This window comes from Amblyomma americanum, chromosome 3 (genome assembly GCF_052857255.1).
Source record: "Amblyomma americanum isolate KBUSLIRL-KWMA chromosome 3, ASM5285725v1, whole genome shotgun sequence".
NCBI classification, from domain to species: Eukaryota; Metazoa; Arthropoda; class Arachnida; order Ixodida; family Ixodidae; genus Amblyomma; species Amblyomma americanum.
Genome location: NC_135499.1, coordinates 211,166,221 through 211,238,309, shown reverse-complemented (window position 1 = coordinate 211,238,309; position 72,089 = coordinate 211,166,221). Strand labels below are relative to the sequence as shown.

General features: G+C 46.5%; 1 protein-coding gene across 1 annotated transcript; it reads left to right on the top strand.

The window, feature by feature from the left end:
* Positions 1 to 22,190: 22,190 nt before the first annotated feature.
* LOC144124377 (uncharacterized) lies at positions 22,191 to 39,575 on the top strand. The gene is made up of 4 exons (XM_077657005.1): positions 22,191 to 22,404; positions 25,667 to 25,977; positions 38,186 to 38,446; positions 39,302 to 39,575. The coding sequence occupies exons 1-4, from the start codon at positions 22,191 to 22,193 to the stop codon at positions 39,539 to 39,541; spliced, it is 1,026 nt and encodes a 341-aa protein (XP_077513131.1). The 3' UTR covers positions 39,542 to 39,575.
* The last annotated feature ends 32,514 nt before the right edge of the window (positions 39,576 to 72,089 follow it).

Below are 72,089 nucleotides of genomic sequence, written 5' to 3'. Positions count from 1 at the left end.
ACAGGCGACAAAAAAAAAAGACAACGAAACATTACGAAATGTGGCTCCTGGTCTTGTAAAAAATGTTCTCTGCAAAATGCAGGCTACAACAATTTTGTCCCTTTTATTATTGTTAGCGTTAAGCCTTAGCAACACATCAACACTAAACGATTCAGCGCCATGCTTGTTGCAGAAAAGTTTTAAGCGAGAGCCGAGCTTCTTGCGAGAGGTGCTATGGGACACAACTGAAATGCGAGCAGCAGAATGAGACGGTTTTGTTTCAGTGGGTTCAAATACTTGCGCGTGGGGAGGGGGGGGGGGGATATCATTTAAGAACTTCGAGAACCGCTTTTATAAAGTGTTAGCAAATCCTGTCATTTTTCTTCAGTCATTATTTTTGTCTTCTTGCGTTTGCGTTTGAAGCGCTTCACTCGCAACAATTTTAGCCATGAAGTAAAAAAAAATATAGTCAGCTTTGTCTTTGATGCACGGTGGCTGTTTGTACGCTTATTTACCCAACTAAGTAACAATTCGTATAATGTTTTTTTTTTTAATTTTGTACAGAGTAAAGTTATACACATTTCTCGAGAACTTCGACATTGAATTAAGATTTGTCCTGGTCTGGGGCTTGAACCTGGGACCACTGCTTTTGAGGGACAGTTGCTTTACCAACTAAGCTGTCAAGGATGGCTAGCTGGTACGTGGAAGAATGAAACCGACTTGGTCAATAACTCGAATCAGAAACGGCGTTAGTGTAATGATATTTTTTTTTTGTTTTGCTACACAGAAAGACAATACAGCTTTCTCGAACACTTCACATAATTAAGGCTTCGAACGAAAGTTCGCTTGGTTAGGAACGGGATGAACTTGATCATGGTCACTGACCGATGATGGATCGACATTTCGGAACCGTGTACACGTTCCTCAGCCACTGTGCGCAGGACAAGACATCGTCGCGTCACCACTTATGTACGCAACATACATTACATGTGCACATAAGTTGCGACGATGTCTTGTCTTATTCAATGAACAAGGAACCCATTCGCGATTCCGAAACGTCTATTCATCGTCAGACTTGTTCAGCGACTGAGATTCAATTTAAACTTCCCAGTTGAAGGAAAATTTTTCCTGTAGCCAGGAGCGCTCACGTGGATGCTTGTAATTACTCACACTAGTAACTAACTGTCCCTTCAGCCTTTTAATCGTCAACTGGCAACTGAGGGGCTTTCAAAGGCGACGCATCAAGCAGGGAGCCAAGTGTCGCAGTTTTTACCACTGCCGATTTGCCCACGTCTTTGGAGAGACGCCACGCGGCCGCCACTCCGCGCAAGCGCCGCCCATCCCCCACGGCAGGGGAGAGGGGGCGTTGCGCCCTCTTCCCGCTCGCGAGCGTGCCAAACAGCTCGGGCGCCGGAGCCGCGGTGAACAAGCCCCGCGGGCAACGTATCTCAATCCGAGCGGCTCCCTCCACTTGGGGAGCTGTGCGCAGCGACGAGCACCTAACCTGGGCGCGCATTTGTGTATCTAACCGGTCAATCGCCTAATAAAAATGGCCGTATAGCGCGTCTCTTCTGCGCCGACAGCCGCGAAGGCTGAAGGGGGAAAAGGGGGGGGGGGGGGACAGAATTGCGGCGCCTAGAGCGCCACTACACTGTCCGCTGCGCGGCACACACGCACACAAGAGTGGTGGTGTGGTATAGCCAAAAGGGCTGCAGATATTGAAATTGGCCTTCTCAAACCGGCTTTAGTCCCCCCCTCTACCCGCGCACTTCCTTTCATCCCTTGCACTTCTCCTCTCCCCATTCTTCCCCCTTCCTTTTTCCGCCGGCCGCGCACACTCGCCAAGTTTCCCTCGAGCATTGTGATCCCCACTATGCACTCTCGGGGCGTAAACCCCCCTTCCCTTTCTTCTTCACTTCCCCCGCCGAAGCGAGAGCGCTCGGCGAAGCGGCGGCGGCAGCGAATGCACTGTGTAAACATAATTTCGGAGGGTTTTTGGATGGCGGTCCTTCCGCCACTATTGCCCAACTCAGCCGCTACCGTCGCCGTGGGGGAAGAGGCAGGCGCCGCAGAGACGACGGCCGAGCGAAGACAACCACGCGCGACCAAGTGGCTGAACCGGAGGCCTGGCAAGAGGCGCAGGAGTGTGGCAGGCTACCTGCGGACGCTCCGAGTGCGCCGCGCGCTGCGTCGGTGGCAGAGGCTCTTTGGTCGGTGGCCGCGTTTTATTAAGCTCGATTGGCGCGAGCGCGGGCGGCCGTCACTGCTGCGAGTGGCGTAGCATGTGAGGCGTGTTTGCCGCGCCTGTTTGCGGCGCGATTTACGCGCGGGGATTAGGCGTGATTAGGTCCGTGTATACCGGTCTGCTGCCGCTGTCGCGGGTATCGCCTGGGCGGTGGCGGGAGCCACGGTGGTGCCCGCGAGCGCCCTCGTTCGGGAGTGATGCGCAGATGGGAGGGCGATTACGCGAGCATGTGATGGAAGCAATTGAATGGTGTCATTCTCCTGTTTTCTATTCTCACTTTTTATTTTGTTCAGAGGGAAAACGAAAATAGAGATGCATTACGCAGCTTTCACTTCTAGTTGATTTTACGAGGGCGATTTGCAGTTAAAGCGAAAGGGCTGACTTCGAACAGTAGCTCCCTCCTAGCCCAATTTTTCTGTGCCTAATAGCGCCTAGTACAAGCTCGCTCTACTCCTGGATTTACTCATTTTTTGATTAGCGATTCTTTAGTGATTAGGTGCAGTGTTTGCTCAAGAGCATGATTTCGAGCGGGAAACTTGTTTTGAGCGCCAGAAAAGCTATATACGTTCGAAAGATAAAACTGCGGCGCTTGAAATGCTGGGTGTACAGTGCAATGCAACAAGTATATCGCCGTCATAGCGGTCGAATTCTCCCTAATTTTGCTCATTTTGTGACCCCTCCGACAGGCACAAGCTAAAAGAAAAAAATAAAAGAAAATATGAGGGGTTGCCTGTCCCAGCACGGCTATCACAGGCCTGAACCAATAAAAATAAATTAACAGGTACTAAAAAAAAAGAAGGGCGACAATGTAGTTTAAAATCAAATGCGAATTACAAAAGAAAAAGATGCACGGTATGCCTTCAGTGGAAAGACAACGCGTCGGCCGAGGGACGCGCGCAAGACAGTGGCTCACGTGAAAAATGAAAGCCAGGTGGCGTGTACCATGGAAAAAGAAAGAAAACGAAAAACATATACCCGGCTAAAATAAAGCACCGTGAACCTGCAAACAAAATGAAGACAGTTTATGTTGTCAACATGGAATACCACGGAAAAACCACGCGAAAAACAAAATAACACAACAGGGCAGAAAAAGGAAGGAAAAGGGGGGAAAAGCTGAAAACGATAGGCAGTGAAGCATGCACTGCGCTACCCAGAAAAATGAGCGTGACGCCCTTCCGCATGGGTCTGTGGGTCTCCCGCAAAGTGCCAATAACCTCACATGTAGAGTGGTGAAGGCGGCAAAAAATCTATATCCCATCCGGACGATTGACAGTGCTGCGATGGTCGGGCAATGCGCTACTCACGATTGCAACCATTTGTTGAATCAAAGTACATGCTTGTGATTTACTGCGAAGGAGTCACAAATCGTTTGTCCCAGAATACGTGGACCCAGTATGCAATGGATTTTACTAGCAATACGTGGTGTTAAAGGGCAGTTGCCAACGTGATGAGAAACAGGATCGCAAGCAAGTCCATAAGGACACTTTTTGTCAGGCCGGCGCTGTTACGAAATGACCGTTGGGTTTCGGTGGAGGGAAGGAAGATGGAGTGACATCACGAACCCAGCGGTAAAGTTCAGTGCCATAGCGAGATGATTGCCTTTGTGCAGACCGTGGCGTACACGGACACGAGGCTCAAAGTCGGTCCGGACACAACGGCGGGAAAACTGGGAAGAGGGGGAATGGCCGAGGCCGCCGCAATGTCCGCAAGTTCGTTGCCGACAACACCCCGGTGACCTGGGACATGAAGTAGCTGAAGCGTATACATATACGGCGCTGTGATTTGGAGTAAAACATGTTTGGTTTTAGCAACGCTGAGGCTAGGTGTCTGTATGCGGGAAATAGAAACGAGCAAGAAGAAACAGTATGGAAAAGCGAGAAAGGACGGACGAAGGTGCAACACGTACTGGAGTGCTCATTTGAGGGCCAAATGCTCAACCCAGTAAGCGCTCGTTAAGGACTGGGAGAAGATTTTGCAACATTTATAATACAGCCTGATGGCCCCATGACCTCGCAAAGCTGATCCCACTGAGAAAGTGGTGTATGCGCCATCTGTAAAAGGGTGCAAGACACGTTGACTGGCTAGACCAGCGGCCACTGCAGGAGTAAGGCGCTGATGTGAAAAACGGGAAACAGCAGAGGGAGGATGAACCCACATGTGAGATGACAGCTGGATATCGGCAAGGTGAGAAGAACCTCCTCTAAAGAAGGAAAAAATGTAATATCCCTGTGCACTTGATTGTATGACATATCGCTGGTGGCTGTCAGGTTTAAGGGGATTAACCGCGTCTTAACCTGATTAACCGCGACGTCATTGGGAGCAGAGCCTCCTTTGAGCAAGGCGCTTGTTGCTCGTGGAGTGTCGTGTATGCCCAGCATCTCAGCGTTCTCTTTTCACCTCTACACCCAGGCTGCTACAGTTTACTTCACAGGCTGAATTCTGACTCAACCTGGCAAGCGCCTTCTGATGGCATGAGGCTCCACATGTGCACGCGTAAAATAATATATGCTCTGAATGACTTCCCCTCCACCACCGTACGTGCATGCCTTCCTTTGCCGTCTGCCACACCTCTTCCGTCTTCATACCACGCCGCCTGTGTTATGAATGGTAGGAGGCCTCACTCATCGCAAGCCTTCCTTTTGTCTCACTTCTCCTCACTCAGGCATTTGTATTTAGTATCAGGAAGGTCGTGCACAGAGCCGGCTGGCGTGCGCCCAGTGTTTCTCGCAGATCACAAATAAACGCATTTTTATGCGTGAACTGCATCGCTCACAATACACTTTGCGCAGTTATAGAATTAAGTGACAAAGCAAACGGAACAGCAACGTAAATTTCGCAGAAATATGAAGCAAAGTGCGCGTGCATAGAGTCAGAACCTGTGACGAGTTAAGATGGCGTACACAATGTATCACTGTTTGCCCTGGCTTCACGCCTTGACGTCACAAATGTTCGGGAAAAGGCGGAATATTTTCCTCGCTATGGAAACTGTCTGCGACAAGTTTGTTCCTGGTGGAGTAGAACTCCTTACTAGCGTTATATGCCCTGCAGCCTGCACCTTTGATAATATACTTATACGTGTGGAAAGAGGTGAACTATTTGCCGCCGTATGCCTCAAGCAATGAAGAAATGATTTGGTATATTTGGTTTAACGTCCCAGTCCACGTCGCGGTGGTCGACCCGACCTTTTCCCGTGACAAAAATGTTTTCTTCGGTTTCTCGAACAGGCAGTACCAATCGGCGTCCTGTGAACACGCTTCATTTTTGTCTCGCGCAGTACGCTGACAGACGTGTGGCTAGGCGAATTTCACCAGTATACGTGAAATTGTGTAAATTGTCCTTTATTCCTTCTTATTTTCTACTTTACCCTCTTAAATCACGACGCGATTGAGTTGCCCACTGACGCACGCTGCACCTTTGTGCTATGTTTATGACTTGTCTTCTCATGAACTGCTCGTCAAAACTTTTTCAATAAGTTTGTGCGAAATAAAAAAAAAGAAAAACACGCGTTGCGTGCACACATAAGGCATTAATTAACATTTATAGCGCACCAGCTAACCGTTGTACCCTTTAAACACCAGTTGTAACCGGCTTTTTGTAACTTTGTAACCATTAATGATCAAATGTTCTTTTGCGAAATATATTCTAATATTGTGCAATGAGAAACTATCATAATAGATATTATCTTTACTGCTTAGCACTATAATTTGTGTATTTATATAGAGTGTGTTGACCAACTGCTACTCCAGGGTTCTGGTTAGAATGTCCATTGTCGGCTCTCGTCGCAGGGATCCAACCGCCCCTCAGGCTTGGTTATTTAATTCCATCAACTCTGTTTTTTTTAAATACTTTGGAGAACTGTGGCGGCATCGGATTTCAAACCAATTAAAGGCCCCTTACACGTGAGCCAGATGCTCTACCTCTGTGCCGTCGCTGCAAAGAATGCGTAACGGAATGCGGTCTAACAGAGGGCAAGCGTAGCAGAGGGCAGCCGGCAGTCAAGTGGGCGGATGAAGTTAGGAAGTTTGCAGGGATAAAATGGCAGCAGCTGCCATGAAATAAGGACCTTCTTTCCATCGCGTTTGGCCGCGATAATATAATAAACATTTACAGAAAAGCCCAAAAGCTACTTATACACAGCGTTAGACACCACTTTTTTGTGCCATCATAGAAGCCTCGTTGGAGCAGAAACCCGGCGTCTGTGTAACACTCTATCGGGTTGGCGCCCTCTATGTGACATCTTGTCGCGGCGGCGTGAAAAGATCCGCTTCGCTGGCCGCTGCATTAGGTCGCCGCTCCATCATCGACTTTTTTTTCTTAATTGCATGAAAGTACAACACTGGCAGGCTTCTAGTCAAGCTTACTTAACCAGGCCGCATCCCGCTAACCAATCATGCATAGTCACGCGAACATTCTGCTATCACTCTGCCCGCACATCGAAATTCCGGGAGACACGCACATGCATCGAGCAAAGGCAGCCAGACAGGAGGTCGATCTTGCGCAGCTTGTACTCCCCGCACCAGAGTCCACTGCTCAATGAGCAGATACTTCAGTGGATTAGAGAGTTCTGCGGAGCTATCTATTATGCGGCTCTTTAACAGACTAAACAGTCCCATAAGCACAAGAAGACCACATGAAACCTGAGAGTCTTCCATTGTAGGCAAACATCTTACAGTATAGCGCTTGACCTCAACGTTCTTTTCAATAGTCTTCTACGCCATCACCGCTTTTATTTTGTTGCCTGTGCTACGATACAAATAAAAAGCACACAAACCAAAACAATACAGAAAACAGTGTACACAGTATAAAAGGGCAGAAAAAAGGAAGAAAAAAGAAAAGACAACTCGAGCTGAAGTGGTGAGCAGAAGCTAAAGACCCTTTAAATGTGTGAGTTGTTCGATGCGATCTAGCCACTCTAGTAAGAAATTCAAGTTCCTCAGTGTCTCATCAAACCGGCATGCCGACTCCCGCAAATACTCTCGGGCCGGCCGGGCATCAGTGTCGGCGTGGCGCGCAGTCATGCGAGCAGCATTATCGCACCGGAGGGTACTCCGTCTTCGTTTTCGACCGGTAGAAACTTCATTCCGTAATAGTCCAGCGGTAACTTTTTTAAACTACTTTGGAGGATATCCCAGAAGAACACTCATTTCCAGCTATTCAAGAAAACGCGCGCTATCGTTTCTGCCTTTCTGCAAATGAAACAGTGCACTACCCATTCAACGAATAACCATTTTTCCTCCATCCATGTTCCTACCTCCAAAGTCCCTATATGGAGCTTTAAAAACAAAACAGGTGTTTTCTCCTGCAGCCACATACGTCTCGTTTTAACATGCCTTTTACAGCCTTTGTCCGTAAAGTTTCGGGACTGATTTATTTTCTTCTCTGGAAATTATTCTCCAAAACAAATGTTGGTGCATATGTGTATTGTAGCGTATGTGTATGCGTATTGTGTATGTGCATGTCTATTGTGCGTATGTGTATGTGCAGCGCCATTCTTTCGGGCTAAGCTGAGTTATTTATGTTAATTGCTGTGGCAGCCGCTAGATGGCACTACATGCAGAAAAATATGTTGTCACTATTCGTCTGCGCATTCTACTGTGAGTGAATGTGAAGAGATGGACGTCCACCTCAAACAGCGTGTAAACATAAAATTCTGTGTGAAGCTTGGCAAGACAGCCACAAAGACGTAAGAGCTCCTTCGTGACGCTTACGGCAACGAGACATTACCGCGGGCGCGAGGTTTCGAGGGGCACTAGAGGTTCGTTTCGGAGAGAACGTCGGCGGAAGACGACACAAGGCAGGGGCGCCCTTCAACCTCACGGAATAAAAACAGCTTGGCTCGGATCAGGGATACCGTACAGCAAGACCGCACTATTACAGTCCACATGCTATCAGATGCTCTCGGCATTAGTAAGACAACATGCCACCAAATTTTACGTGAGAACTTGGGGAAACGAAAGCTGAATGCCAGACTTGTGCCGAACTCCCTCACACAGGACCGGAAAGACACGCAGGCATCAATGAGCGCTGATTTGCTCTCCGATGCAGAGCAGGATGCTGCATTCGTCGACAGCATCATTGCTGAAGACGAAATATGGAGTATTCAATACGATCCTCAAACAAAGAGGCAGAGCGCCGAATGGCGTTCCGCAAGCTCTCCGGTGTCGAGAAAGGTGCGGCGACAGAAGATCAAAACAAAGACGATGCTGATAAGTTTTTTTTTTATGCCAGAGGTGTCATAAACTACGGGTTCGTCCCTGGTGAATCAGGAGTTTTATATCCGCGTGCTCCAACACATGCGTGACGCACTGCGACGCCGTCGCCCTGACTTATGGGCATCTGGACAATTGAGCCTTCTCCATGATAACACAAGGCAGCACACTGCTCTCAGCGTGACAAAATTTCTCGCCAAGCGCAGCATTAGTGTACTTCCCCATCCGCCATGCTCGCCTGACCTCTCCCCATGCGATTTTTTCCTGTTTCCTCGTGTGAAGAGAGCCATAAAATGTCGCTGGATGGGGAGCGTGGAGGCCATTCAAGACGCGGTGACAAAGGAGCTGACAGCCCTGCCAAAATAAGCGTTTTCCAACTGTTTCCAAGACCTCAAGAAGCGTTGGAAGCTGTGAATAGACTGCAAGGGAGACTATTTCAATGAGGTGCTGCACAAATGGTTTCAATGTTAAACGCATTTTTTAATGGACTCAGTCTCGGAACTTTACGGACAAAGTTGTATATTGCTTTGTCTATAGCCGCCGCAGCGGCTCAGTGGTTACGGTTCTCGGCCCGAAAGACACGGGTTCGACCACGGCCGCGGCGGTCGAATTTTGATGGAGGCGAAATTCTAGAGGCCCGTATACCGTGCCGTGTCAGTGCACGTTAAAGAACTCCAGGTGGTCGAAGTTTTCGGAGCCCTTCACTAAAGCGTCCCTCGTAGCCAGAGTTGCTTTGGGACGTTACCCCCCCATAAACCATACTCCTTTGTCTATTCAAAGCGCAGTACAAGGAAACTGGGAAAACTATGTCGACAATGTTCTTATATAGCCTCTTTGTTTATCGCGGTTAGGTACTATATAGGAAGCCTATGACATGTAAAAAGGCACAGGCAGCAACGACTTATCCTAAATACCGCGTACTGCTCCCATGGAGCATGCGGTCGGTTCTACAACATTGTCATGGCAGCAGCTCTACCATCCTGCTTGTTTAACTGCCAGTTTCGCTCATCAACTTCCATTTAGCGCCATTTGAAATGCGTGGAGCGGAGCCGAACAGTGGGAGATTGGAACCACCGTAGCAGGGTGGCGTCAAACAACAAGGACCGCTCGAGCCGCTAAGTGCATGGTCGCATTTAGATTGATCGACCCTATAATTTACTTCTTGCGCAAACCCGCTATATAACCACTTTTGCTGCTAAAGAAATTTCAGCGGGCGTTTTCGTGAGTTTGGGCAGATTTACAGACCATTCGGTGTTGGGCGTTGCTCATGTGCAACGTGTCTCGCTCGAGTCTGAGCTTTTACGAAAGTGCGACGTACACCGCAGATCGGTAGAACCAACGACATATTGTTTGCCGTCGCGTTGTTCAAAACTCTGAGTATTTGAAAAAATTCGTCTAACTGTATAATAAATAAACTCTTAAATTTCCTTTTTAGGTCTAAGCACGTTGTTTTTAAGAGCGTTAGCTCTATATTCATCACGTTTCTCGATTTCTTGGGTCTGCTACCAGCCTCCTTCGGCGTGAAATTTTCTAAGCCTGAGGAATTCAAGATTGCGGCCCAGATAGTAAATCGATATAACAACCAAATCGGTGACTGACTGGTGACGTCACTTATAAATCCAAGATGTCAAATTCGTATTTCCATTGGTGTACCTCACTTTAATCTCATTCATATCCATTCTAGTAAACCAAACAGCTAACGCTCGTTACTTCAACGTCTTCCAGACGGTCGAGGCATCTTTTAATGTCACAGAGGGAGCTTTATATACAGCTGATTCAGTTTTTTGCTTTAACACATCCTCTAGGTGTTCTTATTTCCCGGCGTTAAAAAAAAAAAAACCTGCGCGGAGTATGAAAAAAAAATAATGTGGATTAGCTCAGCTAATCCAGGATATACAAAGCGAAAGATGTCGGCGTTCACCGTGCTCAGCGGCGTTGGCGTTGACAATGTTCTAGACGGCGATGGCTTTGAGGCAAGGAAGGGCGCATAACCGGCTCTTTGGATATGCGGACGCCTCATTCGTGCTTTGGTACATGTGGCGGTGGTGAGAGAAAGATGTGTCCTGAATGCATTAGCGCTGACAGCGTTGTGGCTGACATGCGGCACTGCAGCAATAGCTAGGCCGCAGCATTCCTTTGGTGATCAATCTCTCGCGATCAACCATTAACTGCATGCCACCTCCCAGGGTTACAGGGAGGGTGCGTTGCCTATCCAGTGTGCGGAACGCAATCAAAGCAGGCTTTTGCAGTTGGACACCAACGCCACGTACATGAAAGCGAGATTGAGGTCTCCACTTACCCACGCAGCCGGTTGTGCGCCTTTCCTTTCGTGAAAATGAACTGCCTTTGCAAAGTTGTAAACGCCAATGAACGCCGTCGGCTCACTTGTTTTGTTTGGTTTTGAGGAAAGGAAATGACAGTAACCGTCTCACGTATCTTGGTGGACACCCGAACCGCCCCGTAAAGGAAGGGATTATTATTATTATTATTATAAAGGAGGGAGGGAAAGAAGAGAAAACTGAAAATTGAAAGTTGCATTTTCAGGAATACCCGCCGCGGTGGCTCAGTGGTTAGGGCGCTCGACTACTTATCCGGAGTTTCCGGGTTCGAACCCGACCGCGGCGGCTGCGTTTTTATGGAGGGAAAACGCTAAGGCGCCCGTGTGCTGTGCGATGTCAGTGCACGTTAAAGATCCCCAGGTGGTCGAAATTATTCCGGAGCCCTCCACTACGGCACCTCTTCCTTCCTTCCTTCTTTCACTCCCTCCTTTATCCCTTCCCTTACGGCGCGGTTCAGGTGTCCAACGATATATGAGACAGATACTGCGCCATTTCCTTTCCACAAAAACGTATTATTCTTCTTCTTCTTCTTCTTCTTCTTCTTATTATTATTATTATTATTAATATTATTATTATTATTATTATTATTATTATTATTATTATTATTATTATTATTATTATTATTATTATTATTATTATTATTCAGGAAAGGCGCGGCCCTGCGCAGTGGCGGAACACCTGTGGCTCGGTGCTACTAGTGGCGCATATGCAGTAGTGACTAGGGAGCGAGAGAGAGAGAAATATCCGCGGCGAGGCGCGCGTTGTGACGTCATGTGCCTCCTCGGAGCACCGCCACGGCGAAATCTCAAGTTTGCGGCCAGTAAAGCTGTCGCTTTAAAAAAAGCGCGTGACTGCACCATGGACATTGACTGCACTCTTGTGGCGCCGTATTAGGGCGCTATCAACCATGCTTTGAACGAAAAATGCGTACGCGCTGACTGTATTGAAGTGCGGCCGCCATTTGCTTCGACAGACTGCACAATGCGCAAGAAAAAATTACAGAGGCTGCTTTGAACTAATTAACTCTATTGCTTTCCGTGCTCCTTTTCTTTTGTCCGTGTGATGACTGAATAAGACCTTAGTCTCTATCGGCTTTCGCTAGCCTGCCTATCGCTTATAAGAAGCGATGGCGCGCGCTTTCCGGGTTCTGTATAAAGGTACTGGGGCCTCTAATTAATTAATTAATTGGTTTATTTATTAAAATACCCACAGTGTCACAAATTGCATTACGGGGGGGGGGGTGAGGGAAGGGGTCGCATTCTCACGGCGTTACTTTAGTCACTGTCTCGTGGCGCCATTATCATTTGGTTGTGAAGTATTTTGAGCCATAGATATATGCCTGTTGGCAACGCGTAAGTATACAGGAAAATTACTGGGTAATTATTAGTCATCACTCGTTGTCTTGCACGTACTTGTCGCGTTTCGTATTTTTTCTTTATGCCTATTTTTGTTTCGCGGCAGGCCCGTTTAATGACTAAATGGTGATTGCAGTGGCAGCCAGGGAAGTGAGCTAATTAAGTGTGCCTCCATAAGAATTCAATATCCGCTTGCAGCGGAGGAAGCTTCCGTAGCTTTTGCGAACTTGCGGTGGTCAAGGGAAACAATCCAGCAATTACACCAGACTCGCAGACGGTTTGTAGGAATTATATTAAAGGTAGGATTGGCAATGTGGGCAAAAATATTAGAGGGTAGAATTCCAATGCTGGACAGGATTGCTGTAACATAGGTCCCAGCGCATCAATAAATCAAAGGGAACGAAGGCGCGAACTCTGCTGCTTTAGAGCTGTGCTCCTTCGGGGCACCCCACACAATTCACCACTGCTCTACGAGCCATCTATTCACAAACACGGAAATTCTCCAGCACTACAGACTTTCAAGGAGGATATATCCGCCCCCCCCCCCCCCCCCCGATAGGAAGCAAATAATTAAGTATACAAATTGCTCAGGCGTCTACAGACAGATCCAATGTACAACCCAAAGAAGATCTACAAGGTTTTATAATAATAATAATAATTGGTTTTGGGGGAAAGGAAATGGCGCAGTATCTGTCTCATACTTCGTTGGACACCTGAACCGCGCCGTAAGGGAAGGGATAAAGGAATTATACAAATCGGAATTCCAAGGGAAGGGAAGCGCAGCAGGGGGCGGCAGCAAGTTAGGTGGGCGGATAAGATTAAGAAGTTTGCTGGGCTAGGGTGGCTGCAGCTGGTACATGACAGGGTTAACGGAGAGATACGAGAGAGGGCTTTGTTCTGTAGTGGGCATAGTCAGGCTGCTGCTGACGATGATGATGCCACTGCGGAGAGGAGGGAGACAGACCTGTACCACATAATGTGAGCCTATCAAGAAAGATTTAACAGTCCGACGGCTGAGCAGTGGGAGGGCGCAGTGTCTGGCTCTGACCTGCGGCGCCAACACAAATCGGTGGAGCTGCAGCAGCGTCCAACGGACTACCGGAAGAGGGGCTCCGACCACCGAAGATTGCTTCAATAAAAATATTTTTCTCCCTCTCTTTTTGTCTCAAGAGAGACTATAGCGCGCGACGGTTTATGCTTCTTTTTTGCAGTGTATTTAAAGCGCGAATATTTTTTGTCGCTTCTTTCCTCAGCCGCTGAAATATATATCCTGACTTCAGTATTGAAGTTAAAGCTATATTATGCTCACCATGAGTTACAACGCGCAACACGTATTTGGAACTCGCTCTACGAAGCAGTGGGAATGCGGTGGTGCTGAAAAGCTGTTCACCAAGAAAGCAGTCGAAAAAACATGTTTCTCTGCACTGTTCCCGCGTGTTTTAGGGCTGCGCATCACGGCGCTTTCATCCGAAGTATCGATCTCTATCGGAGTACTGGCATGTCATACTTAGCGCGATTGATCGCGGTTCCGACTGCAAGCACACCTTCCAACAGATGTCAGCATATCATCACGTGTCTAGGATGACAGCACGGACGCAGACGTGGGTGGCAGGTTAAAGAAAAAGGCGCTATTCTCACTGGGCTCACCAAAAAATGGACGAACCCTTGCTTGCTCGCAACCAGTAACAACACGGCTCGGAGATAGCAGCGAGTGTGCTCGCAGGTCTTCGAAGATCAGGAACAATGGTCGCTCTCGGCTGTGCTCAATTTAAGGGGAAGATGAACTTTCGAGATAAGGTACCTAAGTAACTACGACGACATCAAGCGCGAACTAACGGGATAGCAATAAAGGCCCTCGTTACCCAGAAAATCCGGCGTCAGCGTTGTCGCCTTTGTGAGCGAAAAATCACCACGTGATGTCCAGAGAGCAACCTAGGAGGCAGGTGAGCCACCTAGGTGGTGTGACCTTGCGGCGTCATCACAACCTGCCCACCGCCCTTGCAAAAATTTATTTGGACAGTCTATAGACTGTCCATAGACTTCTGTCTATAAAGTCTATAGACTCTCTATAGACAAACCCTAAATAACAGTCTATAGGCAATACAAATCCTATAGACAGGCTATACCCAATCTATAGATTTATGGCCATACACTTTTAGGAGACATTTGTCAATAGAAAATCTATAGACTATGAATAGACAAAAAGATATATATATATAGGAAGGCAATAGAGTCAGTCAGAAGTCTATAGACTGTCTATAGACCATTCTTATAAGGGCGGATTGTGAGCAAACTGCCCACCGTGGTAGGTGGTAGTTAAATTAATGATTGGTAGCTCGGGAAGAGCAACCTTGGCCGCACAAGACCCACCACTGAGAGCACCTGCCATCGCAGGTGCTCTCAGATGCGTGCCCTGAGAGCACGCATCGCTTAACCGCTGCACCACTGCGTCAGGAGGGGTATGAGGGCTCCCAGGGATCCACGAATGTAAAGTAGAGAATGACCTTCTGCATATGTGGCAGTTAGCCCATTACGCCATCGCGTCAACCTTTAAGGCGGAGCTTAAATGTCTGCTTCAACTTTCTTTTTCGTGCTTGGCGTTAGAAGTCCCATCGTAAAGAAAAAGTGTCCGGCGACCGGCAGCGTAGTGTTGTGTACACTTTCCGCCTGCCACCCCATCCACTTTTAGGGGAGATGTCGAAAGGTGGCTACCAGCTTCCTGGAGGGGGTGGTTGCCTGGCGATGGTTGTCTTGGCAACGAACTGAGCGTGGTTGCCAAGGGGAACAACCCTGCGGGTGGCTACCGTGGATTTGGATCGGAAAACATTTAATTCGTCAGAAAAGGCAGAATGCAGACGATCCGTGCTAGGTGGCTATCAGTCCACGGCTGACAGCGACCTGGGTAGCCCATTCAATGACCCGGGTTTGAACTCCCAAGTCTGAGCTGACCAACACGGCCTCCCACTGCTCGAGAGTAGGAACCTGTATTAGAGATTTCGGGGGCGGCTCCTCTTTACAATTCCACAGTAGGTGATCATAAGTGGCTAAATCACCACATAATGTACATGCAGGGTCGTATTCACCAGGGTAGAATTTTGACAACAGGTAAGGCGTCATGAAGGATCGCGTCTGGAGTCGCCTCCAAGTGGTCTCCTGCTCCTTATTAAAGGCTTTGTCTGGAGGAGGGAATATCCTCCTTTCAAGTTTCAAATGATTAGTAATATCGTGAAAAGATGATAGGCCGTCCTTCGAAAAACTCTCAGCAACGACAGCGTCCCCTGCTCGGCTGACGAATCCTCGAGCTGTTATGTGTGCCTCTTCGTTACCAGGGTTCCCCGAGAGAGCCGGGACCCATATCAATTCAATAATTCTGTCTAAGTCTTTGGTTTGACCCAATATGCTCATTGCTGCCTGAGAAATTCTGCCCCTCGCATAATTGCGTATGGCAAATTTAGAGTCGCTGAGTATGGTAGTAGCTTCTGTGTTAATGATAGCAAGGGCGATTGTCGCCTCTTCTGCCGTTTCCGAGGATTTCGTTATGGTAGTGCCGGAGACTATCAGTCTACCTTGCGTATCCACCGCCGTTAGTGCGAACGCTCGTTTCTGGGGATATTCTGCGGCATCTACATACACTGCATGTTCATCTTGGTTGTATATGTTGTGTAGAGCTTTTGCCCTAGCCCTTCTTCTCTCCTCGTGGTGAGCAGGATGCATATTCTTAGCTAGTGGCTTAACTCTTATTACCTTAGCGATGCGTTTAGGTATCTGTGTTTTGGTATCTTGGGGTGGCAACTGTATGCCTAGTCCTAAACGATCAAGTATGGTTCTTCCTGCTTTGGTGCGGGAAAGCCGGCCTCTCTGCATCGTTAAGTGTGCCTCTGTAAGCTCGTCTAAGGTGTTGTGTACTCCCAAGCCCAGAAACCTTTCGGTGGAGGTACAGCTCGGTAGCCCTAATGCTACCTTGTATGCTGTTCTGAACATATAGACTCTACTTTGGCTTTTTCACTACTGTCTAATTTTAAGTATGGGAGTGCGTAGACAAGCCTGCTTATTACAAATGCTTGTACTATTTTGCAAAGTTCTGTCTCCTTCACTCCCTTCTTTTTGCTTGCAATTCGTCTAATTAGTCTTACCGTCATATTGACGGTTGTCTGGAGTTTTTCTAATGTTTCCTTGTTCTTCCGGTTCGACTGAAGGAAGCGCCCTAGGATTCTTATAGTTTGAACTTCCTTTACAGGGAGCCCTTCCACCCAGATTTTCAGTGGAGGCGGAGGTTTGTAATTATTGCTCGAGGGCCCCTTGGTTTGTATCTGATTAGAAATAATTCGGACTTGGAGGGCGAGCAGGTTAGCCCTGCTTTACCCGCCAGGTCTTGTATTATGTCTACAGCTTGTTGCAGGGTATCCTCTATCTGACCATCGCTGCCAGTTGTGGTCCATAAAGTGATATCATCTGCGTAGAATGTGTGTTGCAGCCCCGGGATGGCTGCTAATTTAGAAGGAATTTTAATTAGTGAGAGATTAAAAAGGAAGGGTGACAGGACTGAGCCCTGTGGCGTTCCTTTACCTCCAAGTGAGATATAGTCTGATTTAATCTCTCCCACTGCTATCTCTGCCGTTCTGTTACTGAGAAATGACTTGATGTACTGGAAAGTTCTTTCCCCTGGGTTGATGTCCGAGAGATTCCTTAAGATAGCATCGTGCGTGACATTATCAAACGCCTTGTTCAAATCCAAGTTTGATCTGATTAATGCGCTAAGCCGCAACCTCAGCTCTTCAAGCAAGGAGACCTAATGTTAACGCATTGCCATCACATAATGATACTTAAGCACTCCAGTAATTTTTCTTACTTTATTTGTTTTCTATTCTCCTCCCTGTATCTTTTGGCCTTTGGTTTATGATATAAGCTGATGCGAGTAGTACTGTCTAACCTGCGGGCCCGATGCTGTCGGGCACTGCCCCACAAGCTATCTGTTTGCTCACGGAAGTTCATATACTATGTACTTCGGCATGCCATCAATAAGCAGCATATTATTGTTACTTTAAACAAAGTAATAATGCTACTTTCCAGCGGCTTCGAGCAGAGAGCCAGAACAAGCAAGCATTGCAAAGCTTCGTGATATTATTAGAAACACATAGTTTATGAATTCACAAATTATACGCCTCGGTATGACTGGATTACGATTATGGCATACCGATGCGAAATAGACATGCTCTTGACCAGCATACAAGCGTCGAAAGGGGTTGCTCACGGTGACGAAAAGGTGTGCGCATAATGCTCAGTACATGTGCCTTTGCAGTTTTCAAAAGCTTGGTGATTTCTTGATCACGCGTTTCATGTGCCCCATACGCTCATTTATTTCTGGCCGCTGTCTCTTCAATGAAAATTTCGTAGTCGGCGCTTGTCCGATGCTCCTCCCTTGTCCTGCTTTCTCTTCGCGTTGGAGCAATTGCTAAACCACCTTTCACCTATATTTTCAAGGGTCCTGTTGTGTTGAATTAAAAGGCCCGCTAGCACTTGCTCCTAACTTTCTCTTTTTTTTTCTTTCTCAGCCACGTCTGGGTAAAAGTCGACTCTGTTTAAAAAGAGATAACGACCTCAGCAGCTGCTCCGCAGGAGAGGGTAAAAGATAACTTTCCTAGACATGGTAAAGTTGAGCGTAAAAACATACACAAGACAGGATGCTGGACGAGCGCAACTCGCTCGTCCTGCACCCTGTTGTGTGTGTTTTGTTGCCCTCTTTTGTTTGCGTTTTGTTGCTCTAGTTCTGTACCTTGTCTTGTGTGTGTTTTTAGGGGAACTTTGCCATATCTGTAGAATTGCACTAACTAGAGGACAACATGTCCCAATCAAGGATACCTTCCTTTGCGAAATTTTGCGATTTGTCCTTTGCTTTTACGTGGAAGCCATTGTTTTTTAAGAGTGGACTTTAACGTTTGATTACATTCGCATTTGTTGGGGTACATGCACAGTAATGTCACATCGCGCAGAAGCTATTGACAATGGACACGTCTATCTTACCGTAGTTGGTCACATTGTGGGCGCGCTACACGTTCCCTTTTCCTTATTATTTTTTTAATCTCGCTTCTTTAAGCTATTTTCAAGATGACCATTAATCGACGTAAAATCGCTTAATACCTTACTTTCTTCATCCGTTACATTAGTTATAATTTAATTATTTTCTTGAATATTCCATCTACTTTCTAGATGGTGAACCGTCAGTGTGTCACCGCCCCTATTAACAGTCACCGAGTCGACTACATCCTGAATCGGTGACTGTGGCTGCAATCATTCCGTCATTCTCAAAGCATGCTTCCATTTTGAACTCTGGCGCTAACGAGACGCCAGAGATGAATTCCTTTCCGAGGTTGTTTTTAACACCTCGTTATCTCGAAGTTTTCCTTTGGAAACAAACATCGGTAAACGGGTACCCCTTTCATCCCGCATCGCCATTGTTTTTCAGCTTTTTTTTTTCTTTAGAGCAGGGGAAAAGGAAAATAACGGGGAATGTTCGCCATTAAAGCTAAACAAAAGCATACAAGAGGAGGAAATGCTATCGCACTCGCAGCTGCGAAAGGGCACAGTGAGAGAGCTGCAGCTTTGGCTGCCAGCAGGAATAACGTCCTGGGAGTGGAACAACAGAAAAGTTGCTTTTCGCAGCAAGAAAGAAAAAAGGACAAAGAAATCCGTAACTAAACGAAACAGATGAAAGCTGCCTGTGTCTCTCTTGGCGTGCGTGCGTCTGTCTCGAGGAATTTCCCCTTGCCTTTCGGCGCTGCCCGATCTCGTTAACCAAATCCCCTCTCTCCTCTCGTGTCGCGTTCCGTTTGCCGCGGCCGGCGAAAAAACCACCCACCCCAATTCGTGGCCACGCCTCCCCGAGCTCGGGGTTCGACCAATCGACGCCGAGATTGAGAGCCCTTCTCCTCCTCTTCTTTCTTGCTCCTCGGCCGGCCGTACTCTCCCTCAGCTCTAGGACTCCGGCAGCCATCTTTCACGGCGAGTCTCACCTGCGCTGCTGCGCTCGATGGAGCGACTGCGCACGGAGCGAGGAAGCTGCCGTGCGGTACGGAGCTATCGGAGCGGAGTCACCTCCGATTTCACCTGGAGTCTGGTCATTGAACACGTTTTTTTTTTAATGGACTAGACAAACAATTTTAGGTGATGTACAATATTTTCCGAGGCCATTTAATGGTATGAGTGATTATAGTAAAGCACGTTGTTGGGCTCGTTGGTGCATTGCATTAAGAAAAATAGCATCAGCCAAAAGAAGACGCATACAGGAAACTGGGAAGACAGCAAAGAGTTGGTAGCCCAGCCTCTGGTGTTATTTTCCTTAAGGTAGGAGTGAAATCTGCTTTGACAAGCGCTTGGTAATAGATGCGCCATTCTTTCGCTCATAGATTATTCGAGATAAACATGACGGCACCGACAGGCAGAAACAAATGGCATGAATGTGCTCTGCCTACTGCGCATGAATAAAAAAAAATACAGCGAGACCTGTTACTAGGACCCCACCCGCGTGGTCGTGTAACTGAAACCCGATGTAGTTGTTGGTTTATGAGGGCTTAACGTCCCAAAGCGACTCAGGCTATCAGGGATGCCGTAGTGAAGGGCTCCGGAAATTTCGACCACCTGAGGTTCTTTAACGTGCACTGACATTGCACAGTATCTAGAACTTCGCCTCCATCGAAATTCGACCGCCGCGGCCGGGATCGAACCCGCGTCTTTCGGGTCAGCAGCCGAGCGCCGTAACCACTGAGCCATAACCACTGAGAAGTATGCGTTTTGAAAGGTCTCCTGAAATGCTCATCCGAGTCCTACATACTGAGGACGGCGGTTATTGAATATAAAAGGGTCATTAAGAGACATTTAGTGCGCACAAGTGCTGATGCGTGTTTCACAAATGGCATTTGAAATTATTTAGAGCGCATTCGTTATTGATATAGCTTAGGCTGTTACCAACACATCCATTGTACTTTTTTTTAATTACTTTTCGCACTGTCTTCCTCCTTGTTCGTAAGGCGCCGAGTACACAAACATGTGCCGGCGTGAAGAAAATCTTTGGTGGATGCTTATTTTACTTGAAATTATTCCTAGGTGCATGGTTTTTACAGTTGTGCCGAACGAGAGATTACTGCTTTATAGGAAACTACAGCGGTTATATAGTTGCTAATAAACGAAAAAGGCCCAAGCGGTGACTCAGTGGTTGTGGTGCTCATCTGTTGACCCGAGCGACGCGGGTTCTATCCCGGCTGCGGCAGCCACGTTTAGATGGAGGCGAAATGCTGCAGGCCCGATACTGTGCTGTCACAGTGCACGTTAAATAACCTCGGGTGGTTGAAATTATCCGGAGCCCTCCACTATAGCATCCTTCAGAGAATCAGTCGCTCTGGGAAGTTAAACACCAAGAAACCATAAAAGCGACCAAACAAAAACAGCAAGCAAGAAAGCAAGTAAACAATAAACAAACTTATAGTTTTGTTTATGGATCCGAGAACGAAGTTTGAGGTCACGATTTCATGCCGCCGTGTGATGTATATGTACGAAGACAAAAAAAAAGCGAAACCGACGAAAGCTATTAGACAGACAGTAATATACATTATCAGGCTCATGAAATAATTATAAGTACAACAAATGTAACGAGGGGCACCAAAGGCACATAACAATAAAAACAGCTTTTTAGGAGATATCTTCACCATTTATGGGGATTAAACACGTGTTAGAGTGCATTCCCTTCAGGATATGCAGCGTTTGCGATTATGCGAGGTATACTTTACTTGCGGCGGATACTAACGCTGGTAAAATGAGCTTCCGGTCAATGAAACTGAAACTACGCTCTCATCTGAATTGATGTTTTCCAACACTACCTAGCATGAAGAGAGTAGAACTATAAGGCGTGCTCACACACTTATGCAGGGAAGTAAAATACAGAAGAGCTACTGTCAGGAAGGAGAGATATAATGCAAACGAGGGGACAAAAAAAAACAAACTCGGGAAGACATTCGCGGACCCACAGAAGTAGTGAAAGGCAGAGTGTTTGGTAAGCATCTAAAGGGACGACCCAATAAATGTTTATTCACCCACTCCTAGCGTGGTAGACACGACACAGAGTGTGTAGTTCTTCGTTCTGCACATATTCTTGTTTCCTGCGCCTGTTGCGGAACGAGTATCAGCACGACACTTACCTAGCATGCGCATGTTTCCTCTGAATGAGCTAGCAAAGAACTGCTTCCCGTATCGCCCTGTTTCCACACAGCCCATTTATTTTCTTTCCTTTATCGCTATTTTCGTAACCAAATACATATACGTAATGAAGCTTAGATCGCTGACGGCGAGATAAATGTAGAGGGAAAACAAATATTTCATACAAGCAGAAACTACATTCGTGCCATATTCGTGAATTGCTTTGTATGATGCATGAATCATCATCGCATCTTTCTTAATGTCCGACCGACGGGGGGGGGGGGGGGGGTTCCTATAAGGAATTCTCTCCTCTTCTTGGTATTTGTTACGAACACTCGACTGACTTCCTCGCCGCAGCCAAGGCTATGAACGTCCATCGCTATGAAATATGACAATGTGGAGGAAAGTAAGCCTCAGGTGCAGCGCCAATTCGCCGTCCGCACCCGCAAGCACGTGCGCACGTTGGAGCTTCGGAGCGAGCACGCGAGCGAGGCGCCGAAGGGAGTTTCATAGCGCGAAGAGCGAAAGGAAGAGAACGGGGGGAGGGGGGGGGGGGGGGGAGGGCGGCGCGGACGAATGCAGGAGTGCGCGAGCGGGAAAAAGGCTGGCAAGCTCAACGAGCGCGCGCGCGCGTCTAGTTCCGAAACGACTTGTGTGGCGGCGCTAGTTGCCTCCTCGCTGTTTTTCGGCTGCCGACAGGCGTCTCCCCCCCTTCCCACCGACGGAGCGCCCCCTCCTCGCGCTCCCTTATTTTTCTTGAGCCCGCGCGGGGTTCCCCCCTCCCTAAAGATGGGGGAGCGGCGGGACTAGGCGGCAAACGCGCCGTGACCGTCGGAGCTGTGCGGCGTGCGGGACGGGACGTCGCCACCTGTGCGAGATGCAGCAGTCCCAGCAGGTGCCGGTGGAAGGCCCGCCGTCTTCGCTGCCCGCGGCGGCGCGCACCAAGCCTTCCCGTTTCTCGCTGTACAGCATCGAGAGGCTGCTGGCCGGTGCGGCGGCTGCGAGTCCGGCCACGCCGCAGCCGCCCTGCTCAGCCTCCTCCTCATCCGTGCTCGACTTCAGTCTCGCTCAGCATCCATCGGCCAGGATAGGTGCGTGCCACGCACCAATTTGCTTCGTATCGTAGTGTGATTTGCGCCGTTTCTTTGCGTGCATTCGCAGACGTTCGAGCGGTTGGCCTTCCTTGTTGAGACGTAGAGTACGTGTTTTTCTTCGGTTTCATTCAGCTGTAGGTTTGTTGTAATGTTTTTTATCGATAAGAAGGCTTGGGTGCAGATAACAGATACACTGCCAAGTATTTTCAGGATGTCATACTTTCACGATGCTTTGTCTATGCGCAACTTTAACGTGCGAAAAATAATAAATTGTCTTTAGGAGAGGCCATCACTTCATTCCTTCATTCGTATTTAAATACAAGGTCTCAGTGTCTCAAAATAGTATGCTGAAACTTATAACGATGCCTGTGGCTGCAATACGGACCTTCACATGACACATGCAGTTCTTATGCTGTCTAGCATTAAATAGTGGAGTTATAAAGTTACAGCACACGAAGGCTCTGAGCACACAGCTGTGGCCTGCACTTAGCTGCATAGCCAAAATGCTGTCTTTAGTAGGGAAAAAAAATGTGTAGAGAACTGACAACACACTGCAGCGGTTTCAAACGCCTCGCTGCTTTTCTCGCACAAAATGATCATATATCAACGAGATCACTTCGCACTCAGTGCCTTCAATGCTGTTTTAACTTATATTCGCGCTTTCTTTACTCCACTGTTGGAAGAAGACGTGACGAGGACCAGCAGCGCACTATCGGCAGATGTTTATTTGCACGGAAAGGTGCACTAGTACCACCGCTACCTAACTTACGCACAAAGAGTTCATTGCTGCATGCATTTTCCTGCTTGAGCCGATAAAGCAGTCAAGCTTTCAACGTATTACTTCTGACACGCTCGGAGCACGTGCCACCTCGATTCTTATTCGTCTTTGTCCCCGTGAGTAATTTTGACATACTAACCCTCAATTTTGACTTTGACACAACACGCGCTCAGAGAAAAGTTTGTTCAACATGATTTTCACGTGCGCTACCCCCCATGCGTTAGATAAAATCCCAGTTTTTTTTTGTTGTTTTTTTCACCCCAGAGTTAGCGGCTTGAAATTGCGCTAGACAACTGAACTTTTCGAAGATAACCTCAAGCAGCATTCGCTATAGCGCCCATAAGAGCAGCTATGATTTCAGTTAACAGTGTTTTGGTCACGTTGTAGACCGGTAATAGAGAGTATGCCACGAGAAACCGAAACTTCCATGTTAGTAAACTGCCAGTAAAATGCAGTCACACATGTTAGAGGCTGCTTATTGAGCATGAAGGCGTGCATTGTTCCTACTTACACCTTGCTGCAAGAGCATGCCTGTAATACATTCGGTATAAGGCGATACAGGAACATGAGCCGGAAACACCTTGCTTTTTCCTTGTGAAACGTACTGGATTCATGCGCGAAGCTCAACGGGCCTGAGAGAAACCACGCTGAATTATTTCTTCCCTGGCTACTTCATGCAGCATCGATTTTCTGACTAATCAATTTTATTTGCATGGAACAGGTTATGTGAATGTAACTGCACTGTTGATTTTTGCGTATCCCATTCTTTATTTACTACTATTATTATTGCTGCTAATACTATTCCTAAAATTCAGCTTGTTAAGTGCTATATACATTTCATTCTTGAAGTATCTAATGATTGATTCGAGCGCTCATAGTGTGCGCTTCGTACTTTCATTACTCATAAAGTGCGGCGATTTTGCTGGGAGAATATCTCAAACCCGCTTTCCTGTTTTATGCCAACTAAACTCTACAAATAGGCGTTAAATGGGTTACTATGATTGAATTAGACTAAACACATTCTGTTTGTGCATATGCAAAGAAACTCATCTTGCCGAGCGAAAGCTCTCATTCAAAATTAATAGATTAATGCAGACCTCAAGACAGTATGTGTCAACGAGCACCCGAGTGATCAATCTGCAGCAGTCATGGGTGTGTGTGTGTGTGAGACAAAAGAAATAACTGTAAACATTTACTATGAAATAATATCCTGTACGTAGTCAGAACAGGTTCAAGAGCCACTGGTTAATCAGTTTAGCACATATTAATCCAAGTAGTTCAAGAATAAAAGCAGAGCTAAAGATTAATAACATAATCGACAAGGAAATGCATGGATTAACGCAATGAAGGTGTTGCGTTTATTTATCCTTCACATAATTTTTGTCAGCAATCCCATTGAATATCTGTGATATTTTCTTTGCGATAAGTCGTGGCGAATATATTGCTTATAGAACCGATAATGTTATAAAAGGAATTCAAATATTAGAAATCTAGCTAGAAGAGCTTTGTCTTGCTCATGCAGGTGTTCATATCGCAGTGACGTATTGTGGAACTTAAGTTGAACTGTAGCATGGGCCACACAGAATGACGCTACGCATTGTTCTAAATCCGGTGGTACTAAGAACACCAACGGCAAACAAAAGAAATAGAAATCAGAAAGAGCAGTGAATAAGTGACAGTCCTTGTTCAGGGCTCGAGGTGGTTACGTGTTGGCGTGCTTTCAAAAATAGCCCACAGCTGAAGAAGCATGTGTTTAACTCTTTACATAACGTTTGCAGACGTTTTCTTGATAGCTCCGTGCCGTAAATAAAATAATTGCATTAAAAAGCTACCGCTGCCACCTTCCTTGAACACTGCTCACCATTCCTACCTTCACAATGAAAAAACAGCATAGACATAATACGCGTCACTTCTTATCTTCACTAATGAGGCCTTTTGGCTATGAGATTCAGTGCCTTCCTTGTGTTTGTTGTTTGTCTGATGAGTAAAAACATTAGCAGCTGCCACGAAACAAAGCACTTGTGAATTTAGCCAGACAAAAAAAAAAAAGACACTTGTTTGCACAGTACTGGTACTAGAGAGCCCGTACGCTTTACTGTCATTCAGGGGTCCCAAACACGCGATCCGCAGGGCCTTGCTGTGCGGTCCAGTGTTTCTAAGTATTTAAGCCTTCTTACCGGACGAACCTGACTCGTTGACACAACGGGATACGTTATAGCTTATTCGCTGGTATTAGGTGCTCGGTTTTTTATTTAAAGAGATAAAACTTATTTGGGGGGCTCAATTTTTGTTTTTGTTTTTTAAGAAAACAAACCAACAAACATCGTTAAAGCAGGACCAATGTGGATGTATAGAATGCGTGTCTTTGTTTGCGCAACTGTTTTTTTTTTTACTTCTCATTTAGACCAGCCGGACCCTACTATATGCGTCGTGAGCTATCGAACACGGAAACAGAAGCAGCTTGCTTTCTTTGGGGCGCAGAGACTGCCGGCTCGCACCCGGGATCCGTGAACGGCCGCTCCAAAGGTGGTGGCAGCTCCTTCTGCTTGGCGGCCTCCCCTTCGCTTGACGCCGGCGCGGGTGACAAGGGACCGACTCTGTCCATGCACCAAACGGGAGCGGATGAGGCAGGGCTGGGCAACAAGCCCCGCAAGATACGGCGCAGCCGCACCACGTTCACCACCTTCCAACTGCACCAGCTGGAGCGCGCCTTCGAGAAGACCCAGTACCCGGACGTGTTCACGAGGGAGGAGCTGGCGCTCAGGCTGGACCTCAGCGAGGCCAGGGTGCAGGTACGGGACTGCATGAACCCTGTCTGCTGTTCATGCTGCGCGCATGCGGGGTGAAGGTGCCAGTTCGGTCGGAAGGTCGTGGTTTCGCGCAGGGGGAATGGGTTGGCTGTGGAAGACGAAAGGCGTGCGCCTTCGCGGCCTCTTGTTGGGTTTAGGCGCTTGTAAACATGAGAGAGGGAGAAAAAACGGGGAAAAGAGGAGAGAAAGACGGACAGAGAGACGGACATACATACGTACGTACACCTCGTGTCAAAGTATACGGCCCAAGGGGTTTGCTTGTGAGGCTTGCTGTGTGCCTCGCTATGCATTTTCAGTGACTGTAATGTCTCGGAAAAGGAATGGCTTCACATACTCAATCTTTCTAAACTGTGGCCTGCTAGAACTGCCAGGGAGCTCCGCTGAACAGCTTAGAAGCAAACTCCTTGGGCTGCATACTTTTGACGGCGGCTGTACGGGCGGACGGACCATTCGTATAGCTTGAATGACTTATTCAACTCACTAAAACAATCAGTGACCTTTCCATATATATATATATATATATATATATATATATATATATATATATATATATATATATATATATATATATATATATATATATATATATATATATATATATATATATTTATACTCACAAAATCACAAAAATCGGCATTATTTTAATGCTTGCAATCCGTCAAGATCAACTGCTGGCGGCACTGCCGTTGATGCTTTCTCGAGCTGATCTGAAGAAAAGAGTAAAATGGCGCAACTTGAGCGCTACAAGCGAAAATATCGAATTCGACAATTATTAAAAAAAAAAAATTCAAGTGCAACAGCGGCAAATTGGCCGTTTTCGAGGCGAGTTACGTCGACGAGAGAACGTTAAATGCAACACATAATTATAACGACAACCTTTGCAGCTTTTTAAAGAGAGTTTTAACACCGTATGGGGGGGGGGGGGGGGGCGAGGTCATTACTTCCGTCTTTGAAGTGCATCAATATCGTTCCACAAGACATGCAATATGCCATTCTTTTGACATATATGCTACGTGTGTGAGAGTTTGAGAGATTATAATGAGTTGCAGGCTAAATTAATAAATAACAGAAAAAAATTACGGGTACGGAGTTTTTTTTTCTTCTCAGATTTGACGTTCAGGATTTTCGGCGTTACGTTTTTCTTGAATAAGAATAGGTACCATTCAGGGCTATTTTCAAATGTCTTCTTTATAATCAGCGCACTGAGCAAGAATTATAAACATGGCTTGTCCACAGCGGAATATTTACTATATCTTTATGTTGTAGTGCGGCACTAAGGAAGTCATATTGCATTGAATGACAAAATGGAGGTTTTGGATATAGCGCTACGTGTTTTACGAAACATAATCTATTGTAAAATGAAAATAATTACGTTACGAAACACAGGGTCTACTGCAAAAAACATATGCTTGAGTGCGTCGTCAGTATTTTCAACTTAGAACAGTAAGGTGAAAAATAGGAGGTTTGAAAGTAGGTTGTCTTTAAATGTTCAATTCCTTTAAAGATGCTCGAAACAGCCGTACGGAACTCATCCTCAGGACATTTGCAGCATTATCTGCACATGATCAATGGCCTTCCTTTTCCCGAAAATTCTCTACACAGGTGTCGTTTTCCTTGTCAGTGCCTTCAGCGCTATCCCACGCCATTTAGTCAAGGAAACCTGCATGCGTGGCTAAATCCTTTCAGGAGCAATTTATCATTTCGATTCAAGACTAATATTTTTCTGCTTAAATAGTATATCCGGAAACCCAATTCATCTAAGGACACCTTTCTTACAAAAATGGTCTGTAGACAGTCTATAGACTTCTTATAGACTCTATTGCCTCCCTTTAGATATTTCTTTTTGTCTATTCAAAGTCTATAGACTGTTCATAGACAAAAGTCTACTAAAAGTGTATGGCCATAAATCTACAGATTGTCTATAGATTGTCTATAGCATTTGTATTGCCTATAGGCTGTTCTCTAGGGGTTGTCTATAGTCTATAGGGGATAGTCTATAGACTTTATAGACAGAAGTCTGTGGACTGTCTAAAGAAATTTTTGTAACGGCCCATGTATATGGCCAATTCATTAGTTTTCCAACGAAACACGTCAACAGTCAACATTTTACACGCGTGTACAAAATTCCTTACGAACTGCCAAAACAGTTGGTAATAGTAATATTAAAATACCATGAAAATGCTTATTGACACTCGGTTGATCGTGGAACTATTTCCTTTTTTTTTCGAAGTTGCACGTGATGCTAGAAATTCAAAAAATAAAAAAATGGCATCGTTACTGGTAGCAAAGTTTGTCTGCAAAGGAATGCAGAGGGCGTGCTACTACGCTCGCTGTTTTAAAGAGCATTACTTTCTACGTTCGGAAGTTGGCATAAAAAAGCACACTAAGTTGCAGTAAGAAGGATGCTGAATTCACCCCAATCAAAGAAATCAATACTAGGAGGAGCGCAGTGTGAGAAAGAGCTGCCAAATCACAGCGTAAACAACTGTGTACAAATCGCCAAGTGGATAATAGTACCGAAAATAAACAAACAGCTGCGATTTGCGGTGACAAAAGTGGAAAGCGCGACGAGCACAAATTTGTGAAAATTGGCAAAAAAGCATCGGCTCCTTGGAAAGATAGCTTGTTTGCACACAGCAGTTATAGCAGAGAGGTGGGCGGGTTGGTTATTCTATACTGTGAAACATCGTACCATCATAAAAAGATGAATCTCATGAAGAGAGCAGACAGGAAGGAAGGTGACTGGAAATCACTCGGTTCTTTAGTACAGGGAGGAAATTCGTGTTCTTAAATTACAATGAAGAATTATTTGTTAGTTCAATGCTTCATAAATACAGGTAGAAGCAATATGAAAGGGAACACGCAGGCCGGTGGCGATGCGAGCCGATCGCGCGCTTGTGACTGTTATAAACAGCGGAGGCACTCCCTGTCGGGCTTTCGTGCCACCTTCTTTAGGATGTGGTGTGGCAGCTGTGCACGCCAAAGTGCTTTTTTGGTGCGTATTCCGCTTTTGAAATCGGATTCGCTGTTCTTAAAATTCGTACTCTACTAAACATCGCACGCGCGCACCGTCGGGCTTGCGACGGGGCGTGCCTCCAGTTTTCAGAACAGCCACTCGATCGGACCGCATCGACGCGGGATCGCGTGTTCCTTTTCATACTGCTTCTACCTGTAAAAAGGAATTAATCAGTCAGGTCGGCATACGGCTCTTCAAGGAGCCTTTTCCCTCAACTTTGAAGGGGATGTGCACATTGGATATGTTTCGTGCAGTTTACGACATGCCAGTGTGCTTGCTTTTGAAAGACGCTTGATGAACGGCGGAATGTGTGCAATTTTATTAACCGATTTTTTCACCATGAACAATGGTGACATGTCGGCGTGCCTCTTGTTTCGACACCCGCAAACATCAATGCGCGTTCTTAGGTAGCGTGCGCGAAAATAACACAAAGGTCCCCGAGTTGACTCTTATTCTTTCTGAGCAACAATCGAATGAAGAATCCTTGAATTGTTGCCCAGTGCAGGAACTAAGTGGGAAAACGGAGGGCGTACGCAGCATTCACGCTTGGGTCACAGCATTTCACCTTTTAGGTCCTGCTGCCACTTCCAACAAAGTTAGCGCCGCGTCTCCGCACGTAGCGAAGAGATAAACCAAGTATGAAGAGTGCCGACAAGGTGGTGAAGGAAAGAGCGTAGACGGGGGGGGGGCAGTGAGTTGGAGGGCGGGGTTCACGTCACATCGCTGCGCACAGAGCAGAAGCCGTCGCTTTATTGCTCCGTGACGGCACTGCACGCGGCGGCAAAGTGCGAGCGGGCAAAGTTTTTCGCGCCAGAAGATGGCGCGGGTATAAAGCTGGTGGCGAGGGGGACGCTTTCACGCCCCATCTGATTGGCTAATGAAATCACTGCGCAGAGCTCGGCGCGAGGTGCCGCCGGATGGGCCGTAAACGCGTTTCCCTGCCGTAGCGCGGCAAAGCAAACAGCAGCCCGTGACTGCTTGGGCGCACTCTCGGGTTCAGCCGGCTCCGCTCCGGCAGGGCTCGTCGCTGGGACATTCGCAATAAGGCCCCTTTCCGGCACCCGTCATCATCGACCGACTCAAGCGGCTCCTCGTATTTGCCCTGGCCGGAAATGACGTCACGCCGGAAGCGCGACGCTAATGCTCTGCGCGCAGACAGAAAAGCGCCGCGTACAACTACCACTGGCAACGGCGGGACGTTGCCTCCTTCTCTCTCTTTCCCCCTCTCTCTTTTCCACGGTCGCTAAACTCGCTTTTTGCACCCCTTTCGAGCCGTATCCTCTCCCCCTTAACCCCCTTACACCCCCTCCTATGCCAGCTCTGCTCATCTCTGTCAACCCCTACGCCACTGCAGCTCGCAGAGAGCGAGCCACAACTGTAAGGCGTGTTTACTTTGCCTTTTTTATTTTTTTTTCTTGCCGGCCTCTTACCTCTCTCGTACCTCTCAAAAACTCATTTTGAGCGGACTTACTTAGGGGCCAAACTAAATTAGGGCACCAACAGCTTCTCCTTGGCTTCCTCCGCCCTCACCCCTCGTTGCCCCAATGAGCCGCTGCGTCCACACGCGCTCCTGTCGCGATTCTTGCTTCTCAGGCCGCTTTTAACGCCAGCACGCGAATTATCAATACGTATTCGTGGAGTATAGCGCAGGGCGAGCTCATTACATGGTCCTTCCAGAGACACATTGTGCGGTGCACGCACATAAAGCGAATTTCTTTATTAACGCTCAAGCATATTGCTCACCGCCTCTGCGTGTACATTAGGCGGCTAGCAGTGACCCCGTCCTTTATACACACTTCTCCCGGGATCTCATCTTTGTTTCCCTTCTTTTATCCTTTTTTTCTTTCCGGCACTCTTCCTGTTCTGCCGCAAAACTGTCCCACCAAGCTTCCCCAGCTCTGTACAAACACGTGCCGCTCACTCCCTCGGAAAGAGAGGGGTGTATATCAATCCACGGCGAAAAAAAATCCCAGCGGCCGCGCTTATGAACACTTAATTTGTGTCCTCTTCGTAAAAGAAAAGGGCGGGAGAGGAGGTGAAGCAGCCGCCTCCTTATTAAGCGAGACACCGGGGGCAAATGGCGATTAGTTAACGTCTTTGGAGGACCCCGCGAGAGAGGGCGCTGAAAGCGCTAAGTGGCTATTCGGCGCAATAATGTTGTCTCTCTCTGGGAGGGCACTGCGTTACCTCCCGAGTCGGCTGCTTCGCCTTGTGCGAGCAGACGCCTGGACCGCCCCCTCCCCAACTCCGAGGGCCATGCAGTGTTTCTTTGTTTTCTACAGCCTTTCTTTTCCTTTGTTCGTCTTTCGCTTTTCGGGTGTCTGAGCCGTTCCTTGTTTCTCGTCTGCTCGTCGATGGTCCTTTCTTGCCTTTGCACCCTATATAGTGACCCAGCGTTCGTTGAATCTTTTGTTAAGCCTTACTCGCTTCTATCTCGTTTCTTTTCCGCCAACAAGGGTTACAATGTTGTCTTTGTCTCTGTATCCTCTCTTTCCCTCACCTGGAAGCTGTCTTTAATCGGTGAAGGCGTCGCCGTTCTGTTTGTGTTAATGTTGCCATTCCTTCGCCTCGCGCATTTCTGTCTTTCCTGCCATTCCTTTTTTTCTTTCATTTCTACTTTCTTCCTCTCTATTTCCTCTTTGTACAACGCACCCGAAACTTGTTTCTGGTGATTAACTTGGGCGGAGGAAAAATTCTTGCGGCTCCTTGGTTCAAGCGGTGTTAAAGATTTTGGCGCGAGGGGACAAAAATAAAAGAAAAAGAACGCAGTGAGGACGGGGAAAAGAAAACACAGTAACGGGATTGTTTTATTAATAAGATGAACTCTCCGCGCGTCTCAGACAAGCGAGGCCGTTTTATTAAACATGGTGACCATAAAAGCCTTGCCGGGTGCCTGCCTGCCCTCTCGCAAGGAATATATAGAATTTGCGTCTAATAACGGGTCCCGAGCAATTTTTTTCCCCTCCTCTTCCGCGTGCCGCGCTCGCGCGCGCAGATTAAGTAGGAATCTGGCATAATCGATTCATTTCGCTCGCAAATCGTGTTTCGAAACACTCGACCTGCGAGTACTTCGCTTTCCTTTTCTTTATCATTATTATTATCGTGGCCGCACTTTTGTTGCCCGAAAGGGCTCGGAGGCAGTATGTGCCGCAAGGCTTAAGAAAAGCGCGCAAGAAGCTAGGGAATTTGAACATTGGCTTTTGTCTTGTTCGCTTTTGTTTGGGATGGCTGACGCAGCCACTTGGAACTGGGTCTTCGGTAAGGTGCCGTTATTCTCGCAGAGCAATATCGAACCAACTTCTTGTTTTTGCATCGCCGTTCAAGAGATGGTGTTTTTTTTCTTACATATCTCTTTTCGCCAATAATAGCGGGAAATTCTTATAGCCCGGAAGAGAGGATCTAGGCGATTCCAGGTTCTTTCGCGCATAGAGTCGAATTGTCAAGCTTAGACTACTTGGATCTGTTGAGGGCGTGTTTGCGGATGTTGCGTGTATAGAAGAACATCGAATTGAAATAGGTTTTAAGTACATCGTATATGTTTATAAACCTTCTTTTTACTTTTACGAAGTTCGTATGCACTCAGTATATGGACTTTGATGCTTCTGAGCGGCGGACTAACGCGTTGACGCGCCGAGTATACTCACGTGTCTTGTGTCTATATACCAGCACATAGTCAGCGATTATTTCTAAACTACGAGTGAGAACTGCACGCATTTTTTTATTATTTAGGAATTTTTTAAAAACATTCATGATGCCTTTAATGCCTTTCCGTGTGTAGTACCAGAATAGAAATAAGTTCGCTTCCTTTGAATTTTCCCTTTAAATTTTTTGTCTAACAGGACAGCGCAGCTAACTATATGAGAACTCAAATCGGAAAACATACCACTGGGAAATAAGGGTACCCCGCAGGGGTCAGTTTTATCGCCCTTTTTATTCAACACTGAGCTGATCACGCTCCCTGGAAAACTTGACGGCGTAGAGGGTATTAGACGCAACCTATATGTTGATGACGTCACGATATGGATGAATCACGGATCAGACGGGCAGATCGAGACGGCCCTACAAGAGGCGGCGGACGTCGTAGACGTCCACGCCCGTTGGGCACGACTGGAATGCTCCCCACAAAAGTCGGAACTGCTGGTCATCCATATAATAATGAATGGGCCTGCAAAACTGAGCCGAATAGGATGCAACTGAAAATCCAAGGCAACGAAATTCCGGAAGTATGCATGATACGGGTGCTTGGAATGTTTATACAATCCAACAAATGCAACAAGGTAACGCTGGACAGGTTGACGACCTCGGTCCAGCAAACCATAATTAAGGCTCATTAAGCGCGTGGCGACTCGGCGACAGGGCATGAGAGAGCGCAGCACATCTCGGCTCGTTCAGGTTTTCGTCCTCAGTCGGCTCGTGTACGCCACCCCTTGCTTGGATCTCAAGAGAGCAGAGAGTGAAGCGCTTAACTTAATATGCCCACCGCGAGACTTCTGTCTCCTGGCGTCCACAACACCTTTGAAGAGCTCATTGAGGCACAACTAACATCGCAAGAGCAGCGGCTCAGGTAGACAGACACGGGGCTCTACATTTTGCGAAGCTTAGGCATACAGGGCGAGGACCCTTCAGGCCAGGCGATTATACCTACAGAGATGCGCGAACGCATCCGGGTCAAACCTATCCCCAAGATCATGCAAGCAGGCCGTCACGAAAACCGGAGGAGGGACAGGACGTAAGCAACCAGTATCGAGGGGATGATAGTGCTGTGTATGTTGATGTGGCACATTATCACATTACAGGCAAAGACGCTTTCGCGGTGAGCGCGGTGAGCATCTCCCACAGGGTAGCGGCCACGGTGGTCACGGACCGAGTGGAAGAGGCCGAAGAGGCTGCAATAGCACTAGGGACCGTTCAGGAAGTCACCAGCACAATTCTCAGTGATTCCAAAACGGCCCTTCGCAACTTCGCGAGGGGACGTATCTCTGCCACTGCATCAAAAATTATTCGTACGATGCCAAAAGATATTAAGGAAGTGGATCTGGTGTGGGTCCCGGTTTACGCGGGCGTTGCAGGGAATGAGGCCGCTCACCAGTATGCTCGAGGTTTTGTCAGCCGAGCCGGTGAGGGGACCTCGGACCCCAATGTCCCCAGGGGTGAGACGCTAATTACATATCAGGCCATAACCAACTATTACAGGGAGCTTAGAGCGAGCCTGCCTCCTCCACACGATTCGCTCAGCCGCGAACGGGCTACCATGGGGAGGCGGCTTCAAACGTGGTCGCAGCCAAACCCGTGGACCTATTCCAATACTTTTCCCGATTTGGTAAATCCGTATTGTAAGCTATGCGGTGAGCCCGCCTCCTTAGACCACACAATCTGGATCCGCGTGCGGCAGATCTAGTCACGTCTCCCACGCTTGAAAAATGGGAAGCTGTTCTCGCCAGCCCGGACCCGGACGTTCAGTCCCGGGCCACGGCAAGAGCGCAGGAGGTCTCCGACAGACTTAAACTGCCGGCCACCTGAAGCGGCTGAAGTGACCCAAGAATATCATCATCCTCTTACTGACAATAAAGTTTCTCTCTCTCTCTCTCTCTCTCTATCTTTTTAAATTTATCGAACCTTTACATGCGATTAAAGAAAAACGAGCTTGGAACAAAAAGCTACCATACTCCGCACTTTATTTTTTTGTGTTATTCTGAATACTGTTGCTTTTATTACTGCCATCACCATCACCTCACAGTCCGAAAGCCGAACTAAGGGCGAAATCACTACAGGATTATAACGATCATTCTCTGTTGTTGACGTCCACTGTAAGCCGATCGTCACTGTCACCGCTTTTCTCACCGTGAACTCTATTTTATTTAGTCTCCCATGATGCATTGAGTGCTTTGTAGCAGTTGGTTCCTCTGATCACAACACGGTGCCACGGCTTTCTTTCTTTCCTTTCTTTTTTTTGTAGCAATAGCTACAGCCGTTTCGATCATGCTAGTTCCGAAAGGCCATTCGGCATGGTCAGACAGGGACAAGGGAGATGAGGGGCTGGCTAAGACACGTGTGAACTACGCCAACAACCTTTGAAATCAAAGAAAGCGTATTGAAATGTTGCTGTTTGTGTGTTTTCAGTGGTAACATTTACTTCGCTCTATTCGGTATTAAAGATTATTGGCGTCCGTCTTATATTCCAATAGAGTACCTTCACCTAAAAGCTGGCTGGCACTCTGATTTTAGAACTCGGAGGTATTCAGACGAATTTCTCACCGCTGCTTAAAACGTGGTCATGGTGCAGAAACAAAAGCTGCAGATTAGTCCCGATACATGACTGCCTAGCTTGTAGGCGCCGTCATCTAGCGCTAACCGAAGCTGGCCGTAGGTCACGTGCACAATTTGGTTAGGAGTTTCCTAACTCCTGTAAATAATGAACTCTGGGCAATTTTAGGGTCCTGAAATTGAGAGCTCGGAGATCCGGGCCGATATAATATAGCGATCCTTTTCATTCCATTCTGTTTCATTGTTATCACACCCTCTAAAAGCAGCTGTAATTTGAGAAAGATTAAAAACTAAATCGAAATTTAGCTACTCTGTTATTGATCAAAGAATGTTAAGCCATAGTTTGGGCGACTGGCAAATGGCCATCACGCCTACAACTAGCCGCACTATGTCGTCACTGTTTATCACATACTGTGTTGATTATCCTGCCTCAAGGATCCTCCTGGCCGCCTCGTACATAGGGCTTTACGCCCCCGTATCGAGAACTACGACGTTCAAGTTAATTATGGAACTAGACGCAAGCAGTCTGACGTTGAAGCTTTCCCATTCACCGCTACCATCCGATTCACTCCCTGACTTCATGTGTGCTTACCATTTCTCGTTGACCTCCGAGCCGTGGAAGGATCTTTGGATTTACTTTTTCATAACCTTCCTGTCTACTCCATCACCGCATCTTCCCTCCCGAGCACTTCTCTTGCAAGCTCGAACTTTGCATTCGTGATAGACTTCTTTACAGCCGCGACTACCTCTCCGTTTGGCGCAAATGGCTGCTGGTCATTCGATACCCCCGTGCTAATATCTGCGTTACATTCTGAACTACACTGCGTCGGCGGTACTAATGGCGTGGTATGCACCACTTCATTCGTCAGTCCATCCTCTCGTGTGTCGTCTGCCAACGTCGCAAAAATCCTCCTCGCCACGCTGCCGCACTGTTGCAGCCGTTGCCCGGCCCTGGTCGCCCCTCTGACCTGGTCGGGATCGATTTTCAACAACCAGTCGGTCATCGTGACCAGTGTTGTCGTTGAGCAGTTCACGAAAGTAGCCCCCCCCCCCCCCCCCCCCTCAAAAAAGAAAATGTCAGAAGTAACCAAAAGTAGCCAGTTCTTTTATTTCGGCGCCAAATCCGTCGAAATTATCAAAAATAGAAGAAAGAGCCCAATAACATTGAATGCTACTAGTCTATAATCAGCTACTATGTGTGTTACCATGATACCATGACGCAAATTGTTAATGTTTATTTTCGGCAGATCACCGAGCACTCCAAACACCATATGAAGTTTTCTCCTACAGCTCGAACTTGAGATTCCACATTCATCTTTTTCCCATGCTCGGTTTTGTGTCGCGGCAATCTACGACAAAATGTACTCCAACACAACGTTTGAAATCAGAAGTGACAGGACTTGGAAGGCGCCTTTCGCGACGTCAGGTACCACAAGATTCTTTGTAAGCTGCTGATTCATGCTTGAAGCTTAGCAGGTTGTGTGGTACAAGTTGCTTTGAACCATTTGCCATTGTCGGACTTTGAACTCCTGAGAAACGCGCCAAAAAATGATGCGGAAGTTTTAGTATTTCTGCCGGATTTTGGAGCTTGCTATTTTTTTCAAACTTACAGCATTCAACCGACGAAGATCCGTCTCAGCTTTAGGCAGGCGCGGTTTCAATCGAATTTCTACTTGCCTACGGAACGGAAAATTATGCGAGTACTTATTTATTTTGGAAATGCGCCCTCTATTTTTATCCTGCCGTGGTTAATCTTCACCGGGAGTGTTATATGCCATCTTATCGCGTTCACTATTTTGAGACTGCTTATGTTCTGTTGAGTAGATCCGCACCTTCTTCTCACATATTGAGCCCCAGTCTGTGCGAAGCCTTCGTCGGATAGATATGGTCATGGAGTACACCTTTCAATGTCAACTAATGTAAAATTTTGCTCTGGCGTCTGTAGAATCTCTCCTTTTATTAATGCTAGAATTTCTCCTGATGTTAGTAATGTATTGCATACAAAGGATAAAATTGAGGTTAAACTTCTGTGCACTTTTCTAAGTGACGAAAAAATGTCCTTCATACAGAGATAAACAAAATCGAAAAGTAGCGAGGACTCTGGCCCGCTGGTCCCCAGCGATGAATCGCTGTTCAGGGACACACTCGAGATAAACACGAAGATTGGGGTAACCTCTGAGTTTAGAGGCCATGCGTGACATGTAGTGATATCGCGCTGGTGGCGAATTCTCGGAGATTACCTTGATTGTTTCTAAAATTGGTAATGGAGTTGATGGAGTGTTGCTGCAGAGTGATGGGTTTAGGTGGTGATAGTTTTTGACTCTGTACGGTGTCGGGCCGTTTCATTTATCGGGCACACTGTTACGGCGGTGGCGATGTCTTCAGCGAAGGCTGCATGCCGGCGCCATGTGGTAGTGAGGACAGGTGGAGAGCTCTATTGTGAACAAACTGGGAGATGAAGCGTAGATGCTGCTGAGTGTTCAAAGCTCGAGCGTGTGCTCGGCGGCGATAAGGAGGCTGTTTTCAAACAACGTTTTCAAGCCGAAGCGGCTTGCCTTTATAGGGATTCACAAGTTTAATCAGTCTTTTGTAATTCCACTCGGGCGCGATTAAGTAAAGAACGCGCAGTGGAAGACGCCCAAACGATAAGCAAAACACATTTCATGGTCAGTCTGAAGTCAAAACTGAACAAAGCGTCAAGTGCAGGAAGTTTTCGAATATCATGGAAATTTGAGTGCGTTGCCACTAACCTGTAGTTCTAAAGAGGTCCTCTTTTCCGGCTGTCTTTTGCAACTCGTGCGGCACGAGTCACTGAACCAAAAGCTTCTAGGTAGTTCATGCCGTAGAGCACGTAGTCCGTGGAAGCAAAAGGGCCGGTGTGCAAGCCGATACTGCGTCTTTCCTGTCCAGGTGTGGTTTCAGAACCGGCGGGCCAAGTGGCGCAAGCGAGAGAAGGCCATGGGCAGGGACAGTCCTCCCGTGGTGGCGCCACCTTCCTGTGGTGGTGTCTCGCCCTCCGACCGCGGCCTGGGGCCCTTCCTGCAGGCGGCCTGCGGTATGACTGCGGCCCGGGCCGAGTTGTTCGCGGCGGGGCCGTTCGGCGTCACCGATTTCTTCTGGGGAGCCCCCTCTGCTGCACTCGTCGCACCCGCCTGGCCCAAGCTGTACGGGGTCAGCACTGTGTCTTGTCACTCACCTCCCTGACTGCCTGCCGCCTGCGGCCTTTGAGACGCGATGATTGAAGATGCGGATGGTGATGAATACTGACCTAAGCTTGCAAGCAATTAGACGACAAATTCAGCACAATACGAGCTCATAGCGGCCGCTGTGCGGTTTTAAAAGCATAAGTAATTGTAAAGTTCATAAACCTTTATTTTAGCGTGCTTACAAATCTATAGGTTGAAGTACGTTTTGAAAAAAATAAATAAAAATACGCGCTGATCAGAAATATGATGCGGCAATCCTGCGAAAGCAGTTGGATTTACACTCGATGGTTAAGTTATGTTCTTTCTGTACGCTGAGGCTTCACACACGCGACAGAACTTTTCTGTGTTGCGCTTTCGGCTGTGTTCTGTATGCGAGTTTCAGTTTTGGATTACGCCGGAGTCCATCGTCAGAGATCAGCGAGGAAGTGTACACTGCATGCGCTTAGGCGATGGTTTTTTGTCTCCTCCTGTAAACCCGTCTATCAACTCTCTGTGTGCTTGAAATAGAGGAACGTAATGTAATCGATTAACACTCAATAAGGGCTTACAAAGACATCATCGCCACTTATCCAATCCCGCGTTTTCAGGGGGGTTTCGTTTATCTCGTCGCCCAGCGTCACTTGCGCTTAGTACGTTCTTTTGTTCGAGTCGCATTGAGAGCACGTAAGGGTGTTTCCAGGAGCGCAGATTGATACCATCGTCACAGTTTACGCGCTACTTCAAGTGGGAAATTGTAGTGGGCTCTTGCGTTTGCCGAAACACAGCCTGAAAAAGAACTCACGTACACAACTAACATTAGCCCTCCGTCACACCGACGCAGTACATGCTTCCCGCACTGCTGCCGGCGCCCCCGTGCCCTCCGGCCGCTGTCCTGGACCTTGGCTCCAAGAAGGCGCCGGCCAGACTGCCGGCATCACCGCCATCCGTGATGCCGTCGTCACCGACGTCATCAAGCCTCGACATCCTCAGGGTCAAGGCTCGCGAACACGCCGCCAAGAGGGCCGGCGCAGCGTCGCCCAAATGCGCCTCACCTACGGCAGACAGGGGCGAGCCGTCTTGACTGCGGCGTTTGGTGCGCCGGTTGAGCCAAGTCCACCAACGCGTTTTTGCGTCGTCACCTCCGAGGAAGAAGTGACGTCACTGCGAGTGCAAATGCTCTGCCGTCTCATGGGATCGGACATTTCTTCGAACAAGGGCTGCGCAGTGTGCGAAGAATCTGGGAGAGTAAATTAGTACTGTGAAAGTCTACTTTTGTTCGCCACCGGCCCTCATTGTGTTTCTGGGAGGTGTTTAATATTTAAAACGATTGTTACTGTATTCAGTGTTCAAGTGAACAAAACAGAAACAAGCGATGCTGTATTCCTGAAGAGAGCACCTTCACTAAGTCTTGCTATCTATGGAGCATCATGCCGCTAGGAAGAAGTAGTGCGTCGCGATGAGAATTACAAAATATGCGCATCTTCTGTACATTGTATTTCTGCTCGCACTGCGCGAACTTCGGGTAACTGCGAGATTACGAAGCTTCCTAAGCAGGATTATTCAATCTTTCTGCGAAATAGGCGCTGAGCAAAGATAGCCCTTAAGATAACCTACTACAGTGAATTACACTTGCATTTAACACCGGGATAAAAGAGAATTATGGTGAAAAGATTCGCAGAGGCAGTATAGTGTGGTCCCCCACATTTTTCGAGCATTATCTTTAAGTAACTACTAGAAATCACGATAAGACAAACAGGGGAGGTTGTTGCAGAAAGGCTTACACTTTTGTTAGATTGCATCTTATGAAGTTGCTTTATGTATGCACATATGAAAAACTGGGTTTACATTATTCGGTAAACATACTTTCGAAATGCATCGTACATAGCAATGGCTTCGTGCATGTAGCCTTCATTAAATCATTACAGGGGTCCAAACTTGATTCAGCTCAAGCAGACACTTGAAGCCGGTGCTAAGCTGTAGTAAAGGAAATTGTGTCAAAGCTTTTCTGATCTTAATGCGAAGTGCTATATTTTCTACCAGTGGTTATGCGCACAGCCCAGCTAGTGTAATAACCAACCAACAAACATGCGTTCGTCCACTAACTATCCCCTTGTAAAAAGGTAAAATATTATTTTGGTAATTTGTGAATGAAACAAAAGAAAGAGAAATTTTTCTTATAATTTATACTGTTTGATATGCTATAGAAGATTGAAATAGACAGGATAATAAAATGGGGTGGAGTGCATTTCGCAAGCACTCACATGTTATTAATAGCAGCTTACCAGTGCCTCCCAAGAAAAAAATATACAACATTCGTACCTTTTTAGTACTCACCTTTGGGGCTGAAATTTGGGGGATGACGAAAGGACTTGCGGTTAAACAACGGACAACGCAGCGAGCTATGAAAGAGAAAATAAAATGAAAAGAGTAACGTTATGAGATGGGAAAGGAGCAAAGTGGTTAAAGGAGCAAACGCGAGTTGACATCCTAGTTGAAATGAAGAAGAAATGGGCATTGGCAGGACAGGTATTGTGAGAAACAGATTATGAATGGCCTCTTAGGGCAACGGAGTAGATTCTAAGAGGAAGCATTCGGACCAGGATGCGACGAGGAGTCAGGTGGGTGGATGTGATTCGGAAGTCTGTGGAGATAAAGTGGCCACAACTGGTGCATGCATGCATGACAGAGTGGACTGAAAGTCCGTGGGAGAAGCTTTTGTCCTGCGGTGGACGTGGATTGGCTGCAGCCGCTGGTGCTGCTGACGATGATGCATTAGTCCATACGCTTTTAGACGGTGCACAACGGTGTATACTGGTTGTCAATTTGCTTTCGCACTCAGCATGCCTTGCAACATCCAAGACGTCGTCGGGGCCTCCTTCACACAGGAGGGAGCCTGACGGCGGTCATAAGTACCGCATCTCGCTGCTATTCAATGCGGCAGAGTTTTCTGCACTAGGTATCATGACACATTCAGTTGTTATGAAGCGCAAAATGCTCAACAGTCTTCACCGGTCAGTTGTCGTATTGAGCGCGCTGGTACCTGACCGCTGCGGTCTCGAAATGTCAATTACTTATCACTTAAAGCCTTAAGTGGTGGAGAAATAAGTGTAAGAAAGCACAGATATCGCTTATTATAATCTTTTGCGCGACACAGGGTATACTATTGCGGCACCGACCTACGAGAGCGCATTTCTCTCATGTACTGCATTTTAGTTTATTTCATGGGATTTAACGTCCCAAAACGACTCAGGCTATGAGAGAGGCAGTAGTGGAGGGCTCCGGATAATTTTCACAACCTGGGTTCTTTAACGTGCACCGACATGGCATAATACACGGACCTCTAGCATTTCGCCTGCATTGAAATGCGACCACAGCCGGGGTTGAACCCACGTCTTTCGAGTCGGCAGCAAGGCTCCAATCAACACGTGAGCCTGAAACTGTGCATTATGACGACGGAATATACGACCATGTATCTATTGTAAGCAATGGAACATGGCCAACTGAAGTACTAATCAATTAGCGCGGGTAGACCTACTAAACGTGAAAGGCATGAAATTCCGTGTGCATGTTTTTTTTTCATGGCACTATCCAAGAATGGGCTCTTAGAAATTCATTCCTTCAGGAAGTGGAAAGTGCTAGTGTTTCATGCGACCTCTTCCAATGAGTTTGGGCCGCCACCTTGTTGACCTCATGTAAAACTTGGAGTCCTCCTCCACTTTTGCGGTGAAAAGCGTCACTACCTTATAACCGGCTTCACTTCCCTGGTAGTGATGCTCACAGCCCGTGAAAGACAGGTCCACGGAAGCGTAAAAAATGCTAAAATCCTGAGACCGTGTGAAGACAAGTAGGTAGGAAAGCCGCGCTCGCGTAGCAAATTGTGCAAGTTCGGCACGGCTCTGTCGCTTGCCACGGCTCCCAGCCAGAAGCGATGGGCTGCCAAACTAGCCGTAGCGGTACATCATGAAGTTCTTGGCAAGCACGGCAGCACAGTGCTGTTTCCAGCGAATGGGCGTGCCGGTTGTTAAGATAGCACGCGCATTGCGCTGCTCTCAAGGAATCCTATTGGCACTCGCTACATGCTGTTTGTGCGTACTTTTGCCTAACACGTATGCACAGGTAATTTTTGGACAAAAACGCAGTAGTCTAACCCACTCTTTCTGCACTGAAAAATAGAACGTCCAAGAGCATTAAGGAAAACAGCGCGTGTAACTTCAATTTCATGGTGTTCCGAATTCATACTCTGCTAGCGTGTTCTCCGGGCTCGCAGCTTGGACAAGTCAGTGAAGCATACTTTGTTGTATAAACAGCACGCAAGGGATGCTCATTCTCACTCGTCGACTCATTCGTGCCGTTCACGTCAAGACCATGCCCTCACTTAGGCTCACTGCCCGTCCGTCCATCGCACAATTCATACTGTGCCTATTGGGAATTATCCGCCATGCGAAAATGAAGGTAAGAATTAAAGAGAGCGACTTTGAAAAGGAATATAATTATGTCGGTTAGCGTTGTGGCACACAATATTCGTACCAACATATGCATTAACTTCACAACCATCATGATTATCTGAAGTGTTCCACCTCGGACTAAGCTTCACGTCCAGCTGTTACAGGCTCATCTGGACAACACCTGAAATCCGGTATTCCTTGGCGTGATTTTGAGGAGTGCCACACAGCCTCGACCAATGCCAACCTACCCAGGAAAACCCAACGGAAAAACAGTAGGGAACTAGAATATATTCTAGTTCGCTATAAATAGTGCCCACCGTACTTGATCCTGCTGGACACACTTTTATAAATAACCAATGGCAGTAGCCTTAAAGGGACACTGAGTACACCTACATCCAATTATTGTACTGACTGAAAATTGATCCTGTGCCTCCTTCTGGCAATGCAAAACGCGAATTTATCGCCGAGAAAGTTACATATAAAAATATTTCGCCAGTCGGTTAAAAAATTGTAACGTCCTTACCAAAAAAGGATGGGTTGCCACCGCTTCCAACTGCACGGCGGTGCCACGTAGAGCCTCTAGGATTGGCGAAAAAAAATGGTGCCGACGCATGCGGTTTACTTGCGAAACCGACTGGTTGTAGCGACACCAGTGTTGCATTTTTTAATGTTTTTTAGCTTATAAAAGCTCCGTTTTTGACGAGAATGGTCTCTGATATAAGGTCGAAGTATCCCATTAATGAAGGTTGATTTCTAGTAGTCCTCAAGTGTGCCTTGAAGTTTTTTAGCAGCACAAGGTCAAATTGTTTAGGCATATATGGTATCCGCCAACCTGCTTCTAAATGGATAGGACGTACAGCCTTACTCAAAAGCTTAGAGACCAGGAGGGTGTGTTCCTAATCCGTGTAGCGGAGCTTTTGTGGCATCTGTGGAAGCCTCGACTGTCGGAGAGGTGAGGAGGAGAGCCACTCTCACTTTCGAAAGATTTGGAGCGTTGTCGATGCACACAACGAGCCCCACAGCATAACCGAGATGCGAACCTCTTGGGCTGTATACTTTTTGGAGAGGCTGTACCTTAATAAAGTCAGTACTTTTCTGTGTTACTGCTGTTGTTGCTCGCCGTTTTTTCAAATGGCGTGTATATACGGCGAATGATACGCCAGGGTTTGGTGCAGGCCCAGAGATGGGACACCAGTGCTCAATTAGGTCCAATGGCACTGCATAGATAAATGGCTGAGGAAGGTGGGAGGAAGTCTAACGATATTGTAAGAGATTGCAGAGTGTTATGAATGAGAAGTGGAAAAATAAAAGGCAATTTTTACAGAAACTTGGCGTTAGCAAAGGAATCTCTCGGTTGCATTGATATATAACTACGGAGAAACTCGCACATTGGTCGCTGGGGTACGCCGATTGATGTTTGCACTGAAGGAGAGGAGAACTGGAACAGAAAGACAAATTTACACTCGAGCGAAGAGAATCTCCAAATTAGTGTTTTCTGAGGAGACGGATAGCCGTACCGCAAATACGGTGACGCGTTGCCGTTGCTACCGTTGCCAGGCTGGCCTAGCAGCATTTGCTGTGCGCTCACATTTAACGCATTTACCGTGCTTACTGTACGACGGTGCTAAAACTCTCTAATGCATTGATTCAGAGATTGAACCTCATCGCATGACTCGGAAAGATTAGACGGTGTTATGTGGTATTCTGCAGCACAAGAGCGTCATGGACACCTTACTTTGCAGCGAGCTGCGCGAATGAACACAACATAGAAATAAATGTAAAATGCTAGTATTCCACTGTTGCAAGACAGGCTCATGGCTCACACAGTGAAGGTTGGTGTCGTTGGAAACGGGCCATCGACAACAGGGTAAGGTGTGATACGAACGATGCAACATGGCCATTGAGGGCCTGAATTTGCTAAGAAATCAGCCACCGCGTTTGAAAACATGCTGCAGTACCCTGGTACTTACTGGAGCAACACTTCTGTGATACATATTGGGTGGAAAAATGAAAGGAATCAGCTCAAACGGCTATTCTTTGAACTCTCGAGTGTTGCCAAGACAAGAAGGCAGTCAGCTAGCATAATTATTTGAGATACATCGCAGGGAATTATGTGCAAGGTCAAAACAGTACCAAGAATTTGGGCCATAATTCGGCTTCTGTGACCATTCTCCCAGGTGTTCAATTTTTTGCATGTGCCGCGCGGCTTGCGTCAACTCTTTCGCCGAAGAGCATTAACTAATATAAAAAGGTGAGCCATTAAGATTTCAAATAAGCATTGTAACTGCACATGCAGTTCTGCTTTAGGCATTCATTTTAGCAGTCCCACACTTTGCTCTTCAAAAAAAAAATAATAAATGAGAAAGGGACTTCTTTAAACTCGGTCTTTTCTTGATAACAAAGGCGTTATTAACGTAGCCAATATAACATCAAATTTATAGACTGAATAAGGGGATCGGAAATAGCAAACTTATGGAGATCTAAAAAAAAAGCTTTTTTTCTTGAACGGAAGCAAATGTCACCTATAAAGTTATGCAATAATGACAGCAGAATCAAAGAAAGGTGGTTTATCTGCAAATAAAAGAAGAAAAAGAAGCAATTCAGAGTTTGTGTCTCGACAAAAAAATCCACGTCTAAGATTAAAAGCAGCGCTCGTATTTATTTCTTGGCTCCTGCTTATTTCGTAGCCCCTTTCTGACGCGGAGCAGTTCTGAATTCGGCTCTTAATGTCGCCCCGTTCATGCCAAATCGATGTTCTTTGTCTGGAATTCAGGCCAGCCTTGAAAGGCTTCGCTTTTATGGTGCATAAAGGATAAAAGGTAGATGAAAAACGTCGACATCGAAAAGACGAAGGAAGAAAACTATATAAGTCAACATAAAATAAAATACGTTCGCAAAAGGTGGCAGCACCTGCAATTGAAGGGTAAAGGAATTACGAATAGGCACTTTTCCACCTTTTGAGCTCTTATTAATGCGTCATGCTAAAACGAAAAGTTCTAACTGCATGACGGGGTGCCGCTTGAAGTGGGCTGACTGCCGATTCTTGCATCATTTTGAAAAATCTCTTCTCTGTAAGGGGCTGCGGCACACGTTAAAGTAGTGTTTGCACACCGTTCCTTTACTGCTTTGCGCGGGAAACAAAATCTTTCTTCTCGCTCCCGCCATTTCGACTTTCCAATCTCCCCACTTTCCATCGAACAGACACAATTGGGAGGGTTCGAGGAGCCTCGCTGATTCAAATTTTCTGCAGAAGCTGCGGAATAATAAGTCGAGGGGCAACCCATTGAGCATAAATATGCAATTTCTCAATTCTCAGGTTTCTGCTCTGCTTACTTTGTTTATTTTGTTTTCTGCTGGCATGGTTTCTCTTTTACTCGAACAAGCTTTGTGCGATTGTATCCTGCTGCCTATGCCTTCTGGCTGATTTTTTGAGAAAATAAGGTGTAAATCACCGCACAGTTATTACTTGTAGAAAAAGCTTTGGTCACATACTAATCTCTAGTCCGCAACTAGCTGGATACGTAATCACAAGAGATATGATTAGCTGTAAGGTCCAATTGATTAGTAAAATTCACTAATGAGCTCCCAGCTTCAAAACAGGTAAATCTTGAGGAAGTAATTCAGAGTACAGGGCACTTATACGTCTAAGATGAAAAATCTGCGATATTCTCGAAATTAACGAGGAAGAGCTTTCAGGCTTTCAAATGCGAAGCGCAAGTGACTCGTTTGCAATGCTTGCGAATTCTTTTTTTTTTTTGTGGCGAAAGTGTGCCTGCCGGCATAAAGTATTATTTACAGCATGATCAACGTAGAGCGCGAAACAGTGCAACCGAACAAACAAGTCATGCAACGTCGAGACGCAAATGAGACGCATCAGGTTGATTTCAAGTCATCGTGGTATGACTGAGCTCAGAATCTTTCAGTAAACTCATACTGTAAGGGAGAAATACGAGCTTTAAAATAGCATTGCATTACGTCATCTTCATTATTCGTTCGCGCAATTTACACTTCTCGGCCGGGAACTAAGATAGTGAAACCTACAAAAGTTTAGGTAACGAATATTTAAAAAAAAGCCAATGGGGGGGGGGGGGGGGGGGGGGGGTATAGTCAACTGCGGTGGAGAAGTTGATTTTGATCAACTCAGTATCAAAACCGAGCGTATACACATAGACGAAGCCTTAACTAAACAACGCCTGAGCGTTCCCACTTCACCGCCTCAGCTGTCACTGGCAAACAGTGTAAGCTGAAGTACTTGCGTTGATGACGCCTGTCTCTACGCAGGATGCTTCCCGGACCAAGCAGACTGCACATATTCTTCCTATCTTTTTTTTTTTACGAAATGTTTCCTTTTTTTTTTCAACTCTCCCCTATTGGTTCTGCACTCACCCCGGTTGGTGTTCTGTGATTACGCCATCTCTGGCCTGCGGCAATCTCCGGCCGCCTTTCCCATCGCGACACCTCGGCCGTGCGAGCGGGTAAACTCGGTTTCTATCGCATTATGGTCGGCTGAAGCTTCGTTTTATTGCTGTCTAACGATGCTTGAGTCGCGAACGCAACCAGCACCCCGATGTCTAGCGTCGACATCCAACAACTAGCGATAACGGAAAGCGGATTAGTACACAAAGGAAAGGTTACAAAAAACAAGAAGAAAACGGGGTGCGTTGGAGTGGCCCCCAGTAGCATAGGCGCCCCGGGTGAAGCGGCCACGTTTGTTCGCCCGGATGAACCCTTTCTCACTCAGCTCCCACTGTGCCTAGCTGGAAGCCCCGCGAGCGAGAGGCACTTCCGGTTCAGTGTTGCCGGATTGCTCTAGCGTGTTTACGCTGGCAACAGCCGAAAAGGGGCTTCGCACTACTGCTGTCTCGATAATCTGGACAGCTCCGAGGGCCACGCTGGGAGAGAACTGAAAAAAAAGAGGGAAAGAAATAAATAAATGAAAAACAAAATCAAAAAGGGATATCAAGAGTCCTGTTTTCAGGCGCGCTTGAAACTTGCTGAAAGTGATAAAAAAAAAGAAGCAATTAATGTAAAAGCAAGAGACTGCCGAAACCTACTTTCTTCCCCATCCCTTTTCATCCCTTTTCTTATTTCAACCTCTTTCTGGGTCTGAACTCGTCTGCTGGCTTATATATGGGCATTTGTAGCTGTTTTCATTCCTCCACTTCCCCCATAGGTAGCGCGGTTTTCGCAGCTCTGTCGAAGCTGCTGGGCTTGAAATGGACTTTATTAAGTAAGTCTGCGGAGTGCTGAAAGTTCCAAATGAGAGAGGGTGAGAAATTTGATGCTAACAGAACAGCTGTATAGGGGAAAAAAAGATGAGAAAAACTGCGTGGGGGTAAAGTAAAATAAGCGTAACTTTGACAACGTCGTGAAGTCATGGCTGGCTGGCGTTTGTGATTGCGCTTCTGTAGCTCCAGTCCTGTTTGTTTGTTTGTTTGTGTGTTTGTTTGTTTGTTTAAATTTTCTGCCAACGGCAAGGGCATATCCTTTCGAGAAACAGAGGGCCGCTTAGTTTCATATTGGTGCGTTTCTTTGAACTGAGGCTCTTCAGCTCATGCCTCATTTTGTGTTCTTCCTTACTGGGAGAGTCTGACTACATATTCTGCTTACATGTTTCTTCCTTTATTCTCGGCCTGCGTTTTGTAGGTTTTATTGTTTTCGTTGCGGGCTCAAAAAGTTCATATCCTAATCGTTTCGACTGATCTGTGTATGTCACGCTCTGCGTCGGGCGAAGTTTATTAAGTTAATATTTACTCCGAATACACGATGAAGAATATTCAAGCTCTATTCGAGAAATGTGTTGTTCATACTCCTAGAATGGAAAGGTCGAACTGAGCATGTTATGCGTTGTTACGTCGTTAGTTATGTTATGCGTTGAAATGTAGGTTCAATCAATCAATCAATCAATCAATCAACCAACCAACCAATCAATCAATCAATCAATCAATCAATCAATCAATCAATCAATCAATCAATCAATCAATAAACCAATCAATCAATCAATCAATCAAAACAGATTAAGACAGGGGACTGAGAAGCTATCTACTTCTAGCGTATGTTTCTAGGTTTTCAGGCTTCTTTTCATAAACAAGTCGCGAGATGGAAAACAGGAATCTCGCGCACAAGAACACAGCAAGCAGTTTTCGCAAAGTCTCGCTTAATGCTGCTTATGCTGCACCTGGTTGCATTTGTGGACCTAAAAAAATCGGTACTGCTCCTTTGACGACCCCAGTGGAGGAATGCATGTGCCATGCGCTGTGTTTTGTTTCTATGCATACACTCCGAACGTTTTTGATGAATACTACGAGTGTATAGTGTTTACACACATCTTCACGCATTCGTTTCATTGCGCGCTTGTCTTTTCTGCTGTCCGTGCCCAGGTGAGCAATGTGAATTTCATGCGAAACGTTGTCCAGGGATCAGACTTCATCTGCAGCCAAGGATTTTGAGAAAGTTTGGCTGTACCTAGGCTGAACATGCTGGAGACGCCTCTGTATGTATGTATAAGATGATTGTCTCTTATCGGCTCTTGCCGACTGCTTGCGAGGGCAATCCTGCTCTGGGTTCGCCGCGGCAGAAGCTCTGACCCTATGTTATTTCGTCCTTGCGTTCGCGGCGCCAGAAGCAATTGCCCCGCAAGCAGCTTTTTCTTGTTCTGACCTCTTATTTTTTTTTCTTTCATCGAGACTTCCAATTTCTTTTAATAGTGGTTAGTTTACCGTGTTATTGTTGTAAAGTTAACAAGAACAACAACAACATCCATCGTTTGCGCCCCTTGGCTCCGTTTCTCGCTTCAGTTTGGCTGTTCTGCTATGCGGTCCTCGTTTCTGAATGCTCAACGTCGATAAATTATTAATGAAAGCGGAAATTCCTTTTAGAAATACGCACATGTGTGCGTGTTTCTACACGAAGACGCCTGAGCAAATAATGTATTAAGCAGATATAATTTCTGCGTCGTATTCCTCTTGCTCACTGGTACACAGACAACATAAATGAACCCCGTAGTATTGGTTCGACGACTCACCATTTAGGCAATCTGAATAACCGAGACAAAATGTCCCAAACAAAAGTGAAATCAAGGTACAGGCTTTGTTTTATCAGGTAAAACTCGTTTAGTCAATAGATTATCTGCCTAGCAGGGGAACGGTGCCGGGTTCGAAGGTCGATGCGACGTGGGAACCATCGTCTTCGTTTTTCATACCCAGCAGCGCATATGGCAGGTTCTGTCAGATCATGAATAGCAGGTTACCAATATCCCTCTAGAGAAAAGTGTACAACGGCTGTATCTTACCGGTACTCACCTACGAGGCAGAAACGTGGAGGCTAACGAAAAGAGTTCAGCTTAAGTTAAGGACAACACAGCGAACCATGGAAAGAAAAATGATGCGTGTAACGTTAAGAGACCGGGAGCGGGCAGAGTGGGTGAGGGAACAAAAGCGTGTTAATGACATCCTAGTCGAAATCAAGAGGAAGCAATGGGCTTGGACAGGGCATGTACTGCGAAGGCAAGATGACCGCTGGTCCTTAAGGGTAACGGAGTGGATTCCAAGAGAAGGCAAGCGTAGCAGGGGTCGGCAGAAGATTAAGTGGGCGGATGAGATTAAGTGGTTTGCAGGCATAGGACAGGGTTAACACACACACACACACACACGCACGCACGCACGCACACGCACGCACGCACGCACACACCGCCTGCTTTTCTCGTAAAGGGAATATAGTAATGCTTTCGCATTAATACCCGGACTCGTATAGTTCTCACTTCAGGTCTGGTGATGTCATTTCCGGTGCAGAGAGTTATGTGACCGACGACCTAATTTTTATCCCGATGAGGCTTATAGTGCTACCCCATAAAAAGCCGCAGAAAAATTTACCTGTCACGACATGTCTAACAAAGGCAAACATAATAAAACGAGGGTCGCAAGGAGGCGCCGACTTAAAGGCGGCAGCCTGTACGATACTCTGCACTCCGCTGGTATATAAGCACTATTCGATTTTCTTAGCACTACCGACTTGTTTGTTTATATTTTCAAGAAGTATGAAAATACACGGACACTCGCGTACGGAGGCCTAAAAGTTATTCACCTTCACAGACGGAGTCGGAGAAGTTTACAACGAGGAGTTCCTAATTAGGATGTGAAAACTCCTACGCTAGAGAACGGGAACAGATTCAAGGGCAGCAATGCTAATACGAACCGCCGGACGCAATGTTTGCCTTCCTTCCTTAATTAAAACCTACTTCGCTAATGAAACGAGACCGTGTGCCAAGTTAATCCGATTTCGCTGTCCCCAAAGCACTTGTGGCCCTAATTCTGCCATGCACGACGAGCTTTATTTCTTTCCCCAACTTTTTTCTGCCTTTAATGAGGCTTAATTAAAACGAATGACGAACTTTGATAGTGCACAGCCGTATTAAGAAGTCTGCTTCTAAAGTGCCGTCCCCGAGGACTGCTTCGGTAAGCTTTTATGAGCTCTCGCGGTGACAGATTTTTATTTTTCGTTTTGCTATCTTTATTGAAGGGAAGTAAAAGGAGAAGTACACACTTTTACTCACAGAAAGTACACCATATAAGCGGATGATGCTCCGTAATAATGTGAGTCAGGTAGCGAACGTGATAAAATTAAGTTAAACAACGCAAAGTTAATCGCATCATAACCATCACCCAGCTCAGCAGAAGATTCATTACGACCTCAAGTTGCTTGCCGCGGTTGTTCATAGAAGGGAGATGCCTTTGCCATGCCGTGACCCGTGGGTGTAGTCAGCCTGATGATGATGATGATGAATGGCCAGTTGCTTTAAACTAAGAGTTGAGCTACAGCTTCGGCAAGAAACAAAATACAAAAATAAAACGAAAAAGGAAACAACAAATGGATTTTCTTTTATCACCGAAAGATGAAGATGGTGAACGACGCCTTGCAGGTAATTTAAACAGAGCCGCAAAGCATCCAGAGCAGCGTGCTGATGACGTTGTATGCACTAATAGAATAAAACAATAGAGCATCCTATTCGGGGTGTGAGGCAGTGCAGGCGTGTAGTATGTAATAACATTTTTACCTTTTATCAAAAATGCCTGGTATACGAAAGACTTTCCCACGTCTGTTCATTAAAAGAAAAGTTCATAGCGCGTTAATTCTTTCAGGGTTCATAATTTCGCAAAGCGTGAATTGACTGTTGGTCCGCGTGTGAAACATGTGCTATCACACTTTTAAATTTCGTGATCATAAGTCATCTGGCAATCATTTTCTGCGAAAACGGAGTAACAACAAATAGAAAACGCACCTGAATAAAACACCGTTTTTAACTTCCAGTTAAATTTGTGAGATTTTTCGTCTTTGTTCTTTTTGTAAGCTCAAGATACACGTAGGTTATCTCCGTCTAGAAAAAAAAATAACTAAAACTCACCGCAACTGTGAACTGAAATCAAGGCAAACTAACGCGTTCAGGTATCTAACTCTACATTTTCTTGCTTTTTAGAAGACCAGTCTTCGGCGTAACGAAAAAAAAAACACCACCATGCAAAAGAAAAGAAAAAGGAAATCCCTGCTGGGAAGCTTCGGCGTAGCGTCTTAATTTAATTTTCCTAATTACTCCAAGCAGCACCTCCGCTTTCGAGCCAGAGCTCGCCTTGACTTTTCATTAGGCCGATTTGAGCTAAAAGGAAGCCAAATATTTGCTATACCTGGCCTTCCTTCGAGCGGCCACTGGCGATTTATTTTTGTCCATTAGAGCCGCGCCGAATTAGGCCGCCAAGACATTCAAGTGCTCTGGGTTCGAGTTAAGAGCTTCGGCTTTCGAAACAAAGTTAAGGTTATTTTTCCAAAGATTTCATGTCACAGTGAAGGATATATTATTGTGCCGTTTCTGTATTCTTCATAATGAAAGTGCAATTACAGGTTTACTCTTTAACGCCTTGAAAATTTATTCCCTAACATTGTGCCTCAAAAGCTGTTCGTTACGTGCACTGGCCGCAGGGCATGCAGGTTTAGGCAAAATAAATAAAAATTATTCTTGCTGAACTCAGCGAAATGAGACACAATGACAGACGCGTTGTAAACTTTTTTTCTGTCCTCCTTTTCCGTAGCCTCATGCGAGCTGTACTATGCGGAAATAACTAAATAAATAGTTACATGATTAACAATATAAAACAATGAATAAATGGCAGGAAATGGAAAACGAAATCAGTAAAAACTTAAGGAGGCTAAACAGAACAAGGGAAAAAAGAGATTGGGATAGGAGGCGATTGTTTGCATTCACAAAATGATAGTAGATGTGCAAGTATAGCACAAAGTTAATCTTTCCGATTTTTGCCGTATGATTCACCACAAGTCATATTAATTACTGTTCTAGTTCGCCTGTCTAATGTGGACGATATCACAGAATAAAAAAATTTGGAGCAGACACTCAAGCTCCGCCTTAAAGGTATGACACGATAGCTTGATGGGTTAGTGCCCATGTATACAGAATTGGTCATTCTGTGCTTAAAATAATTCATACACCCTTGAAGTCCTGATACCACTCCTGGCACAGCGGTGCAGCCGTCAAGCAATGCGCCACTGCCCTGAGATAGCAGGTGCTGCCACCGGTGGGACCTGTGCGAAACATGGTTTTTCTTCCCAAGCAACCTCTCCCGACCAATCATTAATTTAACTGCCACGGTGCGCAGTTTGCTCACAATCCGGTGGGGAAGGTTGTGATCCTGCCACAAGGTCACGTGAACTAGGTTGTCCACCTGCATCCTAGGTTGCTTCTCCGGGGATTTTTCGTGGATTTTTCCTTCACGGTCAAGGAGGCTGACCCCGACGACGCCGACAGCTGCGCCGTATATATTCTGCGACACGGACTCCTTAACCCTATCAGGATAAAATATTTTGGACACATGCACGTAATCACAAAGCTTTGTAAAGAATCACTGAGGGTGATAGCTCCTTCCACCCTTCCTGTTGAAATAAATGTTCACCCTTTTAACGCGGTAGCGTTAATGGCCCCGTTCCCGAGAAATTCCGGCGTCGGCGTTGTCGGTGTTGTGAGCGAAAAATCATGGGCATGGCTCTCGCAGGTGGTCCCCAGAAAGCAGCCTAGGGGGCAGGTGGGCCACCTAAGTCACGTGACATTGCGTCGTCATCACAACCTATGCACCGATTAGTGAGCAAACTGGTCACCGTGGCAGGTGGAAGTTAAATTAGTAATTGGTCGCTCGGGAAGAGCCGCACAAGGCCCATCGCTGGCGCATCGCTTAACCGCTGCACCACTGCGCCGGTGGGGGGGAGTGGGGGTATGAGGACTCCCAGAGATCTATGAATGTATAAAGCAGGGAATGACCTTGTGCATATCTGGGAATTAACCCATTACGCTATCGCTTAATACGCGTAAGGCGGAGCTTACGTGTCCCCTCTAATTTTTCTCCGCCGCATGCATTCAAACATGTTATATGATTACAAGAGCAGAGGCAAAGGTAGATCGAGGGAGGAGGCTGAAGAGTTATTAAAACATAGCTTTTATTTTTCTATACAATATTGTTAAAGGGATGTCGGGTTAAAGGAGCTAAATAAATAAAAGGAACGCAAAAGTCGCGCGGACCTAAATTTACACCAAGGTTACAGAAAGCGAGCTGTAATTTGGCAATTGATGCCAGGTAAGTGATGTTAATGAAGCAATTGTTTTTAATAATTTATTCGCGCAGCTTTTTGGTGCGAAGAAAAACTTCGAAGCTTCTCGCCGTTAACCGAGGCGAAAAAATCGCGACGATAACTGTGACTTCACTCACTTTGAAACCACAAAAAGTTTAGGAACTCTATAAGCGCTTGAACAAACATAACATGTGCGCAATTGAGGCAACACCTCATCTTCACTTCATTAAGATGCTATTGACAAGGCAAAATATATTCAAACATCTGTGCAAATCTAAAGGTTTCAGAGGTATATTTTGCAATAATTGCATTCCGGTAATATATCGTGGTAAAACTTGCTATTTAGGCGGCAGACTTTCGAAACAACTGATCTGTTCTCGGAGTCTGCGCTTTGGGAACTTCAGTAAAAGATAAACCCCTCCGTGAGGAAAGCTTTCATGCGCCGACGCCGAAGCCAAACTTGGAACACAACGACTCCTCGCCTCATACCGTGCGGCGATTTTCGCAACCTTGGGGCCCTGCATGTCGGTTATGGTGGCGGCCAGGTCTTCATTAAATTTTAGGGTTAAGTTTTATTGCGCCGACGCCTCTGTCGTTTACCTTTTCCACGAACTGGCAGGAGAACTTCCGCTCGTCGCGCGTCCTCGGGCCACTGAAAAGGGGGAAGCCAATGATGTGATTTTAATTTAACCAGCGAGGCGAGGGAGCCAGCGCTTAAATGCAGTTTGCCGTCGCATCGAGCGCACCCCAAGCGGAGCCAATTGAATCTCGGGGAGAAAAGCAAATTGGGCGAGAGTGTTTTGGAAGCGGAGAGCAAAGCTCGATTCCCTCTTGTAACCGCGGTGCGATGACGTCACAAAGAAGATGCCCTTTCAAGGGGTTCGCGGGATCTTAATATACTGAAGGCGCCAGCGTAAAAGTGCGGCGTTCTCGCCTGGGTTGAAAGGGCTCTTCCCCATTCCCTTTCTCCTCTCTTCCCCTTGATGCTAGGAAGGGCACCAGACGAAGGGGGGCGCGCGCAAGATTGCGTTCGCTTCACCGTGTGTGTTGGCTGATTTGCCTTCACTAGAGAAGAGGTGGGAACGACGGGTCTAGGGGAGGAGGGGAGCAGGGAGGCGCATGGTCCGCGATCCAGGGCGGGCTGGATGCTGCTGCTGCCGCTCTGCTGCTTCGGGCGGTGTCAATATTTGGCGACAGGGGGCGGCACGAGACGCGACTAACTGGCCTTCTAGCGGTATCTCCGCGCTCCCTTCTGCGAGCGCGCTCTGGCGAGTGACTCCTCCGCTCTCCTCCTTCCTTCCTTTCCTCCCTACACACTGTCCCTAAATTCCCGCGCGCATAACCTCGCCGCTTGCCCTCCGGCCCCCTCTCTTTCTGCTGTGCCGCGACGCGAAGCGCGCGTGTGCTAACGCACTGTTGCGGGCCTTCTCGGAAAGACGAAAAGTTTCGTTGCGGGGAATTAATTAAAAAGGGTTTCGCGCGACGCCGGCCGCAAATATTGACACCGGCGAGGCGAGGCGCCCGCGTGAATGTTAATTTGCGCGGGAGAATTTTAGCGCGCCTCTCCGGAGGCAGCATTAGCGAAAGCCATGGCAGCTGCGCCCCCTAGACAGCGCTTGCGCTCGGCGGATTCCTTTGCGCGCGTTGTGCTTGAAAGCGGCCTTGCTTCGCGCTGGGATCTGTGAGGTGGTGTCCGGGCTGGCGCACAGAGCAGACTGCCTCCACAAACTGGTGGCGTTGCCGATATTGCGGTCTAAGGCTGCGAGCGAGACGTGTAGGCGGGAAAGAGTTTGTTTCAGTGCTGAAATAGGGGTGGATTCGTTGCTCACAGCGGCGGAGTTAAAATGAGCGGATGACCGGGTACCAATAAAGCGAGAGGGGAATCGCGTTGCCTGATTTGTGCAGGCAATGAATTACGCTAATTGGCTAACTGACGTAACGATCTTTAGTTCCTTTCGAATACGATATGGCAGTCTCCATAGGTGCAGGTGAGGACTTCTCAGCGGAGCTCTATCTACATCGTTTCGTTTCGTTTATGAGGGTTTAACGTCCCAAAGCGACTCAAGCTATGAGAGACGCCGTAGGGAAGGGCTCCGGAAATTTCGACCACCTGGGGTTCTTTAACGTGCACTGACATCGCACAGTACACGGGCCTCTAGAATTTCGCCTCCATCGAAATTCGACCGCCACGGCCGGGATCGAACCCGCGTCTTTCGGGCCGGCAGCCGAGCGCCATAACCACTCAGCCACCGCGGCGGCCCCTCTATCTACAATCCGTCACCAGACTACCAGGCCGTTATACAAAAATGGCACGGACCAAGACAGTTCCTTTCATTTATTTTTTATGGTCCGAACCTAGTAACTGCTAACAAATGACTTCGGCACTGAAAAAAATGAAGGTATTCACTAAATACTAATATTAATACTAAATCTGACGCATAGCGCGGGGATTGAATATACTTCTTTCACTTCGATGGAAAAAAAGGTAATTCGCCTCATGCCACGTTCAAAGCGTGGCATCCTCATGGTCCGAGTTTTTTGTCTTTGATTAAAGGTAGACTTTGTGATTTCTTCACAATTCACGCTTCCATCTGTGAACAACTTCTGTACATTTTTGCTAATTAGCGCTATACAGGGTAGCAAGATAACAGGTCATTTCACGCTTCCATCTGTGAACAACGTCTGTATATTTTTGCTAATTAGCGCTATACTGGGTAGCAAGATAAGATGTCATATCAGCACATGTGATATAGAGTACGACGCTCCTGCAATGCACTCTAGAATGAAGTCTACAGTGATTTTTCTGAGATATCAGCGTGTAACAGCTGTCTTAGTTTTTTTTGTTTTATCCTCTTATAGTCTGCATAAGTTATTATTTATAAAACTCTTGACCTCTAGAAAAGCAGTGAACTGGGTGAGATGCCACGGCTTGCTGGCTGGGGAACGCGAATCACACTTGGATGTAAGAAGAATACAGGATGACAGCTTGATAACGAGAGAAGCTTTTTTTCTTTTACATATAACACATATATAGACAATCCGAAATGGGGGCGCGCAGGCTATAATTTCTTTATAGAATATCATGAAAACAAGCCACTGCGCGGCTGTATTTTGTGATTATTAGCGCCGCCAGCTAAGTTAGCACGAATGCTCGTGCGCGCCTTGGACTGAGGCCCCCGCCAAGGTCCACCAACTCGCCGCGCTAGAAGGAACCAAACGAGTACCTAATCCTATTTAACGGTGCAATTGTAACCATCGGAAGGACGCCGGATTGGTACTGCAGCCGAAAAGCATTTTGTAGTTTAAAAAACAAAACTGAAGTATTAAGTTCATGCACATAAAAATAAATTGATTTTTTTGCTTAAAAAAAGACGCGCAAGATTTGTTTGTAGCAACAATAATGCAGCCTGTTTCTAGCGCCCTCTCTCGGTAGCCACCTTACCGTAGGAAACAAGGTGCATGCGCAAACTGGATGCCTTTTTTACGTGCTGGGAGGTAGTGGCAGTGGTTTAGCTTTCCCGCTTTGTCGCCGCGTTGCTTTTTGCCAAGTGTGAGCGTACAACGTGTGTTATCTGTGCCAAACGTTTTCGCATTTTGTTGTGTTGGTCGCGGTAACGCTTGTAGTGACTGCGAAACGAAAGCAGTGAGCGCACGCTCAGGACTGCGTCTTCCCGGACGGTGCGACGATGCTGGGTAATCGGCGATTAGCCTCCCATGGACGTCGTGGCAAATGTCGGCGTGTGCTGTGGACGCACACCTGCGCGACCGATGTCTCGCTACGTCGCTCTGACATTTAAACCTTAAGGTGAGGTTTTATTGCTCTCAGCACGCGCGTTGCATTCCGTAAAGCCTTCCGTATGTTTCCCTTGCGTTGCGTCGTACTAATGCACCAGCGTGAGCTGAATCTGCTTAATACCGCCGCCGTGGTGGTTCAGTGCTTATGGCGCTCGGCTGGTGACCGGAAAGATGTGGGTTCGATCGCGGCCATGGCGGTCGAATATTTAATGGAGGCGATGTTCTAGAGGCCCTTGTGCTGTGCGATGTCAGCGCACGTTAAACAACCCCAGGTGGTCAAAATTATCCGGCGCTCTCCACTGCGGCGTCTCTCATAGCCTGAGTCACTTTGGGACGTTAAAACTAAAAAAAACAAACCGTCAAAGCCAATCATATTGTCATGTCTAAGTAACTTCGGACGCGCATGACTGGCCGCGTTGAACGATACAAGAGAAGCAAACATGCAAAATCCGCCAGCGGTCTCCACTTCAGCGGAGTTCTTAGTGGAGTATTTTCTGACACGTGACTCATTTGCATGTTGGCGTTCGCCTACTAAACACTAAAGTACACAGCACCGCTGTCTTGGGGTGTTTGAGCTATGATTGAGCACGCGCCGTCCTATCTATCGGAAGGTGCTACGCACCTGCTCGGTTCTGCTGCTCCCGACTAGACATTTTTAGTCTTATAGGAACTGCTTCAGAAGGACTTTCATTCGATTGCTCGGCGGGAAGCCGCTTGTTCCAAAATCATGTTTGATTGGATGCGTTCACCCTGAAATACCCCTATCTGCACTATAAGAAATGCCACTAGGGAAGAGCATATCCGATCAAGAGACTTAGTGTCTTAACACACATTACAGAATAAACTCGTGCTTTTTCTTCACGTCTTAGTAGAACGCGACTAGTGCAGCAATGCATTCTACCTGTGAAACCTTATATATATATATATATATATATATATATATATATATATATATATATATATATATATATATATATATATATATATATATATATATATATATATATATATATATATATATATATATATATATATATATATATATTATTATTATTAAATGTACACTTTACAGCTTATAGGACATTTTAATATTTAGACATCGCGGGGGTCAAAAATGACTAAAATTTCAGAGGTAGCACAGAGTTTATTGCGAGTGTATGCAACCATTTCCATTTCGCACTCTGATTTTGAAAAAACTCAAGTGGGCGTACTTTCCTTATGCTTTCTTGTTTTTGTGCTTATTAAACTAGTTTTTTCAAGTGGGGCTGTGATATGAATGTCTTTGCCAGGCACTTCTTTACTTGTGTAGCAGGAGGCTACTTGCACACAGTTAGGAATTTACGGCTTGAGCTACTACGGGAACGAACCCGGACATGGGCCAGGCCGGGCATCATGTCGAGCTTGGCAGGCTGGGTCCGGGCCAATAGTGAAGATTTAGCAGGCCCGTACCTGGTTCAGACTTCAAGCCACGGGCCTGGTCCGGGCTCGGGCCTCATAATGCGGCCCATGCGGTGTTCTTCTCGAAAATAGCACCTCTCCCAGGTGGCTCCACAAAACTCGTGCCTCGCTCTGCCGTCGAGCCGATGCTCCGTGGGACTTCAGCTACCAGTTGATCCACCCTTGAGTGCGCCACAGAAAGCTGGCTGATAATTCCGGGAGCATGCCTTTCGGTTTGCTCGTGGCAGCTGACTAATCAAATCAAATCAAATCCTTTTATTCAGCATTTTTTTTCCATAATAAGCCAGGAAAAAACACTGGGACAGGAACAAAAAGCTACTATCCTAGTAGCTTGACGGGGTTCCTGCCCCTGTCTTGGCATGGGTAGCAGACAACAGGCACTTATGTACAAAACTTAAATAACGCCATAATCATACACGCGCTCAAACACAACATCGCATAAGTCATTTACAGGTCAGATTAACAACAACAATAAGACAGAAAACATAAAAAGGATAGAACATTCAAATGCACATTTGTGTCAAATACAGTCTTTGCCACTCCGGAATCATAAAAAAAATAGCAGAGTTACATGCTTTGTGATATGAGGTATTCTTTCCATTTTTTCTTTGAGATGTTACATATGTCAATATTATTTGCTTCCAATAGATTAAGGTACTTCGGTATCGGTAAGAGGGCGGCAGTTTGTTTTGACAGGACTTCCGTCGCTGACCGTCCGCTGCTAAGCTTGCTCGCTGGTGACGCAGCCGCTTCGCTAAAATCGAAAGCCGGGCGAGCTATCTCGCACATATTGAGCTGTCGCGATAAGAAATCTGCAAGCGAATAGCCGCGCCCGTGATGCCTCAGCCTCGGTCTAAAGCGGGGAAGCGACCCCGCCACAACTTCGCTTTCGCGGTTAACCGCCACTGACAAAAGATGAGCCAAAATGAGCAGGACATCTGCTATCGTCAGGCACCCCAAGCAAAGCGGGCAGCATGCATCAGAAACAAGACTCTGCGGCCCTGCGAGCGTGAATGCGATTCGCACGCTCGAGCATTCGTGTTGAGTTTGGGGTGGCGGTATGCTCCAGGAACTCAAATTTTGGTAAAAAGCTATAGGTGCTTTAAATGATACAGTTACTGTACAGTATTTGAGACTCCCTCCTTGCTGAAAAAGGCGGCCACGAAAAATTTCATGACGGAAACTTCCAGCCGGCACCTACTGGTTGATAACGATGTCCCCTAGGCTGCATGTGGAGTGGGTGCTACCTGGTGAGTGTGCTTTGTGTGACTACCTGATTCAGGGTGGGCCCAGCTCATGGGAGACTGTAAAGCGGACGTTCTCGTTGGGCTGGAACACACCTTTTAGCTATATTGCGGTCATGTATTCGTTTTGAACCAAAGTAATAACTCTGGGAGTTATTTTAGCGTCCAAGGCCTGAACGGTCTCAAGTGCCACTTGGCCGACGGGGACGTGCACCAAGCAGGTCCACCCGTGGAAGTTACACGTCGTGTCACCTTCCAGCTATTTTTGTGTACAAGCGTGAAAACTTTTCTAGGTTTCCTTTGATCATTTATTTATTTTTGACGCTTAACTAATGGGTATTAATTGGCACTGAGTGAAGAAAAAAATATCAAGACTTGCGAAGACATGAAGAATGAAGAAAAACCTACATTTAAGGCCCTTTTATTGAAAGGGACACGAAAATCGTGGTTCCCGACATTCAACTAGACTTAGAACTCAAGGAAACTAGTCGACGGTAATTAATTTCTAATCACATTAGTCCTACTTGTCGTTTATTCCCTGCTCTGTCTAGCTCTACTTAACGTCCTTTTTCTCCTTTCTTTAAATACATGAGAATTCAACATCGTTCATTATCTTCTTCTTCCTCCTGCACTGCACTGAGTGCACTGGAAAAGCGAAATCTCATCTAAATTAATGAACTGAACTTCTGGGGCATCTTAGAGTAGTAGTTCTCTGCATGTAAGGCCATCTCATATGCCATAAGGAGCAGCGTTGTCTCTTCACATGATAAAGAGTGAGAAAAAATGCTGGAAAAGAAATTGGCCAACAACACCCGCGCACAAAAACTGTTACATGCTTCACTGACGCTACACATGCGTGTGGCACAGCCTAATTGTTTTGACTCGTAGGTACGCACATGGGGAACATTCGTAATTTCATACCACTGCGCAAAAACAAATAAAAGCAAAAAATGGGCAACTTTACGCAAAGTTTGGGAAGTACAAAAAAGTTGCATATTTTAGAGTATAATTGTGCTTGCTAAAATATTGGCTCAAAGGATGAACGAAACTCTGTCTGTAAACTCTGTCCGTGCGACACAGAGTGCTTAGCTATAAGGAAGCGCTGCTCTCACTATTTATTCATGCATGCGTTGCCGTCTCTCTAGCGTATGCTTAGCGCTTTTTCGGTCCATATAAGGAAGCGGACAAACCTCACAGGTGACTGCTCTAATCGCTTACATAGCCGAGGAGTTCGCTTGTCTCGCATGTTTTACAGCCAGTTGTCTGTTTTTTAGATGTTATAGTGTGCTGCGATGCGTTCATGCCCTTCAGCAGAAATGATTCTGTCGTTCCTGTTTGTATCACTCTGAAAACTAACAAGCGTCTATAAACATGACGAAAGCCAACAGTCACCGAAACCAAGGAGCATGGGGTATCTTTTTTTTCAATTTGTGGTGTTGATTACTTGAAAATTAAGTCTTAATATTTAATCGCTTACAGATAATTGATTAGGAAGCAGAAAAGAAAACAACCACATGACGCCGGTGGGACACAAACCCACGACCTATGAATTTCTCTTCCTGTGCTCTACCAGTTTGACTATGGCGACGGCTGTCCAATATTCTGCTTTTGTGGGTATTTATGTTTTTTTGCGTGGAAGCGAACCTTGAGAGTGTTCACCAGCGCCACCCTCGTCCATAGCGGCGGCCGTAGCACGTCCTGTATTAGCGCGAATGCTACGTAGGAACGTGGTTAAACGGTGAGGGCGAAAGCAGTGAAAGATCCTTCTTATGCTACCTATGGCATGAAGACTACCAGATTCGAGGCCCGCGTTAAGCTATTCAGCAGACAAGGGAAGAGAAAAGAGGTGCTTGTTGTCGAACTTTCGGGTTAATCTGTCTTGTAGACCTCGCCATTGTCACCTATTTCTCCTTACCACCTCCTAACTTCTCTCCTTTGCTCTGCAAGAATTGCTAACAACCCAGTGTATCGCGATTTACAAACGATTACTCGTTGCTTTACAATGCACCACTCTGCCCGCAAAAGCAAAAAAATTGCTTAGAAATTATTCAATGTAAAATGCTCTGCCACAAGGTCATTTACATAGCTTACGGTGCTATACATATGATACAAAGGAAGTGACACGCCATTCTATGGTTTAGGGTTTTATGGCGCTAAGGAAATAATGTGGGCTCATGTGACAACGGGTCTAAACTGGATCTAGGCATGCAAACGTGTTTGTCCACCAGGCTATTATTAAAAAGTGAAAATCCAGGACATGGTTGATCATTGTGGTGCAAATTCGCTCGACGCGCAAAGCTCGGCGGGGTGCTCACGTATCACATGAGACATTCTTGCGTGGCACCCACACAAGCTCTGCTCGGTTATCTCGCCACAGAAACTCGCCTTTCAAGCCCGAGAGCGTGATTTGCGGCTTCCCGAACTGGAGACCTTTGATCCCTGAATAAAGGGATGGGATGCGGGGAAGAAGAGAGACCGCACAATGCCTCGTGCATGGATGACGGCTCGAAGACTGGAGGCGGTTTTTCTTTTTCAAGTGTCTATCACGCATGATCGGGCTAGTTGTCAGCTCGTCAGGGAAAGGCACAAGGGATCTGGAAAAACTTGTGAACGCATGTGTTGCTAGTCGAAACTCATATATTCGTTATTTTTGCTTTTGGGCTAACGCAGACTTCACTGGCCCTTGAAGATGTCGTAGCTTCTTTTTTTACGTTTTCTTAGGGTTTATTTGAAACAAATTACTTGAATATTTCAAATTGAACACTGGTAATTTTTTTATTCCATTCCTTGTTATCCTGGCAGCGAAAAAGAAAATATATCACCAACTCAATGCAGTCACTTGGACAAGAACCGTTTCTAACTGCCTTCTCTAAACCCGGTGAAGGATATAAAAGAAGAAATCATTAAATTGTAAGAAAAAATAGGGCATCTTGATCGCGCGGACACCAGCAGTGCACCTGACGAGCGAGAGCCTGACGACCTCAACGACCCCAGTTGCCAACAACGCAGCAAAGTATTCTGTCTCGAAAGCGAGAATTTGTCAAGTACGCGTTGCGCAACGCATGTCTTTGCACACTGCATCCAAGGAAGCGACCGTGGAGTTGCGTTATTGTCTGACTGCAGCATGTACTCACGCCGATTGTGTGGCACCGCAATGTCTGCCTCGCACAGTTGTGTCTCTGATGTCGCCGAGTTCGTATCAGGAATCTTCCAAATATCCTCGTAGATGACAGAGAGATATATTCCTCTTGCCCCAGGCAAAAAAAAAATCGAAATGGTCGGTGCGAAAAAGTGACGTCGGCCTTGTCAAGCACAGAAGAAAAAGAAAGAGTGAAGGAAGGAGAAAACCAGGAGAGGAGGAGACAAGAAAAATGTGTGTGAGATGCTTAACTCGAATCAACTGTATTGAAGCGAACGTCGTCTATGGCTCCTTTTTTTTGACGTTTTATCGTCTTGCTGAACAAAAATCTATAATAAATTCGATCAAATATACAGGGTGATATTTTTTAGCGTTTACGGATTTTTTATTTTGAGAACACTGGGAGATACGTCAGAGCCGTCTTTGCATGCGAATTGTACAGCAAGGCGGCCATTATGCACGTGATAGAGCTCAATAATTTAGGATAAATTAACAAAAATAAGTAATCAGCCTTTTATTTTATTTTAGTGAGCAAGAGTATATTGCAAAACTGAAGGCCGTCAAAATCGAAGATGAGCCCAGTTTTTCATTTTTCTTTATCGTCAACGTGGTTCAAAATTTCAAACACCAAAACTGTGAATTTCAAAGCTCGCTGAGTTGGCTTTCCCTCGTTGCATATTTATTAAATTGCTTCGCTGCCCGTGTTGCCATCGCCGAATTTACGTTAACTGCTTCTACGTCATAAAATGCACAAGCGGCCTCTGTATTTGGTGCATTAGAAGCGGGAGCTACACCATTTTTAAAATATCGATGTGGGAAAGCCAACTCAACAAGCTTTGTATTTCAGACGTTCGATGTTTCGAACCACATTGCCAATCAGGAATATTTAACAGCTGGGCTCACCTTCGATGTTGAAGGCCTTCGATTTTCATATGTAATCTGGTCCCATACGATCAAAAATAAACAGTGGATTAGTTAATTTTTGCAAACATTCGTCTAGTTATTGCACTCGATCACGTACATAATGCCCGCCTTGCTGTACAATCCTATACAAACGGCAGCAACGTATTTTTAAGTTTACAAAAATAAAAATTCGTAAGCGTTAAAAAAATCTCCCAGTAGAATGTATGTGCGTTTTACTTGACTAATGATGCGCGGAATTATATTGAAGGTGCCCAGTGAAAAGCGAATGGGACTTCGACGCACGCAAACGAAATGCAAAACCGTACGAAACAATTATATAACTTAAAGAGTCATAGAGAAACAGTTGAGTTTGAAAAACCAAGCTGCGCTGACGTTATCAAGCATCTGCAGCTGAGTGCTGGCACACAGCCTGTCGAGAACTTTAGAGCAAATCTTGGCATGAAGCAGGGCACACTGCGCTAACTTTCCGTTTGTCGTAACAAGATTATTTACCGTCAGAACTTACGATTTCCTATACAATGAGTCACTGAGTCTCTCACCTCGCGTTAGCCAAGTGAAAATTGTCATGGCAGTCTTGTTTCAGAGAACAGAAACCTGTCCACAGCATGGCTGATGAACGGCAGTTGTGATGAAGACCGTGTAGTAGTTTCATGTAACTGCTTTATGTCGCGCGGCTATTACCAGCCGTCGCTTGAGATGGGAAACAGCTTTCTTTATTCGAGTGGTTTGTATCATTGCCGAAGTATACCAGCGAAGCTGTTTGTTAGCGTTTATAAGATTCTCGCCGCCTAATAGCGCACTGATGGCGCGGGAAGGTAAATCCGGGCTTATCCGGGCTTTGTGCACCAGGGACAGCTTTTCTTATGTACAACCAGAGGGTGAGGGGCGCAGGCCTTGGGTGGGAAAAATGAGGCAGCCCTAAAGAAGGGAAGGTGGGGTGTATACCTCGGTGCCTTGCTTGAATCCTCTTTCAATTGGCGCGTTTTTTTTTTTTGAAGGCGGGGGGATTGGGGGGTGGGGGGCGACTTCTAATCTCCATATAGCGTAGGGGCACAGATGTTTTTATTTGTTGTTGCTTAACGCCAGCCCCTCTTTGCAGGCCTTTAATGCGCACTTATCCGTTGCTAAGACATGAATTAGCGATGCTGTCTTGCTGCTTCGCAGCATGGTCTGAGGAACCAAAATATAAACAGAACGATATTAGTCTAGTGGTATACTTATCGGCAATGTTTGCTTGGCGTCTGCGTCGACTTGTATCTTCCGTTTAAAGAATATGGGCAGTTTTGAGTAAATGGACTCCACGATGCGGAAACGCTGCGAACTAGTCCATGCAGGATAGGCGCGCGAGGAACCGCCGCCGTTTACTCCGTTACGTGAGTGGTTCGAAGGCACAGTAAAACGTTTTTAGCAGAACTTCGCTTTAAAAATATATTTTAGAGGCGCTGTTGCATGAATGTTTACGGTATTAAAGAAGAGGTTGGCGGCGGGGGGGGGGGGGGGCGGGGGGGGGGGCGACATATGGACTGTCACGTATTTCTTTGTCTGTTTTTCATCTGTTCTGCACGAGCTCATCTCTAAAATAGCAATAGTTTACCAGCTTGTTTAGCTTCGTACTGTCTGAATTTTATTTTCGTTACTAGTATTATACATGAAAGTTAATATAACTTCACTTGCAAACACTTCTTTATGCCTTCATAGTGAAGAGAAAATGGCAGTAGTAGCCTGAGAACTTCTGGGTCGCGACCAATCTTGCTTTTTTTTTGGTGTGCGATCACTGACAAAATAAACAAATCTCAGTAATCTCAGTGGAAAGCACTTGGAACAAAACTGTGGCGCTACCGCGTTTAACATTTGATACAAGCAAGATATGCGCATTTGGCTGGCTAACGGCGGTGCTGATAGTGGCTCTCTCGGTGCTTCCCACTTTCAAACATGGCGATTAAAAGCATGATTTAATTACAAAAAAGTAACGTTGCAGCTTCCGTTCCTCGCTTTTAAACTGGCTTTGAAAAAACCAACCAAGACGCCACCTACAGTGCTGTTCAAAGGAAGCGAATGAACCAAGTGCGTAACGAGAGCACGAAACAACAAATGAATGGGCTCTTACGCTTGGAAGGAGGCCCAACTGGCTTCCTACTCTGCCGCCACCCATCTGCGGGCCGTAAGGGAAGCGAAAGTGTTACCCGACCTCGCATGGCCAGGTTTCCTTTTTTTTCTTCTTCTTTTCTTGCTTCCTCCTTCGCTCAGCTTGGTGTCCTTACTCCGCACGCATTCTATCCCGACCTTCTGCCGCGTTCTTCCGCGTTAACTACCGCAACAATCACACCGCAAAGAGCGCCCTCCTCCGCGTCTTTACTGGCCTTCACGCTCTTTCCTGTTCCACCCTCACCCTGGCCTTATTTGAATGGCGCAGAAAGGGAGCTGGCCGCTTGGCAGTTCAGCTGGCCATTTTGGGTTGCTCCGGCTATAAGGTGTGAAGGGAGGGCGTAAATGAATTCCGTAAGAAAAGACGCCGAATGGGAAGGGCCCAGGCGGCTGGGCAGGTTCCCACAAAGATCCTCATGAACTAGGGTGCGGGAGGAGGCGCACTTACTCCATGCGGACGCTGGCGCAGAAAGGCCGCGGGAAGGCACGGCCCACGAGGGGAGGTGGAGGGAGTCTCGGAAAGGCGCGAATGAGGCGAGATTCTAAGGAGATGCGAGCATCAGATTTCACAAAGGACCGACGCGTTACTGTACCTATAGGCAACAAGCGGGACGCACCCGCCCAATAGCGCCACTTCGTGGCGTCGTTTTTTTTTTTTTTTGTGCGGTCAGCTTCCCAAAAGGAGAAGGCGTTCTGCGTGTACTTCGCTGTTTTCTGCGCGATCAGGCCCCCTTGCACTGCTCCTGCCTTGCTCACTGCCTCCCCGTTCAAAATCTTATTTCATCTAAGTTGGGCTGTGCGTGTAATAGGTTTCATAGCATTATTGTTTTGTATTTTTTTTCTTCCAAGGTTGCAGTGGTACCAGGATGAGCTGTTCGCGAGGCAGAGCGGTGAGGGCGGCACGCCGCATAGGCGTCATTTTGGTGCCGACAGCCTTTGTGCAGCGTATAGAATGCATAACAGCTCGCAATGCGGTCCCACTCATGCGCCAGCTTTCAACTGAAGTGGAGGTGTTGTGACACCGATTGTGGAAATGTTTGCGGCTTGCATGAGGGGCCCGAAGCTATTTTTTTTTCAATTTTTCTTGCAAGGCCTATCGGCAGTCTTTTAAGAGAAACATCTGTCTCTGCAGAACTGGGGCTTCAACGTCACCAGGAGCTAGGAGAACAGTTGTCGCTGTCTTTTTTTCTTTAAAAAAAATGTGTGCTTCTTAATTTATTAGGAGTGCATTTTGTTGTTAAATTCCACGCTGGTGGCATTTGGTTCGCACCTGGTGAGATGGCCCGCTAGGCTTATTTCATGCCTTGCAAGTATGCATAGGCTTCAGTTTGTTTTCACTTTTAACACCACGTAACGTATCTTTTAGAGGTTTTCGATCCGGTGACAAAACGGCCTTCAAAAAATATGATGTCCGTCGGTGAGGCCAAAGACGCACCTGCTCAGTTGATTTTATTTTTAGACTTTTTAGCCGACAAGTAGTGAGTCGTTGTATGGAACCGGGACAACATAGCGTTATGGGCTTTGTCAGAAAAAAAAGAAAATATTTGTTTGAAGAATGCGCTGATGATGCTTTTTTTTTCTGCAAGGAAAGCGTTTATTCGGTGTCAGTTTGTCAGTATTTCTAGGAAAAATAGCGTAAACTAGCCAGTTGCCTTTTCTGATTGCATTTGCTTGTACTTACGTGAGCAAAGCGAGATAATTTAATGTGGTGCCGAAACTACAGCTTAGTAATCAGGGAAAGACTGCTATGCTGTTTTTCGCTAGCCTCCTTCAGCGCAGAACTTGGGACATGACTATGGTTTTAGTGGATATAATCATAACACAAGCTTACAAGTTGGTGTAATGTAGGTACACATATTCATGACATGCAAAAGGTGCATCGGTTAGGGAGGGTGCCTACAGAGGCGCATCGTGTAGTACTCTATGAAATGGATGTAGTCTAGACAGCGACGAACATATGGTGAGGCTCACGAGGTGGATTAATGCTCAATGTTTTGCAGTTCCTATTCTTCCCGTATAGCAGAGCAGAACTGCCCCACATGAACACCCCCTCCCCCCTTTCTCGCTCCGCTCCGTTATAGTAAAATGAAAAAGTCTTGTTCACGTCTCTGTTCATTGTCTTCGTCGTAACTGTGTGTCGTAGTTTGGTTTATTCCCGTTTGCGCCGAGCACGTATGCGTTCCGTTCGGAGAAGTTGTTCAGTATGACCAAAACCTACTGAGAGTATGGCCCATGTGTATACACGTACTCATATGTCTAAGCGAACAGTCGAATATTTGAATACAAAGTGAACTTTAATCACGCATCCTGTTGAGCCTCAACATGTATTGCTTTGGGGGGCCATCGCCTGAGCACAAAACCTAGACGGCGCCACTGAAGCTATGGTCAAGGACATACGGGAACCACTCACACTAGTCTATAGAGAAGTGGAAAGGTGGCTGCGCAGTCCGGACCGAGCGTGTCGTGCATAGGCGTAGCTACTGAGTTCGCGATCGGTCGGTCAAGAGCGCTGCCTTGATGCTTTCGCTTGGCCGGCAGCACTTGCCCGGAATTTGTTGCACTTCCTGGCACCTGGTTGAAATCGTGCCGAGCATTGGTGGTGCTGGTGGGAATGAAGTTCTAGACCAGCTGCTATACTTCCTGCAATTAGCGGTTGCTATAGGCCAGGCATATGAATCGACAAGAATGAAAAGGAGGTCTGTAAGTGGCCTGCCGAGTCTGAGATCAGCCAACCACTCCATCAAGTAAGGGGAGCGCATGAGAATTATGGAAAAGCATTTGTAGGGTTACGTGCGTATAGCACGTGTTCTGTACCTGCCCTGTTCTCCGGACACTTGCGACAATGGACTGTTTCACGTCGACTTACGTTATAGAACACTGGTGGTGTGAAGCCTTAATTTTTCGGGGATGTGTGCTTGCTCTAGGCTGAGTGATGGGCGCGGTTGAGGGAATAGGAACTTTTTTCTAGCTGTTCTGATAGAGATCACCTATTTTCTGTTTCTACGTCACGGTGTGTTCGGTTGAATACGCAGATTGGATCAAATCCTTCTTGTGGCTATGACATACTGACTTTCCACGATATAAAGTTCAGGCTGCGAAGTTTAAGCGTAGCCCTGATTTCAAATACTATTTCTGAATTTTAACTATGATTATTTGCCGAATTTAAAATTTTAAACATTTCTGGCGATAAAATAACAGTATTTGGATTTGTTCGTCAATAAAATAGGCGCGTGACCCCCAGCAACAGAAAAGAATCTTCTTCTTTCTTGCGTCGAGAATTTGCTGTAGTCCGATAAAACTCAAGGGGAAAATGCTCCTCAAAAGGGGCCCGCCCGACCGTGGCGTCGACCCATTTTCATGAGGCCACAATTAATCCAATTAAGCCGTGATTAGTCCCCTTTCATCTACCGCCCCCAGTGATTTCACTCTCTCAGGTCAAAGGGGATTAACCATGAGGTCCTGAGAATTGGCTGGAGGACAAGCTTTGAGGGGAATTTGCCCCTTCGTTCTTGGGCTGTATTCGACTACAGCTGCATTTATTTAACCGTATACACAGTTTTAAAAACGCTAATGCAAGCGCCAGAACATACACACATAAAAAAGAGTAGATTCCATAGCTTTGTAATTCGAAAACATACCCAGAGCCTTAATCCCGGAACCGCAGAATCCGTTTATAAGGCCCACCATGGGATATGACACGTTTCAAACGCTAGCTCACGTATTGAGTCCGCGCTGGTTTTGCATCTGCGTGTTATTTAAGTTGCGTGCAGTGCGGATGCGTGATCAGAAGCCCAATTGCTTACCAACTTCCGATGTCCTCAGCCGTCATGACGCGAGCCACTGCCAGAGATTGCGGTATGCTTGCCGATTCGTTTCTAAAAAGAAGTTTTACATCGCACTCTTTTGTGCACCGATCTCTCCATACCGTATACGTGATTTCTGTGGCGACACATTAGAAGCACCCCCCCCCCCCCCCCATTCTTTCTGTCTTTTTAGCTTCCGCTTTCCTTTCTTAATCTGTAGAAATCGACTGATTTTGACAGGCCTGAATACGATCTTCTTCCAAATGGTCTGAATTTTTTTTGTTTTTACGAGGCCAAGGACTGCAACTTCACACCTTTTAAACTGGCAGACGAGAGAGCTACTCTGTTGTAGATTGTATGCGTGTCATCATTGGATACTACAATCATCGTTGCCTGCCAACCTTGGGAGTCAAGGAATATACACAAAACACAGTTTTAATACAGTGAATTATCCCACTCAGTCGAAGCAGAACAATGCTTCGATTCTGCATTCTCCGCCTCGAGTTGCTCTGCCGTTCGCGTGGGCGAGAATTTGCTGGCCATTCAGGTAACGAGAACGGAGATGACGCATGCTGATTTTGCTTTGCTGTTGTCGCCTCGGCGTACGTGTGAGAAAGAAGAAGGCCGTGAGAGCTTTCATGAATGGAGCCGGCACGAAGGAGGCCATGCGGCTGTTTTCTACATTTTGTAACGTTTTCAACAACCCAAGACTCTTAAGTTGCTTCTCATCCTTTAAGACTTGTCACCGGTGGCCCCGGTGTCCACAGTCCACTTGTTGAAAGCACTAGTGCGACAGGAAGAGTACTTCCAAACTGCGCCCATGCGTCTAAATGCGGGAGGGATGGTCCGCGTGCGGCGGCCGTGAAAGGACCTGCGCGTCTGTAGCTTACTGTGTTTAGAGCGACGCAGATGCCGCCTGCCGATAACCTTAAGCCCTGGCCGTCGCGGTGTCGCGTCCTTCCACTGGACACACCGTGTGCCGGATGTGCCCGCTGCCCGTTTTCTGGGAAGACGAGCAGGCGGTCATTTGTAGATGGCGGTTCCTGATTGC

Excerpts from the sequence above, each read along its gene's own strand:
- LOC144124377 (XM_077657005.1), top strand. The coding sequence starts at position 22,191 with ATGCAGCAGTCCCAGCAGGTGCCGGTGGAAGGCCCGCCGTCTTCGCTG. Across the intron at positions 25,978-38,185 it reads TCAGCGAGGCCAGGGTGCAG|GTGTGGTTTCAGAACCGGCG; the intron begins GTACGGGACTGC and ends TTTCCTGTCCAG. Across the intron at positions 38,447-39,301 it reads CCTGGCCCAAGCTGTACGGG|TACATGCTTCCCGCACTGCT; the intron begins GTCAGCACTGTG and ends ACACCGACGCAG.